This window comes from Nerophis lumbriciformis, linkage group LG01, assembly GCF_033978685.3.
Source record: "Nerophis lumbriciformis linkage group LG01, RoL_Nlum_v2.1, whole genome shotgun sequence".
Lineage (NCBI taxonomy): Eukaryota > Metazoa > Chordata > Actinopteri > Syngnathiformes > Syngnathidae > Nerophis > Nerophis lumbriciformis.
In genome coordinates, this window is record NC_084548.2 from 55,428,191 (window position 1) to 55,500,279 (window position 72,089).

Here is a 72,089-nt window from a genome sequence, read left to right on the forward strand (position 1 = left end):
AAACAACAAACATCAAAGAAAACAAAGGACATTAAAGACATTAAAAGAGCATAGCTGATGCAACCAGCCATTTCTACATACAGCTACATAAAACAAACCTAAAATAAATAAATAAATAAAAACAATTAAAAAAACATATACACTGTGATGGCATCTGCGGTGTTCCAGGCCATCGTCTGCTGGGGTGGGTGGAGCATGGCCAGAGACAGGAGCAGACCCAACAAAGTAACCAAGAGAGCCGACTCCACTCTCGGCCGCCCACTAACTCTCGGGCAGTTTTCAGTCTGCATGGATGAGCGAGGATACGTCTAAGGAGAAAGAGGTGTCCAATACCTGCTCATTCAGCCAAGACACTGTTCCACATCTCCTCCAGTTTCCCCAAACGCACTCTGGTGTGGCAGAGACCCAGCAGCTGGTCTCCATGCCCAAAAAGTTCCCGGGAGGCAGATCCAGAAGTCCCCAAATTAAGCACCGCAGAAGTCACAAAAGTGCCCACCCTTGTCACACAGTACCAGGGGTCCTGAACCAAAAGGCAAAAAAAAAAAAAACACATGAAAACATAAGTCCCATGACTCCCATAAGTCAGCTCCAAGGGCATTGTAGAGAATGTGACAGTTCTTACTGTCCCTCCAGGATTTCGCAGGCTTTTTTAAAATTGTGATTGTTAAAATAAAAAGCCTGAATTTGCGGCATCTTTTTTTTTTTTTTTTTGGAAAGATGCAACAAGTTTCAATGTTTTGAGGATTATTTTTTCAACAACATTGAATCAATTTGTGATTTTATGAATTTGCTGTCAGTATTTTAAGTACTATTTGTAACCACAAAAAAAAGCACAGGAATTCAACAAAATTTAAAAAAATAAATACTGTATGTTTTACTCGTTTTATACAACACAGTCTTAAAAGTAAATGCTAAATGGCAGAAAAAAGCACATAACTCATCCCTTTGTCATATTACTGTGCTGGTTAATTATAACTGATAAATGTAATAGTTAATTATAATTTTGAAAAGGAACACCTGTAAAGGTTTCTTTTTCGTCCGCTTTGTCGTACACAAATTTCAGATATTTTCCGTGTTTATTTTATGCTCGAAAAGTATTTGTCCATCTTCTAGTCGCAAATTCGTATTTTAATAAAACCAAGTTGAGAATGACTGAATTTTTTAATTAAAAAAAACATGCAAAGCTTCATACTTTATTCATAAAACAATTCCCACGCTATTATATCTATATTGCATACATGTACACATTGATCTTCGTTCATTTATTCATGGTGTTTAATGCTGGAGTGTAAGAGCATGGTTAGATTCCCGGAATAGAAGCAACATTTGCTGTAATTAAAAGCTTTATGAGCAAGATGACGTTTATCCTGTCACAGCTGTATACAACTCCCAAACATGCAAATGCCTGTGACAACAAACATTTCATTTCCCTCCTCTTTCATAGCATCAAACAATCAATTATAACAACCAATATTAAACACACCGGCATAAAACGATACTACCAAAGCCATCTTCTGGACCTACTCCATCAGTTAAGTGTAAACTTCTGCGATATAACTTGGCTTGTGTTTACTTTGGGAACAAAATATTTAATGTTTAATTGGGCTTATGTTTCATGTCAGTTCATTAGCATGCGGGAAACAGGATCCATGACCTTTACTAACCAGCCTCTTGAAAGCAATTGCATTGTTTTGCTTCACTTGTGGTCGGCTCTTGTGGCATTTAACCTAATATGATGTGCATCTGCGATGCACGTGCACTGCACAATATATCAAGATCCAAAACCAAAACTTATTTCAAATACATGTTTACAAGGAGTTATGATTTTAGTTTGCTGTGTCATACAAAACCATATGTTATTGTTATAATGATGATTTATTTCAAACATGCATACAGTTACGACATGGTGCATTACATATTTCCGGTTACTCATACATTTCCGAAAAGGAGTTGGAAGAAATAGAGCTTATTTGGTTTCACAGCAATTTCGAACACATTTTTGTTCACTTCATGTGCACAATCTGTAACACAAACATTCAAATGAATAAATAATTGTATGTGCATAATGACATCAATCGGATTACCTCATTGTATTGATAAGGTTTAAGGTGTTTTTCAGGATTATTGTTTCTTGTACTCTTTAAACACTTAGTTTGAACAGTTTGCTAAACTGGATTATATTAGAATAGAATAGAACACTTTATTATCAAAAACAATAGAGCATGACAAAAATACAGGTGGTTACTCTGTTAGGTGCAGTTGATATACAATTTAAACAATATACATTGTTGACGAGAATTGTTGTACATTCTTGGATAGCAGGTTATAGTTTGCTTTGTGCATACTTTTAGCTGTTTGCAAATTTGTCAAATTATTGAATTTCAATATTTTTGACTCAATAAATAAAGGTTGTGAGTCTTCTTTATATCCAACATGATCCAACATCTAACTGACCTTCTCTGTAACCCGGTTTGTGACATAAGCATACTTTTGTAGTTAGTTCCCTATATTTCTACACAATAACTCAGATATGGTAACTCTAGCGACAGTTGCGGGTCGTGCCTTTCCCACCTAGGCCTTCAGTGATGTTTGACTTCAATGATTACCTCTCAAAATATCATAATTTCTGTCACCACATGACCATTGCTAGAGAAATACTATACAGAAACACATGTACGCACTACTGTCATTGAAACACCTCAACAGTGTACAAAACATTTTTTTTTCTGGCGCATTTAAAAATCAATAAACCCGCATCTGTTATGTTTAGGAGGAGAGTGTAGACGGCACAGACCACAAGGGGGTGAAGTATAGCTCTATGATTTATTATATATCTACTTATATATATAAAATAACAAACAATAATTATTTATTAATAAACTCAAGAATGGACTATGGCAAAAATTCAAGAGTGTGTATGAGTGTGACTATGTGTAGGAATGAACTGCTAAGTGTTACCACAGTGTCGGGCTAGAGGCAAGTTCAAAAGGGGCAGGGCAGGCTCAAAGATCCGTAAGGAAAGCAGGAAGTCGGGGGCGATAACGTGGCGTAGGAGGTCCGTGTCCAAGCGGGAGGTCGAGATCCACGAGGCAGTCAGGAAAGCAGAAGGAACGCTGGGAAAAAGACGAGACGCACAGCTCGTCACGAGGAATGAAAGCAGACTGCTGGAAGGACGACAATGAAGATACGGGACTAATCAAACACGGAGAAGAATACATAGAGAGCAAAGAACAAGATTGCATAGAGCATGATGATCGCTTACGGTACTCCAATGGATGATTACGTTCCGACCCGGGATAGCAGGTTGTGCAGGCTTTTGAAGGCAGGACCTCTGATCAACTTCAGGTGTGCTGATTGCCGGTGATTGACTGCAGCTGCCGGCTGCAGCAGGACTGACACGCGCAGGTGCGCTCTTGGAGACGCAATCAGCAGAGCACACAGATGAGGGCCCATTCCAGCCCTGGCCGTGACAGCATCAGCAATTAAAACATATCTTATGTGGTACTGTCACAATTAAAATTGAAAAAAACATATTAAACGTAAAAAAACTAAGAAATTAAATATTTGAACTCACAATTTGTAGGACCTATTCGACATCATATATGCCAGTGGTACCGCTAGTAGTCGGCTGATTCGAGTGGAAATGGCGAGCATTTCCCCATTTCATTGCCGACATCGTCTCACAAGATGTAGTTTCTCTTTAAATATCCTTCTTCAAAATGGCCTTGCAAATATATATCTGCCACCTAATCAATGTTTTGTTTTCCTACTTTGTGGGTCAACACTTCCTGCTTCCTGCTAAATTGCAACTTGTGATTGGATACTCACTTTGGAATGACAAGTGAGTATCTAATCACAGTCTCGTAAACATCAGGCTACCTTGAGAGACTACTGTCAACAAGTTGTGATCTGATTGGCTATCGCAACTGTCTATCAACTCTATGTGTTCTCAAATTCATCCACTAACGGTCCCAGTGAGTTATCCAATCACAGGCCAGCTAGAAGGCCTTATTGACAACAACTCGTGATCTGATTGGCTATCGCAATTGTCTATCAGCTGTATGTGCCCAGTCACTTACAGTACATACATAGATGCCTGCTGTTTTTTATCTTTGGTATGAACATTATTATGTAAACTTCAAGTCATTGTTTTTTTGTTGTTGCTTATTTGGTATTACAAAATGTTATTATTGATCGTGTTGTACTGCATTGTAATCTTTTGTTTTGTGATTGTGTGATGTTTTTTGCCTGGACCCCAGGAAGAATAGTCTCCACTTGCGGTGTAGACTAATGGGGATCCTTAATAAACTAAACTAAACATTTAGCCTCTGTCTTAGGCCTTGTAATGTTGTCCCATTCACTGCAGGAGAGCTGTATTTGTTCTTTAAATGTCCAACAGTGTTGATTTATCCTTTCTATACTTTTTCTAAATTGAGTGTACATTGTTTGTGAACCTACACTGATGCACTTCTGCCTCTTTGAGGTGAAAAAACAAACAAATAAACAACTTATTACAGGATGGATTTTGAAAAATAGTTTGCTTTATGCATAATTTTCGCTGTTTGCAAATTTGCCAAATTGGTTACCGCCCGGGTGCACACCAGAGCACATTCATCAGCGCACCTCCAAGAGCGCGCCGGTGCGCATAACTCCGGCTGCAGCAAGCTGCTGCATTCAATCAATCATCAGCAGTCAACAAACCTGTCGGTGATGAGAGGATCTGCCTTCAGAAGCCAGTGCGAACCTACATCCTGTGCCAGAACGTAGCAACCTGTCATGTACAGTAAGCTGAACCTAGCAAGCTCTATGCACTCTTTCTCTCTCTCTGTGTTTCTTCCCCGTCGTGTTCATTTGTCTCATGTCCTCCTTGTCGCCTTCCAGCAGCACAACACAAAAACAAACAAATAAAAAACTAATTACAGGATGGATTTTGACAAATAGGTGATGAATATAATGGCAGAAATTTCTGGGGAGTTTTTATCCTGAATTCCATTTGCAAATGAAATGGTGATAGCGTACTGTGTGAGAGCACCGATGCTGCCAGCAGTCAGTTAGAAATATTACTGCTTGGCTGATAATGGCAAACCCAAAAGACGGCTTGAAACATACCAATATTGCAGAAAAAGGGCTTTGAAGAAATGTTGTACTTTGACAAAGTGCTTGTATATTACTTCCATCAAGCCAGTCATTTACTGGACCCTGCAATAGTGATCGGGGTGCTCATATCTGGAAGAGAAGAGGAGTCTCCTAAAAGAGAATACATGGGATGACATGATGAAACGGAAAGAAAGGGAGAGACCATGAGTGGAGCCCCATGGAGTGCATTGGAAAGGGCGGGAAATCTGGCAAAGGCACAGAGGCGAGGGCGATACTCTTTTTAAGCTGGGAGGCTGGAACGAGGAATAAAGGCGATTAGAGCGAGAGGCGGAAGAAAGAGAGTGGCGAGGAGGCGAAACAGCGAAAGAGAGCATGAAGAGTGCAGTTAGAGGGAGGTGGGGAAGATGGAGACCCCCAAAGGGAAGCACTCTTGTGTGAGTCATCTACCAGCTGCTGGATGTGGGCCATCTGAGCCACATATTTGGGAGGAGAGGATCAGAGAGAATCATGGATGACATCTTATTGGACCAAGTGAAGCTTGACACAAGAAATGACTGAGAGAATGCAGTGTTTGCACTCTCACATGAAAACCACCAGTACCCTATTTTCCGGGTGATAGAGTGCATCGATATTTAAGCCGCACCCACCAAATTTTTATATTTTCACGTATATTAGCTGCACCAGACCATAAAAGGCAGATATATACAGGTACAAACGAGTTTGTAAATGTTTATTTATATATCTTAATTGTTTCCAAACGGTGCCTGTCACGCGGCAGTAAAACGGCTGATCAAACAAAACAGAAGTTATCGTCATGACCCACGAGCTGCGGAAACGAGCTCTCCTATCAGCTTAAAAGACTCGTTTTGGTGAGTTTACAAAACTGAAACAATACAAACAGAATACCATTGTAAGTAAATAATACCAAGACAGATGACTCGGTGAAGCAGTTCAAGCTTATCACTGCTGGTCTACACCATACTGAAGCAGAATGAGTCTAACGCCAGCCAAGGACGTTAAAATAATAAAAAAAATAACAAACATGTATCCATGAAAATATGGAAACAATTCTGATGGTGTGTTTGAAACAACTGGAATTAAATACTTTAGAAGTCCACTCTCCAATGCTGTACAATATTATTTGATTTCATAAAATGGAATTGTTGAATTGTTTTTCATACATTATTTCATATTTAAAATGTAGTTTCCTTTTTAAAAATCTTGTTACTTGTTATCTTCCCCTCCGGCTGCGGAGAGACATCTTTCTGCCCGCGTGGGGTGTGGTCTCTTGCTGGCTTGGGAGCTGGCTGTCTTCTCCCATGCCTTGTCCTCTGCAGGGCACGTCTGTCTATGGCCTGCTGCAGGCCATGTTGGGCGGCACAGTGGGCCCAGCTCTTGCTGGCCAACCTGGCTGCGTGGGACCGGTGGTCCCTTCTTCCCTGGGCACCACACCTTCTGTTTTGGGTTGGGCTCCCTGGGTGGTTGGGGGCCGTACTTTGGCTCCTGCACACACTGGGAGACAAATATATTGTACATAAAAATTCACATGCATACTCACACGCACATACTTATTCATACATATATACACACTTACGTATATTCATACATTAATACATACATACGTGCACAAATTAATACTTACCCACATACTGTACATACGTAAGTACATACGCTCCCACATACATACACAAATACAGTACATACATACACACTCACGGTACATACATCAATACGCATATTCACTGTACAAACATACATACAGTATACATATACTGTACATACACAAGCACATATACTGTACATACATACAGTCATGCATATAATCACATTTCATCAAACATATATTAACGTTGTTCCCCTTGGGGAAACTGGGTAACACATGGCACACTGACGAAGCTTAACCTAGTGTTACTATAACAATCTACGAGGTTAACACAGTTCACTTCTCTTTCTTCCCCTCCATTTATCGGCTTTCTTTTGTAATTCAAGTTATCATTTCATATATGTATTGCTGCATTTGAAACAATGGTATTGTTGATCATAGAGGTAATTATTATTATTACTCATTATCTTTAGTGATATTTCTATTGGTCTTTGTATTGCTCCATTTGTAGTGCAATAATGTTCATTGTAATTTCTGTGTTATTAATATTTACTTCACTAACCGCTTCTTTGCTATAATTTTTAGTATCATTATTGTACATATTGTATTTGCTAATGCTGTTCTAATGTTGTTGTTGTCTCTCTGTCTTATCCCCTCTTGTCCCCGCAATTTTGCCCTCTATCTCTCTTTTTTTCTCTTTCTATCCCCTCCCGATCTGGTCCGGCTGTGCCACACAATAATATACATTCATTTAATAAAGTCAAATACAAATAAGGCAATAAGAGAAGTATCCCATACTCTTACACTCTTTTGTAAAGTAAATATGTACAGCAAATATGGGCATCTACATTAACAATATGATTTCCCTGAGTGGCTGGACAGGACAAAAAAAAAAAAAAGGAGGTGAGGGGGGTGCTGCAGCCTATCTCAGCTGCATTCGGGCGGTAGGCGGGGTACACCAGATAATATGTTTGCTAATAGGTGCCATTTTACGGTCCTTATACACAAATTGTAACAATACTCGAATGCTGAAGCACAGTACGTCTGACTACGGTAGCTGGAATGCTCCGACAGTCCATCAAGCGGTGCGGTTTCATAGCTTGCAGTCTACACGTATCTGTTATGTGTGACTGCCATCTACTGGTCACACTTATCATTACACCATGTACCAAATAAAATAGCTTCGAGGTCGGTAAGCACAACCAGAACTATTCCGTACATTGGGCGCACCGGGTTATAGGAAATACGGTGTGTGTGTGTATATATATATATATATAAATATATATATATATTGTGTAGTAATGAACACATTCATAACAATATACAATATTTACAATATTTACCGTATTTTGATCACTTTAAGCATTACCAGAACTTATTTCCTGTGCCCATTTATTTCATTGCTTACAGCAACACACTTCCTACTTCCGTCAACAAACGGGTGTGTGTGTTCTAATCGTGGCAGACTTTGTAATACAAGAAAAAGACGACTATTTTTGGACAAATGAGGATTTACAACCTTATCTTCTTTTAACCTGAATATAGGGATGATGACCTATTGGTTATAGAAGCTTAGCTAGCATGAAGAGTGAAAAGTTGTAGCAGACAGTGGCGAGAGAGTCAGGATGGACATGCGTCGGCGGTGTAAATATTGGAGTGCTTCTGCTGCACTGAGTGGCACACGATGTTATTATCGATGGAAAGGCTTCTTGCATTTGGAAAGGAGGACACTGCTCAAAAAAACTGCATAACAATAAAATAATAACTTTTTGCACTAACAAACCCTGCAGTGGTAAAAACTTATTTCCACCAGAGATCCACATTAACGCAAGGCCACTACCCCAGCATCTGGCCACCGCGCAACAGCGCTACATGCCCCACAAAGACACCACAACAGACCGTGACATGGGAAGCGTGAGAACGAGACCCAGCAGAAGACAGGCGAACCCCAGACACACAGTACGGGCATGGCAGCCGGGCACACAGACCCTTATGTGTCATGCAGGCCCTGAGGGTAACAAAATTCTCAAAAATGAAATAAAAGAAAAAACAATGAAGACGACACATAACTACGGATTAACCGTGGATTATTATCAGAGAGGTGGAGCAGGTTGTTTTACAGTCAGTGATCAAGTCAATGTCAGTGCAACGATGAATGAGCAGACGCTCACTGGTGTGCTTGCTGGCAAATCCATCCATCCATCCATCCATTTTCTACCGCTTATTCCCTTTGGGGTCGCGGGGGGCGCTGCAGCCTATCTCAGCTACAATCGGGCGGAAGGCGGGGTACACCCTGGACAAGTCGCCACCTCATCGCAGGGTGCTTGCTGGCAAATATCACTCCAAAATAAACCCTTACGGTACTTTTAGATTAAACTTTTGCCAGGTTTTGAGCAAACAAAGGATGTGCATTCATGTAAAACCTTTAAAACAATTTTCCCCTGTGACATTCTGGCATTTGTGTAAAAATATTAAGTCTTTTTAACAGTTGTTTAAAATTATGCAAGCAAGCAATTTACCTTGAAAATATGCAATTATTCAAAATTCAAGTTTAATTAGTCTAATTAAAAATCAATTGCTTGACAGCGCTAATGTATAATATGCTATTCCATTGATTTATCTTTATTGACAAATTCATTATTTTACTATTTTATAACATTGCTATTGGAAAAACATACCAAACAGTCAATCAAACTAGTAGCTTACGTAACTGGTTGGATCATTACATATTTTGTTCTTAAGAACGTTTTACTACCTGTTACTTTAAAATTTCCCCCTCCTCCTTTGCTTCTTGTTACGCTGCCACCCCAGCCCCGGGTTCCTGCACCTGATCCACAATATTTATCCTCTCAGAAGACACATTCATGAACACGTCTTCTCCCTCACACTTCCACACATACAGTCAGTTACAGCCAAAATAGCTGAGCACCGTGAGGCGAAAGATAACAGCTTGTGCAGGAGTGTGACAAAGCTCGACTTCACTGTTCCAAGGTCCCTGAGACAGTCTCGAAAAGGCTCGGATGGAAAAAAAAAGGTTGCAGAAACGAGTGGTTTTCTTAATGTCAGTGCCAAAAGACAAGACCTGTGCTAGTGAGCCCTGAGCTGGTGCTCATCTCCCACACAGCTCTGTCACCATTGAAGAGTCACTATTGTTGCATGCTAAATTGGAATTAAAACGAGTAATACATTTTCTTTAAGCTCTGAGTTAAAAGTCAAATCTGTCACACTGCTTTCTAAAAAAAATAAAATAAAAAATCCCTTTTTTCTTTAAGTTGAGCTGTCACTTTAGGCTGACTCTCAGCCTCTCACCACTGCATTGAAGGGGGATGAGAACTATCATTACCTAACAATCCATTTAGCTCTAAAAGCTCAAAACCCAAAGAGATTGATCGATGAATCACTTCTCGACTCTATGTGTGTGTGCTGTCCTTGGTGCTGAATACTCATTCAAAAGTATTGCGGTACTTTGGTTTTCATACACCCCGTTTTTAGTTTGAATTAGTTTAGTTTACATCAAAACACGTTTTGGTTTTAGTACGGTGAAACATTTATTTGTGAATCAGAATATTTTGGCAATCAAGACACACCTGTCCCGAGTTGCCAATCAGGCTGCTACGTATGCCCCGTTCCTCCAGACAGGGCTGGATCATGATTGTTAGTTGCTACTCCGTGCACTTTCTAGCTGCACAAGTACTCCGGACCAGGCTGGATCATTTTTACATTGTAGTTCCATGCTGCTTAGTTTTCCCTATGCTTCTTGCATGTGCACTATTTTTGTCTTGTCAATAAATACATGTGTACCTGCACTTCGCCTGTCGTTTCTGCATCCTGGGGCCCAGACCAACAACACCCGCGCCAAAACGTGATATTGTAGCATACAGTAATAGTCCAAATTAAAGTCAACGAGAGCCTTACAGTCCGTGTTTTCAGGTTGTTAAAGAAGACACCACACTGCTCTGTGAGTGTAGGCAAAAAACCTGGGGTAATATTGGGCTTGGCGGCTGACCACAGTCGTTTTGTAAAGACCAAAACTGTCTTGCCCATGTGTTCTTAAATACAACAATGTAGTAGTATAGTACTCTATTGAAAGGTAAAACACTACTGAATTCTATAAAGATAAAAGTGATGATAAATGAAGAATAGGAGAGTAGCTGTCATTTACAAAATGTGGGGAAAAAAGTACATCTTTAACCCTAATGATAGTTTACACCAGGGGTCACCAAACTTTTTGACTCGGGGGGCCGCATTGGGTTAAAAGAATTTGGCCGGGGGCCGGGCTGTATATATATTCTGAGCGTGGTGATGTCACATTATCGATAGGGAAAATACATTTTCAGACAATATGATTTGCCTGAGCGGCTAGGAGAAACCGAGAGTAACAAGCGGTAGAAAATGGATTAGAAAAGACAGATTTAAAAAAATAATTAAAAAAGTAAAAATAATAATAATAATTTAACTTGGGACTTCCCGCGGGCTGTAGTTTGGGGACCACTGGTTTACACAAACAACATAACTAATACAGAGACAAATGACAACACAGACACAGACTGTTATTACACACACATCTAAACACAGACACACAAGTTAGAAACAACTAATAAAAATAATTGTATGGATATATCATCACGGGAATGATGGGCAGTCAAACTGGCATTTTAGTCACAGTGTTTGACCGTACAATAACCGTGACACCATACAAAAACAAACTTTTGGCAAACAATCTTGTCGTAAGTGTGGCATACAAAAATCAAGATACCAACAAATACTAAAATGAGAACTGAGTTTATTTGGTCATCCGTACTATCCAGGCCGCTATACTTTCCACAGCTAGATGAAAGACTAGAAATAGTCTCTATTAAAAGGGTTAATATTTTTTAAAGAACATATTATTGGATTTAGATTGTTTCTCATTGGGAATTTTTTTTTGGCCTTGATTTCCGTTTCCAACCCACACTATTTAAAGATGAATAATATTAAAACAATGGGGTAGCTATACCACTGTACTGTGATCCCAAGCAGACAAGTTGGTTAAAACTGTAAAAGTTCACATTTTGAAGCAATTAAAACTAAAAGCAGCAGATTAGAAATTTCACATTGAAGCTTGCAATCACTCAGTTAGAAATACAACCAAAACAATAGAATCTGTTGGAAATAAACTCTCCCCCTCTTTTTTAATCTATTTTGAATTAACATGCAGTTTAGCAACAACAACATGCTTTGTGGTTGTTTTTCAGGGAGCATGTAGACTTTCTGTTCTGAACCTTCATTTCCAAACACAGCACACGACCTTCATTTTAAGGTATCTGCTTTTGTGCATGTCGAGTGCTGCAATGAAAAACGAGTGTAATATTTTATGATCGTATTTTCCACAGCACATGCTGCTCAGGGTCACACAGAGTCTTTACTATCATATTTACTACAATGGGAAAAGGAGGAGAGGGAATTGCATTGTTGTCCTGAAGTATTCCTGTTCAGCAGTCAGCATGCTTTACTTAACACATTTGTGTACAATTTATGTGTCTAACTTAATCTCCTAACTCACACATATAACTAAGCCCAGTGGAATGCAGAAAATGGACACTAAAGTGGTTGTAATAGCTTAGAAAAGGCTGCCACCCTCAGACTGAATGGCCTCAGTGCAATAGGATCTATCTATATATCTATATATATTAGGGCTGTGAATCTTTGGGTGTCCCACGATTCGATTCAATATCGATTCTTGGGGTCACGATTCGAAATCTTTTTTTTTTTCAATTCAGCACGATTCTCCATTCAAAAACTATTTTTTCCCGATTCAAAACGATTCTCTATTCATTCAATACATAGGATTTCAGCAGGATCTACCCCAGTCTGCTGACATGCAAGCAGAGTAGTAGATTTTTGTAAAAAGCTTTTATAATTGTAAAGGACAATGTTTTATCAACTGATTGCAATACTATAAATGTGTTTTAACTATTAAATGAACCAAAAATATGACTTATTTTATCTTTGTGAAAATATTGGACACAGTGTTGTCAAGCTTATGAGATGCGATGCAAGTGTAAGCCACTGTGACACTATTGTTCTTTTTTTTTAAATGTCTAATGATAATGTCAATAAAGGGTTTTTAATCACTGCTATGTTGAAATTGTAACTAATATTGATACTGTTGTTGACAATATTCATTTTTGTTTCACTACTTTTGGTTTGTTCTGTGTCGTGTTTGTGTCTCCTCTCAATTGCTCTGTTTATTGCAGTTCTGAGTGTTGCTGGGTCGGGTTTGGTTTTGGAATAGGATTGCATTGTAATGGTATTGCTGTGTATTGTTTTATTGAATTGATTTATTAAAAATAAAAAATAAAACATTTTTAAATAAAAAAATAAAAAATAAAAAAATCGTTTTTAAAAAAATGAGAATCGGCTCTGAATCGCACAACGTGAGAATCGTGATTCGAATTCGAATCGAATTTTTCCCACACCCCTAATATATATATATATAACAAAATAAACAAATAAAGAGTACAAAGAAAATTCATACAACAATATCAGTAAACATTGCATGGTATACATTTTTAAAATTGGATTTCTATTTCCATACAACAATGCTACTTTGATTATAAATCAGTTTTTCAAGTCATAATAGTCATTTTATTTCAGACCCAAGGGGATCCATATCCCCAACACAACGATAACACACAAATAAAATAAATGCAAGCAAAAATAAAATAAATAACTTGTATACAAAAATATATATAATAAAAAAACACTCCACAATATTCAATGTCCAGTACTTAATAGGTACATTTAATAGTATTTTGACACACAATAACTAAACGTGTTCTGTACAATGTTTATGTGAAAAGTAATGTGAATTGGGGAGGCAAATAACACAAAATCAAAATCATCAGCAATCATTTGCAATCTGGGAAGGTCTCCATAAATGAACCGTTTGCAGTCGTACTCACAAAACGAGTTAAGAATGCAACTTTGGAGCAAAAATCCAATACTTATTGACCAATGTTTCTTAACGAGGGCCTTAACCAGGATTTAACAAATATCATGTCAAAAAATGGTGGTCCAAGAGGAGCTATGAAAGACTGAAATCATGGGTATACCAGCACCATATAAATATTACCTTGAGCAACACAATGACCAATCCACTTTAAAATAATTTTTTAAACATGATTAAAACATATCTAAAACCTTTAACTCCAACATGGATTTTAACTATTGACCTTCTACTTCATGGTTCATGTCCTAATAACGCGCCACGAGGGCTATCAGACGTTTTACATCAATTTCATTCAGATGAAATCAGTATTGTTATGTCAGTATAATTTAATGTTGTTGTGTGTGAATGTGAGTGTGAATGTTGTCTGTCGATCTGTGTTGGCCCTGCGATGAGGTGGCAACTTGTCCAGGGTGTACCCCGCCTTCCGCCCGATTGTAGCTGAGATAGGCTCCAGTGCCCCCCGCGACCCTGAAGGTAATAAGCGGTAGAAAATGGATGGATGGATGTTGAAAGCACATTTTGGATCGATGATTTTTAAAAGTAAAACTGGACTTCGTCTGGAGTTGTAGCGGGTTCAGCTCTGCATGACCAAAGATCGTACATTGAGAGGATGATCTGCCACATTGTGATGTTCAGTGCACACGATGACCCACACAACTATATTTGCAGTCAGCCATATCATTTTCTTGTCACCATGGTTCGCCCGCGTACTATCATGAAAACCCAAGCGCATCAAGATGTAGCATCCTCCATATGTATAATCTGTCTGTGTAAAGTTTGAAAGCAATCAGATGAAATATCTAGAAGGAATTAGTTATACCTGGAAATAGAGAAAATCTGTAGGAAATTACCTTTTTTGAATGTTTTAAGGTTACAAATGTCGATAAAAGATGTAGAGCTGCATGCTAACTGAATTAGTCACGCGACTTATATTCATATATGGCGGTATGATGCTAAATTCCTCACCAGTAGTGCGGGTTGTATGGTAAAAACAGCTGTTTGGCCCATTTTCGCTTTGGCCATTGGAGGCAAAATGTCTTAAAACCTTAAATTGGAAGTCTTAGAAAATGTGGAATTAAAAAAATTGTAAGCCATGATCTTCAACATTATAAGAAATAAAGGCATGATATATCTCAGTGAGTTAATAAATTAGTTTCACATTTAAAGTTGATTTGCTGACATTAATGGACTTTTACACAATCTTCTATTATTTTTTTAGTTTGACGGTGAAGATCTGATTGGAGGAAATCATGCAGCTTTTCTCTGACTACAATTGAACATTGACCTACCTAAAAAATGTGTGTCTTCTGTGGCAAATGGGTGCAAACTTCTGATCGCAAACTTAGTCGTTGCTTGGTGACATGCGTCTAGCGGCAGACGTGAACTGGAGCCAGTACTACCCGCCCTGGAGTCAGCAAAAATCTGTCTTTTAAAATGCCCATCTAAATTAGAAGGCATTCATTTAAATTTCACAAATAATAGTGTCGACATTATATGCTGTGTTAGTATCTGTTGTGTTTACGCCAGGTGACTGCTGCTGGGATGAGATCGGACCGGTTCAGAAAAGCGACATTCACTTATGGTTAATTAATTTTGTGTGTTTAAATGTTTTAGCATATTGCTCGTATGTCCTCCTCTAGATGAAATAGTAGCCTTGCAATGTTTACAAGTAGCGCTGTTGCAATATTTTCTTGTAAAAAGTCATTGGAGTGTTTCTTGCAATGACACCATTCCCGCTCGCTGGAATCATTAAAATAATTGCTTTGAAAACATTTCAAGCGATTCCAAGGAATTGATACACTGTAAAACGGTTCTGAACAAGAACCGGTTTTCGATTCCTATCCCTAATTACAGGCGCCGAAGAGAAAGGCTACATATACTGAGATTTGTTTATAGGTGCACATGTTTAGAAAAACTCAAGGAAAACAAAGAAAAGGCTTTTTAAGGAAGTTAAATATGTGGACATCAGGTCATTTAGGCAGAGATGTAAGCGTATCTTGCTTGTGTACGAGACAAACAGCAGACACCTGCACATCACTCTTCTTCAGGAGGCAGCATACCTTTAAGTCGTCTTCTGTGAAAACAAGTTCATTCAAAATCTTGTTTTCAAGCTGTTCTGTATACGTCTCTTTTAAGGAACTTAATGAAGTGCAGGATTGGCTATCAACACTTGAGTGGAACAAAGATTCACTGTTGTTGTCTTGTGTCAAGTGTTTGGAGTGCTGCAGGGCAGCTTGTCCTTCACACTCACTCATGCTATCATCATCTGACCTTGGTGTGCTGTTACCAACATGTGGATATTCAACAGGCTGACTGTAATTACCATTTGACGATGTCTCATCAATGGGCTTTATTGTGCTCCAGAGTGGCCGTAAGCATGCATTGGTGTTCCTCACGATCACCGCAGGTGCAAAGTTGCTCTGACTGAGTTGACTGAGCGTTATCGAGTGTGCCAACAACATTTCCTCTGGGATGGTCTGTACAATGTTGATGCTCCACGGGTCGACAGGTTCACGTCGGTTTCTATAAGCGGTGAGTTTTTTGTTTGAATCACCAGGGATATAGTCACAATGTTTTTCAACACTCTCTAAGTCCATCTCCTCCTCTTCCTCAGAGGAAGAATCTTGATCCAGACACCCCGCTTTCGAGCCCGACTTGGCTAAACTTACAGGAGATTCAAACACTACTCCTTTTGGGGCAAGCGGTCGGACATGTTGGTGACGACAGTTTGAAGATGCTGATGATTTCATTTTGTTATCAGGCAGCCTCCCCATGTATTGTCGTACTGACTCAGGCACCAATATCTCATGCCTTTTGCCAGGGAGTAAGGCAGAGAGGCTTCCTGGAATGCCATTTCCTATAATAGGCACAAGAGACAAAGGTTTGAGTCCGGAGACAAAGTCTATCAGCTCTTGATGAGATGAGTGATCGGAGTAGGGCACCACATGGACTTTGGGATGAAAGGAGACCAGGGGCCTGCTGGTGGGATAGATAGCCAGGGTGGGCTCTTCCTTGTTCCACTGGCACAAGGCAGAAAAGGAAATCTCTCTCTGCTCCACGACTCGGATACGTCCAGCACCCGGGTCAGTGGTGAAAACGTCAGGCAGTTCGAGCAATGTGAGGGTCTTCATCCTCTCATAGCTAACCTCAATCCAAGTTTGAAATTCCATGGCCAAATCCACTAGCAGGGACTCTTTGCCCAGCGCATATAGGCCTGCAGAAATCAACAAAGTAGTTTAATTCTAGAGTTCAATGTACAGATATATAAATAGTACCAAGTAGTGAAGGGTTGAACTAGACCAGGGGTCTGTAACCTTTTTGGCTGAGAGCCATGAAAGCCAAATATTTTAAAAATGTATTTCTGTGAGAGCCATATAATATTTTTTAACACTGAATACTACTAAATTCATGCATTTGTAACTAAGACCAACATTTTAGACTATAATAAGTCTCTTATTCTTTTTAATTACATTGTTATTCTGAAGCTAACCAATAATAAATAAAATACTTCTTACCGTTAATGCAACTTCTTGAACAGGTGTGGTAGAAAACGGATGGATGGATTAAAATACATGAAAATGTTTTATATTTTGAACTTTATTTTTAACACTGTGATTACCAGCGGAATTATTCAATACTTATCGTGTTAAGCAATGTCAGCTAAGATTTATCTGAGAGCCAGATGCAGTCATCAAGAGAGTCACATCTGGCTCGAGAGCCATAGGTTCCCTACCCCTGAACTAGACTATATAGTTTTTCCTAAATTCCATATCTCCATCTAACAAGGCATTTTAGCTCATTCTAGTAATGTAATACAATATTAATGTACCGTTTAATGCATCACAGTATCTTCATTTGGGAGTAAGCCATTGGTTGTGTGGTTGCACATGCATTTAAAGTGTGGTGTTTCCATTTACAAAAACTTTGGACGAGACCTGGCCACATTGAAGGAGCTCGACGTAAACTGGAAATAGAAAAAAAAAAAAAAGTAAACAAAGTTACCTAAGACTACATTATGGTCAGGGTGGCTGCGGATGATCTCCTTAATTTGCTGAGTGGCTTGCTTTCTCGTGGGGATCATGCGATTGGGGTCACAGTTGGTGTTGTCCAAGTACAGAACATTGATTGTGGCGCTTGTAATAAGGCAAAGATCACGCAGCATTGATGGGGAATACCTGAAGTCACCTAAAATTGTTGTAGTTAACAAAACACCAAGTCAGTACAGCACTAGCATATTTTTGATCTCACATGTAGGCCTGGGCCGATCAGTCAATAAATCTATTAATCGATAGATGGAAATTAACTCGACAACAATAAATTAACCATGTCCGTATGGGTTTGTTTTCTTTACCTGTTTGGGCTTACCCCTCAGTACCTGAGCACTTTTATTCAATAGTATGAGTACATGACTGCAATGAACCCTCTTGTTAGCTGTTCACAATCTTTATCTTGGTGGGCAGAGACGAGACTGAAAGCTCGCTCGCTCACTCGCTCACTCTCACACTCTCACACACACAGGATGCAAGGACAAAACGTGGCTACTCACTAGTGAGAAGCATCGCAAAGTAACAGAAACTAAGAAGGAAAAAAGATGATTGCAAAGCCAAATGTTTCTGTATGGGAATATTTTGGCTTTAAACGGAAATAAGAAACATGAGCCCATCAACACAGACGAATGAGCCAGTTTGCAAATTTGTTGGAAAGTGATGGCGACAAAAAAACGACAACAAAACAAACCACTTGACCGCTTTTCTAAATGGGAAAAAATCTGCACTTCAAGATGTACAATGTTTATTGAAGTGTAATTTTTACTGACAGAGATTGAGTGTCCATTTTATTTTTACGCTTCTTTACTTATTTAGTATAACTAATGTTATTCACCTTCCAATTAATGGTAAAAAATACTAATGAGAAATAAAAGTTGATTGCAATTGAAATGGCTAGTTGCATTACTAGTATTACCGGTACATATTATTGAATTGTCTATTATTAGGTATTATTACTATATTACTAGTAATAGTCAATGATTCGTCTCTAATGCTGACATAATATCGTTTATCGACAATTATTTGTGGGACAATATATAGTCCAGCAAAAATGTGTTATCAGCCCAGGCCTAAGTTGTGTAAGATAACTATTATGTGTGTGTATACACTAACCAGTGTACAGTATAGAACCGAAGTAACCCTCAAAGAGGAACATGACAGCCCCTGGACAGTGGTTGGCATCAATTAGAGTAACTGTCATCTTCTCTTTGCCAACGTCATCCAGAGACAGAAGGTAGGAGTCATCCAGTTCTAGTGGGTGGATCCACTGCTCCTTCACCTGCAAAGAAAAAAAAAATAGTTAGGAAAATCAAATATTATAAATCAAGTGTGATGATTCAGAATTCTCTTTGAATTCCATTTTCTTTATATGGATATGAAAGTAAAAGTCAATCTCAGCCGCAGAAAAACATTAATTCATTTATTTTCTACTGAGGAGATCGACCTATTATTGGCTGGGCTAATTATCGGTGGCGATATTTGGCATTTTGACGTCTATTGGTATCGGCCTGTTTTTATCGGTATCAGTATTTAATCGTATTTTTTTCAACTACAACAGAACTACATTAGCAGATACAATATATACACTGTACACATATAATCAGTATTTAGTATTTGTTAACTCTTCCGGGCTACATTACACCCCCCCCCCTCCGTGCATCGGTTGAGGTGGGCGGGGTTTGGTGCTAGCGGAGGTGTATAATGTAGCCCGGAAGAGTTAGTGATGCATGGGATTCTGGTATTTGTTCTGTTGTGTTTATGTTGTGTTACAGTGCGGATGTTCTCCCGAAATGTGTTTGTCATTCTTGTTTGGTGTGGATTTACAGTGTGGCGCATATTAGTAAGAGTGTTAAAGTTGTTTATATAACAACCCTCAGTGTAACCTGTATGGCTGTTGACCAAGTATGCCTTGCAGTCTCTTACGTGTTTAAGCAGAGGCCGCACGCAGATAGCATGGTGTAAAAGCAGACGCGACGACATGTTGTAGAGGACGTTAAAGGCAGTGCCATCACGGCACGCCCTCAATATTGTAGTCCGGGTGAAAATCGGAGAATGTTTGCCCCGGGAGATTTCCGAAAGAGGCACTAAAATCCGGAAACCTCCTGGAAAAATCGGTGGGGGATCAGCAAGTATGCAGTTGAGTCGCATCAGAGTGATCAAAGAGCCGCGGGTTGCCGACCCCTGTCCTAGGTACTTGAACTCCTCCACTTGGGGCAGGGTCTCCTCCCCAACCCGGAGATGGCACTCCACCCTTTTCTTGTCGGGTTATATTCTCAGCCACTTATTTTTCAGGTAAGAGGCATAATTTATGTTTTAGAATAAACTTTACAGGAAGGCACACCCAGACGTGATCACCAATACTCTGTTTACTCAGGTCCCGAAATATAAATTGAGTATTGTTGGCGCTCTCTGAAAGGTTATTTATCTGATTTTATGGGCGGTATAGTGGAGCTCTCATTGGCTGCGCTGTAATCAGACTTGTATTTACATTTATTTAATAAGAATGTGTTAAAAAAAAAAAATCCATCTGTCGTCATGTCTTTCATAAAGCTTGTGAACAATAGGCAAAATAAAATAAAAAAGTGCAGTTCCCCTTTAACACATTCAGGGGGTTCAAGTGTAGCCTATTTATGTAATGAAAGAATCTTCCAGAAGATGCTTGTATGATGTATTTGATTCCATTCACATATATTATATTGTTCATTGGCATTAGGGCTTGGCGATATATCGATATACGCGATATATCGCGGGTTTGTCTCTGTGCGATATAGAAAATGACTATATCGTGATATCGAGTATACGTTCTCACACAGTTGCTTTTAGCTGCGGACATTACACTACAGGCTTTACTCACTCTGTCTTGTCTGTCCTTCTCACAGACAGCAAGCGCACCTTCTTACATACGTCACATACTGTCACGTCATACGTCACATACGTATACGTCCTCCCTGAGCAGAGAGGTAGCAGCATGGCTGACATTAGCTGTGATGCTAGCGGAGCGGTGCGAGCGCTAATACAAGAGAAAGAAGGTGCGAATCTGGTAACAAATGAAGGAATAATTAATTCCTAAGAAAAACAGCAGGGGGTCCATCGTCTGGCGGTGGTTTGGCTTCAAGTGGGAATATGTCGAACAGACAACCGGAATTTGTCAAGTGTGGGGCAAAAGCGTTGCTATAGAAAGTAGCATTACTGCTGTAACAAACAGTTCAGGGTGTCCCAAGTTACCGGAGTGTGATAGGTAAGGAGGAGGAGTTTTGTCCCTCCAGAGTTGCCGTAGGGCTGTGACGTAGGGTGTGTGTGGTTGTGGAAGGAGGTGTGTGATGTTGACATTAAAGAAGCGGTGGCTACCGAACCTGCTCTAATGTCTCCTGTTTATTATTTTATTAGATAAGTACACTGTATAGGCCGGGGGTCGGCAACCCGCGGCTCTTGAGCCGCATGCGGCTCTTTAGCGCCGCCCTAGTGGCTCTCTGGAGCTTTTTGAAAAATGTATGAAAAATAGAAAAAGATGAGGGGAAAAAAATATATTTTTTGTGTTAATATGGTTTCTGTAGGACAAACGTGACACAAATCTCCCTAATTGTTATAAAGCACACTGTTTATATTAAACATGCTTCACTGATTCGAGTATTTGGCGAGCGCCGTTTTGTCCTACTAATTTTGGCGGTCCTTGAACTCACCGAAGTTTGTTTACATATATAAGTTTCTCCGACTTTCTAGGACGTCTTTTATGCCACTTCTTTTTCTGTCTCATTTTGTCCACCAACCTTTTAATGTTGTGCGTGAATGCACAAAGGTGAGTTTTGTTTATGTTATTGACTTGTGTGGAGTGCTAATCAGACTGCATGACTGCCAGCTAATCGATGCTAACATGCTATTTAGGCTAGCTATATGTACATATTGCATCATTATGCCTCATTTGTAGCTAAATTTGAGGTCATTTAGTTTCCTTTAAGTCCTCTTAATTCAATGTATATCTCATGACACACTATCTGTATGTAATATGGCTTTTAATTTTTTGAGGCTCAGACAGATTTTTTTTTTTGTATTTTCGGTCCAATGTGGCTCTTTCAACATTTTGGGTTGCCGACCCCTGGTATAGGCGAATCCAGGACACTCGGCCACACTGCTAACATGTAGCATCATTTGAAAAGTCACCCGCTAGACAATGAAGAGGGCTTACTCCGCACGTCAATATCTCCGTTTGGTGCCACACGTGCACACCATCAAAATGCCGAGGCAAACATTTCCAGATCAACACCGTATGAAAAAAATAGTAATTTTTTTAGTTGTGAATTCCTTCTCTGCATGAAAGTTTAAAAGTAGCATATATTAATGCAGTATGAAGAACAATGTTTTAATGTAGACACATAGAATCATCATACTGCTGTGAATATATGCATCAAGTGTTCATTCAAGGCTAGGGCAAAATATCGAGATATATATCGTGTATCGCGATATGGCCTTAAAATATCGCGATATTAAAAAAAGGCCGTATCGCCCAGCCCTAATTGGCATATGTTCTCCATCACAAATGCAGTAAAGGCGCACTCACCCCCAGTTTAACTCTGAGCAGAGAGGCAGTGACAGGTGAGCAGTAGATGGGTCGGTCTGCCCAAGTGGACGTGAGGCCCACCGTGTGGTCGCTGTGCATATGAGACAGGAAGAAGAGTCGCGTCCCTGGACACTTGCGAACTTTCCAGAAGTCAACAGCCAGCGGCGTGTTTGGGATGATCTTGCCATTAGACATCGTCTCAGTCGTCCCGGGATGTTACACAGCCAGCAACGTAGCAGGTCGACCATTCCATTTACTCATTGAATGTTATCAACATCTTATATTATTAATGCGTCTTACAATATGATATTAGCTTTTAAGTATGCATATTTGTATTTAAATACAGAAAGGTCGCTTAGTGACTGCGTTAGCCAGGTTTGACTAAACAAAGCAAGCTGTGTTGAACTCGTTTGAGTTAGACTTGCCTGGCTACGTCCATTATGTTGCTGCATTACGGACCCATCTTTTCGCTTCTTGAAAACGTTCTACTGAGCTCTCAAACATGTTTACTTATCACAGTCCAATGTGAGACTGCAGTCTCTGTCCCCCGCCATTTATATTTTTAATTTCGTCCCGACGCCCATTTCCGCATCTGCTTCTTCCTCGTTGCCAAACGTTGTGGTGTCCTATAGTACCTGGTGCGACACTGCCTCTTAGAGTTCACTCTTGTCATCGCATACTTTTTTCCTTAGTGTGACTATTATCAATTTGTCATTCTATGCAACCAAACAAAAAAGTATTTGCAACTAAGAATAAACGATTTTCAACCAAAAATAATAATTATTGATAATTTTTATGATAAGTTTATTTCTATTTATTTGTTTTTGCTTATAATTTCCTGCATCTACAGGCCTTGAATTTTAACTTGTTAAAGTCAAGGCAAGTCTTGCCTTAAGCAGGGCTCATGGTTATTGTGACCAAATTTATCACGGTTATTATACCTGGGGATAGGTTGATTGGCAAAACTAAAATTGGTCCTAGTGTGTGAATGTGAGTGTGAATGTTTTCTGTATATCTGTGTTGGCCCAGTGATGAGGTGGCGACTTGTCCAGGGTGTACCCCGCCTTCCGCCCGAATGCAGCTGAGATAGGCTCCAGCACCCCCTGCCACCCCAAAAGGGACAAGCGGTAGAAAACGGATGGATTATTATTGCGGTCATTTTAAATGTGCTCCAAATTTTCAAAAACTACTTATACTGAAATCCTTTGACCAAATTGTTTATTTTATTTTTAAAACACACCCATTCAAAATGCATATATGTACCTCAAATAGTAAGCTGATTGTGCATATGAACGCAATATAAGCATTATAAACAAAGTAATATGGTAGAAACAAAATAATACTATAAATAAATTAAAATAAATGTGAAAAATTCCCAAGATGACATATTATGGATGTAAGACATAACTGCACTTTTTGTCCATATAGATAAAAATAGTGTTAATATATGAGGTCAAGTCTTTCACATAGGACTTTGTGGAATGAAACAAGAAACAAGTAATGTAAAAAAGAACATGGTGTTAACTTTTTGATATCAATAAAAAACACAAAGCAGTTTGGCTCCAGGCAACTTCAACCCTAAACTAACACCCTCCCTTCCTCATCATACCTCTTCGGATTGTAAACAATCAAATGTAGTCACTTTTTCTTATAATTTCTGATCTCTCTCTCTGTGTGTCCAATACTTGCTGAACATATGTACCAAGTCAGTCCAACACTGTTCCAATGTCAATTTCTCTGATGATGCAATTGTTGATGACTGAAGTGTTGATACCAACCAAACTTAACCCCCCTACCACCTCCCCCCTCCATATCCCACACCCCGGATTGTAAATAATGTAAATATTTCAATTTATATACTGTGATGATTAACTTGTGTGATGACTGTACTATGATGATAGTATATATCTGTATCATGAATCAATTTAAGTGGACCCCGACTTAAACAAGTTGAAAAACTTATTCGGGTGTTACCATTTAGTGGTCAATTGTACGGAATATGTACTTCACTGTGCAATCTACTAATAAAAGTTTCAATCAATCAATCAATCAAAAGGCTAATGAAGATAAAGTCAAATAAACAAGCTTTGTTCTTCAACAACAACCATGTACTTTGGTGCAACAGTTTGGCCAACACAAATAAAGAGGAGTGACACCTCACATCTAACACACAATCTTTGTGCCTCCCGGACAACTCAGCCAGCGTTCAATTCGATGAGACGACAAAACATTTTAGCTAGAAGGCTATTAGTGTGTGAATGTGAGTGTGAATGTTGTCTGTCTATCTGTGTTGGCCTTGTGATGAGGTGGCGACTTGTCCAGGGTGTACGCCGCCTTCCGCCCAAATGCAGCTGAGATAGGCCCTAGCACCCCCCGCGACCCCGAACGGGACAAGCGGTAGAAAATGGATGGATGGATGAATGATGTTATTGGAACACTAACAAAGTTAGCATTTAACTAAAGGACGAGTGAACATCCTAGTAAACAAACTACAAACTTTATAAACAAGTTGTGGCTACGTTCCCAACACATCGCCTTATGAATGGTAACTCTCAGTCCCAGCAGCTGCACGTTCAAAATGAAACTGCAACATCAAATATTGTTCTCCTCCTTGCGCTCTTAATCACACACCGAGACTTCATAGAAGTAGAAGCAATTGAAATGACTAGCTCGGAGGGAACATTTTCAAAACAAAGTCCATGGAGTCGCTGCCATGTTTCCCCGAGCCGAACGGCTCAAGTGCGCATGCGCATACTCTGCGGCGTTTCAGTATTCAGGAAGTAAGTAGTTGCCCAAAATGCATTACTAAATGACGGCTTTTCAGTAAATACAAATTTAAATGGTGTTACTACATACTTGCCAACCCTCCCTGATTTTCCGGGAGACTCCCGAAATTCAGCGCCTCTCCCGAAAACCTCCCGGGACAAATATTCTCCCGAAAATCTCCCGATTTTCAGCCGGGGCTGGAGGCCACGCCCCCTCCAGCTCCATGCACCTGAGTGAGGACAGCCTTTTTTCACAACAGGAGGACAACAGGGTGACAAGAAATAAATCATCCAGACGAGAGATACATTCTATTATATTATTATGTTTATCTTACCTAAAAATAAATATATTTATTAATTAAAAAAAAAAAAAATTAAATACATTTTTACTATATTTTGCTAAAAACATCAAATTTAATTGTATTTTTATTTGTATTTTTTCTGACTCCTTATTACATCCAGACGTTAGAATTATACATTAAAATAAACATATTTCAAATAATCAATTTTAAATTATCATAATAATTCATTTAAAATGACCATATTTAATTATTAAAATAATTGCTTGTTTATCAACAACTTTAGCATTTTACTCATTACATTTTGAAGCTCTCAGAAGCCAAGTTATGTTATATTCCTTAAGATTTATTTATGCAAGTTTGAAGTATCAATTATCTAAACACAGTTTTGTTTGCGGGGCAGCACGGTGGTAGAGGGGTTAGTGCATCTGCCTCACAATACGAAGGTCCTGAGTAGTCTTGGGTTCAATCCCGGGCTCGGGATCTTTCTGTGTGGAGTTTGCATGTTCCCCCCGTGACTGCGTGGGTTCCCTCCGGGTACTCCGGCTTCCTCCCACCTCCAAAGACATGCACCTGGGGATAGTTTTGATTGGCAACACTAAATTGGCCCTAGTGTGTGAATGTGAGTGTGAATGTTGTCTGTCTATCTGTGTTGGCCCTGCGATGAGGTGGCGACTTGTCCAGGGTGTACACCGCCTTCTGCCCGATTGTAGCTGAGATAGGCTCCAGCGCCCCCCGCAACCCTGAAGGGAATAAGCGGTAGAAATGGATGGATGGATGGACAGTTTTGTTTGCATATTTTCAGGATGTAGATATATATATATATATATATATATATATATATATATATATATATATATATATATATATATATATATATGAAATACTTGACTTGGTGAATTCTAGCTGTCAATATACTCCTCCCCTCTTAACCACGCCCTGCCTCTCCCCCGACCACGCCCCTACCCCCCACCTCCCGAAATCGGAGGTATCCAGGTTGGCAAGTATGTGTTACTAACCGTCTGGAATTTTACCGCTGTCTATCATTGTACAGTTTATCGTTACTTCCCTACTCCATTAACAAGTAAAAAGTCAAGGGCGGTCACGGCATGTTGTTGCCGGAAATGTTGGTCAATTTTTATGACATTACAGCAAATGACAAGGGCGGTCACAGCAAATGCCGCAGTTGCTGTGGTTAAATTCCACCCCTGATCTATAAAGCACTTTAAATTGCCTTGTGTATGACTTGTGCTCTATACAGGGGCGCCGAAAGGGGGGGGGGTCAAGGAGACGGATTCTAGGGACCCATGATGGAGGGGGGCCCAGAGAGGCCCCTAATGATGATGAAATTATAATACAGAAAAAATAATGACACTGTGTTGGGGGCCCTGTAAAGATTCTTTTCATGGGGCCCAAAATCCCTAGCGGCGCCCCTGGCTCTATAAATAAATGTACCTTTCCTTGCCTTGCCATTTCCACAAAGCTGAGAAATATGAGTAACCGTATTTACTTTTATATTGTATATTGGCATATAAAGCAAGAACATATGTCAAGTGTGTCTGCTCCTACTGCTGCTGTTTGTGATGATGATGATGGTGAAAGGTAAGATTATTAAAATGTCAATTCATTGTGTGTCTATATTTGTTGTGGGCACTAGGTGACAATTACCTTGGGAATTAAAGTGGGTGGGTATTGTAAGGGGTGGGGTTTATTATGTTACATATTGTAAAATGTACAGATACCTCAACTTGCTGTTGCCATGATCCATCATACTGTACTGTCTGCAAAATTCAATAAAAATATTTGGAAAAAAAAAAAAAAAAGTCAATTCATGACTTTATGATGGGTGAATGTGGAAATAGTCTCAAAGCGCCTTGAGTACCTTAAAGGTAGAAAAGCGCTATACAAGTATAATCCATTCACCATTCACCATCCATGTTTCCTATAAAATGTGAAATGTGTCGTTGTGTCCAGAAGATGGCGGTAAGTGTTAAGCAAAAAGATGCAGGCCAGCTGATTTTTATTTAATTTAAAATTTCCTGTTACAATAGAATTATAAAAAGTATTCTGGAGTGAAATGGTCCCACCAATGTGTGATTATATTATAAAATGCTTGAATTTGAATCAATATGCCACACGATGTGTTTAAAAACAAGCCATAAATGTTCTGTACACTTAATGTATTTTCACAATTGTGTTGAAAACTGCCGTGGAATTCTGGATGATAAATATTGTTTTCAGCAAAATACCACCTTTCTGCAGCCATTCAACCCAAATGTATCTTTGTGATTTATAGTTTTTGTCAGAGGGCTTACTACAGTACTAAATAGGGGCGTTACCATGGTGACAGCAACCCCAGTAGACCCCCCATCCTCCCATCAGGTTTATTTCCACATCACTCACTCTTCAGTATTATACCTGCAAATTCCTCTGCTATCACAGCACGTGTCCTCTGCTCGTGCCCTGAAGCCCGTACATAATAGTCGGCGTTACAGTTAATTAGCATCCGACTTCCAACCTAGCACATGCACACACGGAAAGAATGACCTGGCGATTACTAAACAGGAGTTCACTGCACAAGAAGGACAAGTGAAGCTCGTTACTACTCACATCTTATACTTAGTGATAGGGTATCCAGCCGGGTGACCTTTAGATTAGTGCTCTGCATGTGAGGTGGGCTTTTTCCACAGTCAAGTCGTTGGCAAAGAAACGGTGACAATTTATCTTCCAGTGTACAGGGTTGTTTTCAGAATAATGAGGCATGGCTGGGCTGTTTTTTTTTTAATTGGTTATGCTTCATTTTCCGCCATTCGGGTCATAATACTACCAGCATATGATGTTACACAGACAAAATGACAGCGCTGCAACTTGTAGCTGGAGTGATCGATTAAATAATTGGCACTGCTTGTTCCAGTTTCAGTTTAATTTGAACATGCATACAATGTAATGCATCACACAATTCCAGTGGGTTCATTACAGCATGTCCGAAAAGGAGTAGGAAGAAGCAGACCTCATTCAATCTTACCCCTTTTCATACCATAGCGATTTTATCCAATGTCTTTGTTCTCTGTAACAGAAGAGTGAACAAATTAAATAATAATTAAATAATATACCATAGTAAGCAAACAAATATTAAATACATAAATAATCTTTGTCTAAAGAAAACAAAAGGAAAAAAAAGGTTCAAGATGTTCATCATAATTCTTGTTCTGTGTACTTTGTGAACACTTGTAGTTTGAACAGTCTCTTAAACTGAATCATATTGGTGCTTTGTTTGATTTCTTTGGTTAATCCATTCCATAATTTAATTCCACATACAGATATGCTAAAGGTTTTAAGTGTTGTACGAGCATACAAATGTTTTACATTTGATTTTCCTCTAAGGTTATATTTCTCCTCTTTTGTTGAGAAGAATTGTTGTACATTCTTGGGTAGCAGGTTACAGCTTGCTTTGTACACAATATTTTAAATGCACCAAATCATTGAATTTCAATAATTGTGATTTAATATATAAAGGGTTTGTATGTTCTCTATATCCAACATTATGTATTATTCAAAATTATATTTTTTGTAACACAGTCAGTGCATGAAGCGCACATTTGTAGTTGTTTCAACATATTTCTACACAATAACTCAGATATGGTAACACTAGCAAGCAGTAAAGAATATGAAGTGATTTTTGGTCTAGAACATGTTTTGCTTTATTCATTACTGACTTGTTTCTTACTACTTTATGTTGTATATTTTTTACATGAGATTTCCAATTCATTTGATATTTTATTATTATACCCAAAAATGTGTTTTCTTTTACCCTTTCAAAATGTACTCTGTCTATCTGTATTTGTGTTTGACTTTCTCTTCTACTGTTACCAAATAGCATTATTTTAGTCTTACTGATTTGTAGGATGTTGTTTAAACAGCGAGTTGGCTCTGTACTAAGTGGAAACATTCTGTGAACCATAATTTATTATCATTTTCAAATTTAAAAAAAATCCTGAGGAAATACTACAAATTCAATGTATCTGTTACAGGCTCAAATTGTTGCCATCATGAAGCATTTATTTTCTTATTTATTAGGGCAGTCAAAATAACGAGTTAACTGTGAAGTGAAGTATGTTTATATAGTGCTTTTCTCTACTGACTCAAGCGCTTTGCATAATGAGACCCATTATTTATATTTTTAAGTTACATTTAAACCAGTGTGGGTGGCAATGGAAGAAGGTGGGTAAAGTACCTTGTCCAAGGACCCAACACCTGTGACTCGGATGGCAGAAACGAAAATCGAACCTGGAACCCTTAACACGGCCGCTCTACCAACCGAGCCACGCGCCCAACAATCTCATGTGATTAATCACACAAACATATTCTAACAACAAAATTGCATGTTTCTAAATATTGGGGTCAAGCGTGTAATAACCTGTGATTAGATTCAAAAGTGTGATTAATCAGATTTTTCTTAAAATCATTTCGCACTAATAACATCCTAACTGCCATACAAAAACAAAGTGGAGTTAGCCATTGTAAATAAAACTAAATGAATGGTCTTCAGAATGGTTAGTGCTCGTGCCTCATGACAAGGTCCTAGCCTGGGTTCGATTCTTAGGCTCGGGGTCTTTCCGTGGTGAGTTTACATGATTTCTTCTGCGTGGGTTCTCTCCGGGTGCGCCGGCTTCCTCCCATCTTCAAAGACATGCACCTGGGGATAGGTTGATTGGCAACATTAAATTGGCCCTATATATGAATGTGAGTGTGAATAGTTATGTCTGTCTCTGTTGGCCCTGCAATGAGATGGTGACATGTCCAAGGTGAAACCTGCCTTCCTCCTGAGTGCAGCTGTGATAGGCTCCAGCCCCGCCTCGACTTTGAAAGGCACATGCAGTAGAAATGGGTGGAATAGTTCCTAAAGATCCGACTCCCTTCGAAGAGCTATACATTCCATCTCAAACATTTTCTACGGCTTAGCCTGTTCAGGGTTGCACAGAGCTGGAGCCTATCCCAGTTGACTTTGGGCAGAACACACCATGGTGACCTGGTTGCCAGTCTATCAAACAACCATACACACTCACATTTACACTGTCACTGAGTGGTAACTGAGCCCTGTTTCAGCTCCTGCGTCCTGCCCAGGGATTGAACTTGCTGAATGAGAGTGCGAGAGCGCTATAGGCAGGGCCGCCCGTCCCTATACCCAGATCACGCACTGTGCGTAGGACTCAACCTTTTTTTGATTGATTGATTGAAACTTTTATTAGTAGATTGCACAGTGAAGTACATATTCCGTACAATTGACCACTGAATGGTAACACCCGAATAAGTTTTTCAACTTGTTTAAGTCCATCTGTTGGGGACCCCGTTTTGGGTGAAGAAGCGCATGTAAAATGTCAATTAATGAATGACAGGGCGCTTCATGTGAAATGTAACCGCAAACATATTTCTAGCTCCTTCCTGCTCTGTCATTTATAGGATTATAATGGCAAATTCCCCTGGGGGCCTCAGAATAACATTCTGCTTAGGGCCCCAATTTAGCTAGTAGTGGCCCTGCGTTAGGCATCATGCTAAAAGCCCTAGCTGCCGAATCCATGTCCAGCACAAATTTTTAAGACGTCAGGGAGTAAGGTCTACCAACATACACTTGCACAGCCGAACTGGTTGACTTACGTTACACCTGCACAAAGGCCAGGTGAGCCTGCCACTGGACCATCACAGACTAAACTCAACATTGTTTGTAAATGAATGTTTAATTTACCACCATCTATATCTTTTATCATCAACAAGTTAATCCATAGCGACAATAATTAGTGGTAAACACAGTACATAAGAAAAAAAGTACTGTTGAGGTCAGCCTCGTCTCCTTGGTGGTATTTGTATGCAGAGCACAGCAAATCTGTTGTCAGACAGCAGCACTGAAGCCACCAAAGCAGATGGTTGTTTTCACTGGTGCACATCGTCTTATACAGATATCGTCTCTGTTAACTTTTCGGTTCGACAGTTTGACCTTTGTCAACATCCCTCTTTGCTGTCAAAGAGATCTTTATAGCTAACAAGCACATAAGACCTCAAAAGTGGCGCTAATGGGACGTTCCTATCCGCCTGAAAATATCTCATTGTAGTGTTTTTTCTGAAATATCTTCATCTTCCGCGCCGGTTGGATCGATCTCAGATGAATAATGAGTCGCACACATTGGCTCCATTCATCCGAATCAACAATTTTGTACAATCTGAGGTTGAAGCAGCTTTATTTCTTTTGTCCTCTCCCTCAGGGACAATGCAGTGGTGCTGTACACACACACACTCCTGCAGAGATATTTATGGGTTTGTGTGAGGAGCCAAAGATGTCCCTCAGGGACTAAAAAGCTACTTGCCAGATACAACAAGCTGGTGAGAACATATATTTCATTGTGTCTCACTCCTTACTGTCAATCATTCTCTACCTCTTTTTACTTTTTGTCATTTCCATTAGGATTGTCAGGACACCTATAGTATTTGTGGTTTGTCACACACAGTGATGGGCAAGCTACTTGGAAAATGTGGTAAGCTAGGCTACAAGTTACTCTCGATTAAATGCCGCTAAGTTACAGGTGAAGATATCCCCAGAGAATTGTAGCAAGCTACATGGCAAAAGTAGCTTACAACATTGAAGCTACATTTAACAGTATGTATATCTATGGGCCCACATGTATAATATCAATGTTAATGTAACTGAGAGTGTACAAATGGAACCAATAAGGGTCCATTACTATTAAAGGCCTACTGAAACCCACTACTACCGACCACGCAGTCTGATAGTTTATATATCAATGATGAAATCTTAACATTGCAACACATGCCAATACAGCCGGGTTGGTTTACTAAAGTGCAATTTTAAATTTTGCGCGAAATATCCTGCTGAAAACGTCTCGGTATGATGACATCAGCGCGTGACGTCGCGGATTGTAGAGGACATTTTGGGACAGCATGGTGGCCAGCTATTAAGTCGTCTGTTTTCATCGCAAAATTCCACAGTATTCTGGACATCTGTGTTGGTGAATCTTTTGCAATTTGTTCAATGAACAATGGAGACAGCAAAGAAGAAAGCTGTAGGTGGGAAGCGGTGTATTGCGGCCGACTTCAGCAACACAAACACGGCCGGTGTTTCATTGTTTACATTCCCGGAAGATGACAGTCAAGCTTTACCATTGGCCTGTGGAGAACTGGGACAACAGAGACTCTTACCAGGAGGACTTTGAGTTGGATACGCAGACACGATGCCGTAAGTACGCATGCAGCTGCGGCTTCCAAACATATGATCGCTTGCCCGTACGTGCGTGCCGCTATGTGCATGTCACATACGTAACTTTGGGGACTTTGGGGAAATATATGTGCTGTATGAACTTTGGGGAGGTGAACGGTACTTTGGGCTGTGGGATTGAGTGTGTTGTGCAGGTGTTTGAGTTGTATTGGCGGGTTATATGGACGGGAGGGGGGAGATGTTTGTTATGCGGGATTAATTTGTGGCATATTAAATATAAGCCTGGTTGTGTTGTGGCTAATAGAGTATATATGTCTTGTGTTTATTTACTGTTTTAGTCATTCCCAGCTGAATATCAGGTCCCACCCGCCTCTCACAGCATCTTCCCTATCTGAATCGCTCCCACTGCCCTCTAGTCCTTCACTCTCACTTTCCTCATCCACGAATCTTTCATCTTCGCTCAAATTAATGGGGAAATCGTCGCTTTCTCGGTCCGAATCGCTCTCGCTGCTGGTGGCCATGATTGTAAACAATGTGCAGATGTGAGGAGCTCCACAACCTGTGACGTCACGCTACTCGTCTGCTATTTCCGGTAGAGGCAAGGCTTTTTTATCAGCGACCAATAGTTGCGAACTTTATCGTTGATGTTCTCTACTAAATCCTTTCAGCAAAAATATGGCAATATTGCGAAATGATCAAGTATGACACATAGAACTGCTATCCCCGTTTAGAAAAGAAAATCACATTTCAGTAGGCCTTTAAATATATGTCATTTAGCGGGGGACAACCTATAACTACTTCTATAGATCCCCACTGTATGTATTTATTTTAGTTTGCCTTTTCTTTGGCCCACCCCTATAATCTTATCCATTTTCTATACCTATAGAAAACATCTATCTACATCTTGACAAAAAAAACAACGACTTGTGTGTTGTTTGGGAACAGTTGGTAATGGTTATGCGCAGTAAAAATGTTTATAAACTCAACTCACTTTAATGTGTGTTCCTAAATTTGTGTTCCACATCTTCGATGAAAAGAGCAGTTATGATTTTGGTCTACAGAATATAACCAAAAAATAAAGTTTTGGGTATTGTTTTCTCTAAACGCAAATATTTGTCTTAATATGGCTAAGGCTAAGGGCAGGCATTATTGTGGGTTTCTTGCACGTCATCTTCATTACTAAAGGAAATATCTAATCTACGGAAGAGAATCCCTCTGCCATTTTCAAATGTGTTTTGTTTTGAGTCGCAGCTTGAAGCGTCCCTCTGTCTCTGACTCCCTCGTCGTCATGTGACACGAGTGTGTGACTGTTATGATTTTACTTACTAGTTTTGATGACCCGCCGAATCCTGTCTCCGATTGGCCAGTTCATAATGTGGATGTTCTCATTTATCCAGGTCATTGTATTTTCTCCATATTTTTTTTTGGCCTGGATTCGCAGCCCATTTTCTCTCTTTGTAGCTTGTAGCTTTGATGTAAGCTACATAGTTACATGGGTCTACAAGTAGCTAAGCTACAGGAAAAGCTACTCGTTAAAAAAGCAGCTGAGCTACCAGCAAGCTACTGTAAAATGTAATCACCGTATATTCCGGACCATATGGCGCACTGCCGATGAATGGTCTATTTGTGATATTTTTTCATATATTAGGCGCACCAAATTATAGGACGCATTTAAGAAGTCATATTATTATTATTTTTTTTCTAAACTGAAAACACTTCCTTGTGGTCTATATAACATGTAATGGTGGTTCTTTGTTCAAAATGTTGCATTGATTATGTTTTACAGATCATCTTCAAGTTGCTTTCTGACAGTCACTTCCGGATGCGCCATTTTGTGGGCAGTCTTATTTACGTGGCTCACCTTTGGCAGCGTCTTCTCCCCGCCATCTTTGTTGTACCGGTGTAGCGTGCAAAGATGGGAGTGGAAGAAGTTTTCAAAAGATGGAGCTATTTTTTTTAATGACATTCAGACTTTACTTAAATCAATAACAGAGCAGCATCTCCTCATCCGGAAACAACAACACCGGAAATGTATGTTGTCGAAAAACTGTCCGACCGGAACTCTAATAACTAGAGTTCCTTGGGTGATAATGTATACTCACTACACCGGTATGTTTCAGCGCTTTCATGGCGAGTTTACTGACAGATATAAGTAAGAACTTTACACTACTTTATATTAGAAATGGCAGCAGCAGAGGATGAATGTCCCATAACAAGAAGATAGAGAAAAATAAGAGGCAATATTTTAGGATTTATGCAGATCCCAAATACAGATCTGAAGGTAAGAAAAGTTTATTTTGCATAATTTTTCAAAACAAAACGCCAGATAATATGTCTTACCTTATACACAGACACCATAATAATACTTGTATGTTTAATGCGCCGACAATCCTTCAAGCGGTGCGGCTTCATAGCTTACCAAAGTCGTACTAGAACATTGTGATGGATTTTTGAGCGCCATGTGTAATGTTCTATATTTTCAATGGAACATTTAAAATGTTGATGTTGTTTACTTGAGACATATTGCCATCTTAGTGCAGCCTACACTTATCTCTTATGTTTGACTGCCATCTACTGGTCACACTTATCATTGAGATGATGTTTTCATTCATTGTTTTTGCCTTTCCCTTGGTTCTAACTGAATATGTTATTGTTCTGTATCCATACAGGTATTGCATTATGATAATGTATGTATTGTTATTGTATTATGATTGTATCTTGAGTATGTTATTGTAACTTATATTTTAATGAGGACCCCAGGAAGACTAGCCTGCCGCTGATGCGTCAGCTAATGGGGATCCTAAATAAACAATTAAATTAAACAATTACACCATGTGCCAAATAAAATAACTTTGAGGTGGGTAAGCTCAACCAAACTTATTTCTTACACATAAGGCACACTGTCGAGTTTTGAGAAGAAAAAAAAAGGATTTTAAGTGCGCCTTATAGTCCGGAAAAATACGGTAAACTATGTAGCATAGCTACATGTAGCTTGTCAATGCCCATCACTGGCCACACACCATGAAATACGATATTTGTAGTGCCGGTTGATTGTCTTGCTTATATTTGATTAGTTCAGTTCATTTGCAGTGAGGAGCGAGTGTGGCACACTGGCAGCCTGCCAATAGATCCTCTGTGCATGTACTGTACCAGTGATGGGTCGGCCCTCTTTTAAGTGGTTACATTATGCATAACAGTGCGCTCATAGCTTGCTGTCACGGAAGGGCTACACACAGAGAGAAGGATCACTCTAATTGACTTCCTGGAGAGTACCAAGCTATTTTAGATTCCACTTGGGATGACAGTCTTGAAGAAAATCATGGAAGAAAGATGACAAATATCAAAATCTGCACACAGCTAGCAAGGATCATAAAATATTAATAAAGTTCGTTTACAGACATTAATTCTTCATATAATCTGGAATTTAGCTGTGTAGGTGCCCTCTTGACCTGAGTAAGAATAGGAGAATTAACATATTGTTGCGTGTCATTCCATGAGTTGAATTAATAAAAAATGTCACTCTTTTTTATTAATTCAACTCATGGAATGACAAGATTCTGTAATGACGTGGTCGCATCGTGATGCGGGTGTGGTTCTCCCAGGGATGCAGACGGCTTTGGACACAGCTTGCAGGTAGGAATTTGATTTATTTAAAATATAAATCATATGATGAATAAACAAAAGACATGCACGTAGCACAAAAGGCAAAACAAAAGGACTAGCGTGGGAGCTAGCAGGCAAAAATAGCATGGCATGAAATCTAAGTAGTCGTTATCAGTTGTATGGGAACAAACTAGGAAGCCAGACCGAGTGAGGCCAGGGCAAAGACTAAATAGCCCTCTGATTAGTGCCCGGGCAACAGGTGCGCGTCCCGAACACTAACCAGAGGCAGGTGAATGTAATCGGTTGACATGGCAACTGAAAACAAACAAAATCAAAGTGCTGAAAACACGTGACTCAAACATAAACAAACTATGATCCGGGCAGCGGATCGTAACAGTACCCCCCCCTTAAAGGACAGATTCCAGATGTCCCTTGACACAAAATAAAACTAGAACCCAAAAAACAAGAAACAGTTCAAGAGACAAGGGAGGGCGGAGGGAGGATTTGGTGGTGGGTCGCCAGGCCACGTGTCCCCGAATCCACCGGGGAAGAGTCAGGTGGCGGCGGCGAGTGGAACGCCGCTGCCGCAGGCGAGGCGGGCAACCACGGAAAGGCCACATTCATGGCTGCCGAGAAGGTGGGCGTGAGTGGCGCCAGAAGTTCAGCAGCCGGAGAGTTCTAAGTCTATGTCTCAGGTGTCGCTGCTGTTTGCGCCACTGGCGTCCATACACAAACCTCAGAGAGCGTCGCTTGCGCAGCCAGACCACTCGAGGTCGCTGAGACGACGATGAGGGCGAGGAAGGTGGCGGCGTCCTGGAAAAGCCCACCGGAGACGAGGAGAGAGCAGTCGTCGCCGTGGAGGCAGGAGGAGTCGTCGTCGCCGTGGAGGCAGGAGGAGTCGTCGTCGCCGTGGAGGCAGGAGGAGTCGTCGTCGTTGCGGCAGCTGGTGCAGGTTCTGGTGCAAGTCTTGGAGCCGCGACTCGTGCTAGCCTCGGAGCAGGGACAGGGGTTGGTCTTGGAGCCGACGCTGGTGTGGGAACCAGCCTTGGAGGCGGCGCTGGTGTGGGAACCAGCCTTGGAGGCGGCGCTGGTGTGGGAACCAGCCTTGGAGGCGGCGCTGGTGTGGGAACCAGCCTTGGAGGCGGTGCTCCGGCGCTGGTGTGGGAACCAGCCTTGGAGCCGGCGCTGGTGTGGGAACCAGCCTTGGAGCCGGCACTGGTGTGGGAACCAGCCTTGGAGCCGGCGCTGGTGTGGGAACAAGCCGAAGAACTTGGCATGGTGGAGCTTGGCGTGGTGGAGGTACAGGAGACGAAGCTTGGTGTGTCAGCCGAGGTGCAGGAACAGGTGCTAGCCGAGGTGCAGCTGGAGGTGGCCTAGCTGGCGGTTGTGGCTTAGCAGGCCGAAGGACTGGTGGCGGTGGCCGTGCAGGAGGTTGCGGTTTAGCACGCCGAAAGACTGGTGGCGGTGGCCGTGCAGGAGGTTGCGGTTTAGCACGCCGAAAAACTGGTGGCGGTGGCCGTGCAGGGGGTTGCGGCTTAGCACGCCGAAAAACTGGTGGCGGTGGCCGTGCAGGAGGTTGCGGCTTAGCACGCCGAAAAACTGGTGGCGGTGGCCGTGCAGGAGGTTGCGGCTTAGCTGAGCGCAGTTGTGCCACCCCACTAGCACAGTTCCCAGTACTAGCCCCCCCCCTCAAGACGCGGATACCAGACGCGCTCTTTGCGGTTTGGAACCGTCTTCAAAGGTGGGTGAGGGGAGGTAAGGAGGGGGGTATACTCCTCCTTTTTAAATTGTCCTAATTGTCTATTCTCACCCCCCACTTGAAATTGGGTGGGAGAACAGGGGAAAAAATCATGTGCAGTGGGCGGAGCAATAGTCACTGGGGGTGGGGCCAAAGTATTTGGGGGCGGAGCTTGAAAATCAGAATGTGACTGACTAGACTTGAGCTTAACAAAAATGTCCTGATAATGTTTTATCTTAGAATAAAAGTTATTTGGAATCGGCTGACAGAAAGAAGCAGATGATGGGAAAAAAATTCTTGATCAATGACGTCATCAGAAGTGGGCGGAGTTACCTCTTCGGGGGGGCGCCAATGAAATGACGTCATTGTTGCAACTGTCCATGTGACTGACAGCCCAATCGGAAAACTGTTTGGCGAAATGGTCGATTGGGTTGCCAAACATCTGAGGAGGGGAAGTTTGGGCTGCATGTAGCTTGCTGTGTACCAGTGGAGGAGTCTGAGGGAGTGGCGCGTCTTGGCAGCAAAGTGAAGACCTCTTGGGCGGCTTCCGTCTTCGCTGACGCGTTCGGTACTGCGGGGGTGTGGGGATGTCCTCGGGCCAAACGGAGTGGATTGGGACCAGCTTTCCGTTGGGACCCCATATCAGGTCCTGGCGCTCCGAGGGGGAATAGCGAAGAGTTTCCGCCTCCATTGCTCGCAACACCTCCCACGTACCTTAGTCAAACTCCTCGATGGCCGCCGCGGGAGAATTGTCATTTGCTGGCTTCCTACTGTAATGACGTGGTCGCATCGTTATGCGGGTGTGGTTCTCCCAGGGATGCAGACGGCTTCGGACACAGCTTGCAGGAAGGAATTTGATTTATTTAAAATATAAATCATATGATGAATAAACAAAAGACATGCACGTAGCACAAAAGGCAAAACAAAAGGACTAGCGTGGGAGCTAGCAGGCAAAAATAGCATAGCATGAAATCTAAGTAGTCGTTATCAGTTGTATGGGAACAAACTAGGAAGCCAGACCGAGTGAGGCCAGGGCAAAGACTAAATAGCCCTCTGATTAGTGCCCGGGCAACAGGTGCGCGTCCCGAACACTAACCAGAGGCAGGTGAATGTAATCGGTTGACATGGCAACTGAAAACAAACAAAATCAAGGTGCTGAAAACACGTGACTCAAACATAAACAAACTATGATCCGGGCAGCGGATCGTAACAGATTCATGGAATTATTGTACCAGTAAGTGCTCCGAAAATGTATAAAGGTATACATCTCCCAAGGCTTAAAGGACCCATTGCATCTAGATGACCAACATTTCACTAAAACATTATCTGTATGTATTTTTTGCTCCTGAAAAGGAATCTGGAAGTCATTTCCCATAAAATGACTTAGTTTTTGAGTAATTGGTAAATAACTAACTATACTTGGATCGCCAGACTCAAAATGCCGCCCCCTCTTGGTGTGACGTCATCAACAGAATTGAAACCCAGCTGCATATATGTTTAAGGCATTCAAAACTATTATTTTGATCACTTAATTGCATGTTTTTATCCATGATTACTTCAAAACTGATATGGTTAACATAATGGGCAAACAATACGTAAAATAATCGCCATTTTCCGACGTCCGTGCTTTTTCGTCTCCTCTTCCATTGCACCGGAGCCTGTGTTTCCTCATGCTCTGTCAGCATTTCCTCAAACATCGTAAAGAAAACATCAGTAGAAGAGAACGCAAAATGCAACACTATTGACTTACCTTTTTTTTTCTCTCTTGTTGAAGCCCAGGTCTGCACTTCTTTCTCTGCTGATCCACAGGTTCTGACTCAGTCTTTTGGACAGGTCACAGCGATCAAATGTAAGCTCCCTCTAAGAATCCATCTAACTGTGACATACAGCAGCTTTAATAGCTGCAGCTTGTAACCCCATTTTCAATCTCGACTGAACAACTCAGACCCACTGCTTTTATCTTCTCCACTTGTATTTTTCTGTTTACATATTTTCAGTGAACAGCAAATTTAATGATGGAAAATTGTCTCTGGTTTCTCTTTGGCTCCATTGGTTGCCCTGACTCCCGCTAAGCAACGGTTGTTTTCTTCTGCCTTGATCTCAGCGTCCACACTGATTGCCTCGCCTTTTTGTTCGCTTTTAGGTACACTACATGAGCTGGCACAGGTGCATTGTATCACCAAATGTACACCTCCTGTCCCTCACTTTTAATGTGTACCATGTGGAATCAGGCTGCAGGCTCCTTGCCGAAAAATCTGAATACAAGACACTGTTTGATACAGCTTAGTCCTTAAAAATATTAGTATTTACAATGATTTAGGATAGCTAGATTAGGATGCACTTTATTTTCCCCACAATTGGGAAATTATGTGGTTGCACTGCATATACAAAAAGTCCACAAAAAATAAGGTAAAAGCACATGAAAACAAGAGGGAAAAATCAAGATCACAAAAGGAGGACAAATAAGAGCACAGAGCTCCTGCAGCCAGCAGCCGCTACAGCAGAGCCATCTTGAAAAAAAAACATAGGATTAAAACACATAGGTAGATACACATTTATATACAAACCCCGTTTCCATATGAGTTGGGAAATTGTGTTAGATGTAAATATAAACGGAATACAATGCTTTGCAAATCATTTTCAACCCATATTCAGTTGAATATGCTACAAAGACAACATATTTGATGTTCAAACTGATAAACATTTTTTTTTTTGGAAATAATCATTAACTTTAGAATTTGATGCCAGCAACACGCGACAAAGAAGTTGGGAAAGGTGGCAATAAATACCGATAAAGTTGAGGAATGCTCATCAAACACTTATTTGGAACATCCCACAGGTGAACAGGCAAATTGGGAACAGGTGGGTGCCATGATTGGGTATAAAAGTAGATTCCATGAAATGCTCAGTCATTCACAAACAAGGATGGGGCGAGGGTCACCACTTTGTCAACAAATACGTGAGTAAATTGTTGAACAGTTTAAGAAAAACCTTTCTCAACCAGCTATTGCAAGGAATTTAGGGATTTCACCATCTACGGTCCATAATATCATCAAAGGGTTCAGAGAATCTGGAGAAATCACTGCATGTAAGCAGCTAAGCCTGTGACCTTCCATCCCTCAGGCTGTACTGCATCAACAAGCGACATCAGTGTGTAAAGGATATCACCACATGGGCTCAGGAACACTTCAGAAACCCACTGTCAGCAACTACAGTTGGTCGCTACATCTGTAAGTGCAAGTTAAAACTCTCTTACGCAAGGCGAAAACCGTTTATCAACAACACCCAGAAACGCAGTCGGCTTCGCTTGGCCTGAGCTCATCTAAGATGGACTGATACAAAGTGGAAAAGTGTTCTGTGGTCTGACGACTCCACATTTCAAATTGTTTTTGGAAACTGTGGACGTCGTGTCCTCTGGACCAAAAAGGAAAAGAACCATCCGGATTGTTATAGGCGCAAAGTTGAAAAGCCAGCATCTGTGATGGTATGGGGGTGTATTAGTGCCCAAGACATGGGTAACTTACACATCTGTGAAGGTGCCATTAATGCTGAAAGGTACATACAGGTTTTGGAGCAACATATGCTGCCATCCAAGCAACGTTACCATGGACGCCCCTGCTTATTTCAGCAAGACAATGCCAAGCCACGTGTTACATCAACGTGGCTTCATAGTAAAAAAGTGCGGGTACTAGACTGGCCTGCCTGTAGTCCAGACCTGTCTCCCATTGAAAATGTGTGGCGCATTAAGAAGCTTAAAATACCACAACGGAGACCCCCGGACTGTTGAACAACTTAAGCTGTACTTCAAGCAAGAATGGGAAATAAAAAATGTGTCTCCTCAGTTTCCAAACGTTTACTGAGTGTTGTTAAAAGGAAAGGCCATGTAACACAGTGGTGAACTTGCACTTTCCCAACTACTTTGGCACGTGTTGCAGCCATGAAATTCTAAGTTAATTATTATTTGCAAAAAAAAAAAAAAGTTTATGAGTTTGAACATCAAATATCTTGTCTTTGTAGTGCATTCAATTGAATATGGGTTGAAAGGGATTTGCAAATCATTGTATTCCGTTTATATTTACATCTAACACAATTTCCCAACTCATATGGAAACGGGGTTTGTATGTACACAGTCTTTTAATAGTCTTTAATAAACACATCATTTTGGACTATGAAAAGAAGCTGGAGTACAGGGAGAACTTGCAAACTTCCCTCAGGAAATATTACGGTACACATAGTATGTTTTATTTCCAAGCCACAGTGGTAAATGCAAATATTGACAGAAGTGAATGCACAGTTGTTTTGGGAAAGAAAATCAAGCCAAAATAAGGCTAAAAATATTTTCCCAGTATTATAGCGTTCATTTCATTCATTTAACTTTTATCATCATTTTAATTATTTGCTATTTTAGTATACATCAGATTTGATGCAAGACCTGTGCATGATTCTAAGAATTGAGATTATGACCTAAAAATGCCATGATTGCACAAACAATTACAGTCAGCCAATATTGTTTACAGTCAAAACCGGTGATAGTTGGGACAATTGTCATGAATTGCAAGTAAGTGTGCCACCAACAGTGGCATCATCAGGCCTTTTTTAGGGGAGCTGAAACCCCCCTAAAATATTTATCGAAGCCCCTACAAAGAACTTTTTTTATTTTTTTTGCCAACAAATTCAATATGAAGTTGCCGGAATATAAGTTTAAATAAATAATCATTTAACTATTATTCACATAAACACTTGGTTTTTTTTCTACTGTATAAAAAAAAGAACAACCAATAATACATTTTTATTCAGTTGTTTGTAAAATGCTTCTTTGCTACGTTTGCTCACATTCTGTGTATCTCCTGAGAGCTAAGCCTCCCTTGTCTTTAAAACCTAGTGACACCTCTGGCCATCAACATTATGATGTTTTATTAACGACATACTTAATAGTTATACTTGAACAACTTCAATAAATACTTATGTGTTGTTGTTGATGGATGCATGCCATTGCATGTTTATTTCTTGTGTAATATTGACTTTGTTCAATGCGGTGTGAAATCGTTTCCTTCGGCAAAGCTAATATTAATGTCCTGACAAATCACAAAAATATTCAGAACTAGACTAGCTAAAGTCTAACATTATCTACAGTACATTATTGCAAACCCTGAAATAGATTTGTTTGTGTCATCGCCTGCACAGAGAGCTCTTCGTGTCCTCGCTCACATGACTAATGAGGACAACTTTGATCAAATTTGCATACTCTGCCTTTGTGCATGTATCTTGTTTACACAACATATTTGCTGCTGTTGTTGATTTTGTATTTACTAATGTTTACTCTGTTATTAGTCTGATTTAGATCAGCACATGATTGGACAGAACAGGCGATTTGGGGTTATGTATAAATAAACTATTACTTACAGAAGAGTCATTTTAAGAGGTAAGACTAGCTGAAATGGCCCACAGTTGATATTTCCATCGGTACAGTGGAAAATAATGGTTTCAATATATCCTGAGCATTCACTATAATGTTGCATTCATATTTTACTGATTCCACAGACAGGAGTGTGTGATTGTGTCAGTGGTGCCCCATTCACACTTATTGGTAATAAAATACATTGTGCATTATTGATCATAAAGGCCCAAAAGAACATGCTCCACAGGTCAATAACGCCCTTCAGTGTTTCCACATGCATTTTGTGCATAATGCATGTTTGCGGCGTGAGAAAAAAAAAAAGCTGAGATATTACATCTTAGGTCCTTTCCCTATGTTGCTCACTTGAGGCTGCAACAAAAACAACACTGGTCTCCCTTTCCTGTTTCACACATCTCCTGAAATATTGCCCAGCTGGGATCGTTCCGGGTTAATGTTGTGGTGTGCAGGTGGGTGGATTAATTTGCCATCGGCATCAACCTCCATGTGGGTTCGCTTCGGGCAGCTGGAGAAAAAAAATGGCCAATCCCAGTTTACCATCAGTGCTAAATTTGACCCCCGCTGCTAATGAGGCACACATATGTACTCACACAGTGCAGTCCACTCGAGGGTCAATTAATTTCATGGAGGCATCCACTGTGATCTCAGTACACGGTTTATTAACAACAAGGTGTGTCACATTCATCTAAGAGTTGTCAGCATTAGATGACTTAATGAAGACCTACTGAAATGCGATTTTCTTATTCAAACGGGGATAGCAGGTCCATTCTATGTGTCATACTTGATCATTTTGCGATATTGCCATATTTTTGCTGAAAGGATTTAGTAGAGAACATCGACGATAAAGTTTGCAACTTTTGGTCGCTGATAAAAAAGCCTTGCCTGTACCGGAAGTAGCAGACGAGTAGCGTGACATCACAGGTTGTGGAGCTCCTCACATCTGCACATTGTTTATAATCATGGCCACCAGCAGCGAGAGCGATTCGGACCGAGAAAGCGACAATTTCCCCATTAATTTGAGCGAGAATGAAAGATTAGTGGAAGATGAGGAAAGTGAGAGTGAAGGACTAGAGGGCAGTGGGAGCGATTCAGATAGGGAGGATGCTGTGAGAGGCGGGTGGGACCTGATATTCAGCTGGGAATGACTAAGACAGTAAATAAACACAATACATATATATACTCTATTAGCCACAACACAACCAGGCTTATATTTAATATGCCACAAATTAATCCCGCATAACAAACACCTCCCCTCTCCCGTCCATATAACCCGCCAATACAACTCAAACACCTGCACAACACACTCAATCCTACAGCCCAAAGTACCGTTCACCTCCCTAAAGTTCATACAGCACATATATTTCCCCAAAGTTACGTACGTGACATGCACATAGCGGCACGCACATACGGGCAAGCGATTAAATGTTTGGAAGCCGCAGCTGCGTACTCACGGTACCGCGTCTGCGTATCCAACTCAAAGTCCTCCTGGTAAGAGTCTCTGTTGTCCCAGTTCTCCACAGGCCAATGGTAAAGCTTGACTGTCATCTTTCGGGAATGTAAACAATGAAACACCGGCTGTGTTTGTGTTGCTGCTGCCGGCCGCAATACACCGCTTCCCACCTACAGCTTTCTTCTTTGCTGTCTCCATTGTTCATTGAACAAATTGCAAAAGATTCACCAACACAGATGTCCAGAATACCGTGGAATTTTGCGATGAAAACAGACGACTTAATAGCTGGCCACCATGCTGTCCCAAAATGTCCTCTACAATTCGTGACGTCACGCGCAGGCGTCATCATACCGAAACGTTTTCAGCAGGATATTTCGGCGCAAAATTTAAAATTGCACTTTAGTAAGCTAACCTGGCCGTATTGGCATGTGTTGCAATGTTAAGATTTCATCATTGATATATAAACTATCAGACTGCATGGTCGGTAGTAGTGGGTTTCGGTAAGCCTTTAAGTGTGATGAAGTTCTCATTCTATTCCAGACGTTTTTACCCAAACATCGATTTGTAGTAAATGTAACAGCAAATTCATTCCTGACAATCGATACGCTCTCTATAGTATTCATTACACTTTAAAAGTTACTCTACAACAAGATTACCTGATCTCATGACATCTAGCCAATGAAGAGTATATGTCAATGCCACACACAGCCTCGATAGTTCATTGGTTAGTCCACCTTAAGCTGTGAGATATTTGATCCTGACTCTCCGATTTATTGTAGCGTGACCTTTGTCTTGCGGGCTTTTCAATCTCTTAAAAGCAAGCTAAGGTCAGAAAATATGAAGGGTGTGCCACTCAGTTATATAGCAGATGAAATGAGTTAGCTCTCATCTGAGTAAAGCCTTTATAGAGTATATTTGCAAGTAAAAGCAGAAGAGAAGGAGTGATTGAGTGTTTAATACTGGAACAATGAATTGAGTGTTGACTGTTGTTGTAGCTCATTTGGCTCTTAGCTCACATGTTGGTTGTTTGTTTTGAGCTAGGAGTTTAAATAGGTCATGGCCCAAATCAAACAAGAAAACTCTTATTTGGCTTTTTTGAGTAACCAATTTTGTATTCTGTATGTTATTAACACAAATTTGGATTCCCACCTTGCAACTGAAAGCAATCAATGCTCAGAGTAGTTTTTCATGCAGCTCCATTTGGGCTGACATAAAAGACACTTCTGTTTTTTTTCTTAAGGGGGATTCTTTTTTTTCTACCCAGACTTTCTTCTGTTGTCGTTTCCAACCTTTTTTCATGCGCCTTTGTGGTTTTGTTGGCAGTGAAAACCACAAGGTACTGAAGTCTGCAGGGTTTTGTTTGATGAAAAATAAATAGTCATCACGCATAATATTCTGGGAAGTTTCTAGGATATTGCTTTTTGTGTTTTTAAGTATGCCTTAACATAACACACATATTTTGCATAATGTGTTTAGCATACCTATAGTTTTATTTCGAAGCAGGTAGCTTTTTTTCTCCAAACTATTGTCACCAAGGTGTGAGAGGATCTTTTGGCCCCTGTTCAATGTAATGTGTCAGATGTGTCTACACTGTTGAACATTGATGATTTACAGATGATAATTCTATTTAATTGCTTTTAGTAAATTACATTTAATAAGTGTAACCCTGAAGAGTATCAGCAGTAGCGTTGTCACGATACCAGAATTGCAGAAGTCGATGACGATACCTATGCATTTGTACGATTCTCGATGCTTATTCAAAAAACAAAAAAATAAATGAAACAATGTACTTTTAAATGCACTACTTTGTTAAAAACTGTTTCGAAGTGTCAAGTATTTACGATCACTGTGATTCAACATCTTGTTAGCACATAATTTAAATCGCAGTATCAGCTGCCAAGAGGTAACTATACATTCAAAAAAGAACAGCAATGGCATATAGCCCCCCAGTATATCGAAGCAAACATTACTGTGCTTATATACATATATAAACTATTTTACATTCTAAATAGAACAGCAATGGTGTGGAGCCTTCAAGTATATAAAACAAACAATATTGTTCTTAATGTTCTTTCAGTACGATGGTATGGAGACGTGATCATGTGATTTATAATGAAATTGGCTAATAAAAAGGCTAAAACATACTGTATATTTAAAGACATCCATCCATCCATTTTCTACCGCTTATTCCCTTTGGGGTTGCGGGGGGCGCTGGAGCCTATCTCAGCTACAATCGGGCGGAAGGCGGTGTACACCCTGGACAAGTCGCCACCTTATCGCAGGGCCAACACAGATAGACAGACAACATTCACACTCACATTCACACACTAGGACCAATTCAGTGTTGCCAATCAACCTATTTTAAGACATATATTTGTGTTTTTGTTTCATTATTAGTATCAACATTTTAGCCTTTTTCTAATTTTGGTATGCCTTTTTGCTAATTTTTTTAAATTTTTGTTGTTATTGTGGGTAATTTTAATTCTACTATGTACAACAGGCCAATAAAAAAGAACTCTGTTAACAGAGTAAATGGCCCCGAGGCCACACTTTGCCAACCTGGTGAAATAAGTAATGCATTGAAGTTCAAAGTGTTACCAAACAACAGAAGAGTGTCGCTGACCTATGTTTTTTTTGGCACTTAAGGAAATGAACATTTTAGGTTGCACACTTCTGGGGTGTTTTATGCATGCTTTGGTATAATGCACACTCCCTGTGCTTGTGGTGGCAGATCTCCGCTCTCACTTGCATGGCGAATACTTAACTTTTGTGACCAAATAAAAGCATGTTTTAAAATGTTTTCATATCTGTGGCAAACCAAGCACGCATGAGGTGTGTTGTGAAGTGGCGTTACGCCACACCTACAGCTACACTACACTGCCACACTTCCGTTAAAAATAGTTTATGAGCAAGGGTTAACCAGCAGTGCCATATCCACATTTGTGACATGTTTCCACGAATAAGGTCATTTATAAAAAACACTGTCTCATTTTTTTTAAGATAACATTCTTCTTTGGCGTGGACTCAGTGCTCACACCAGCCCGCCAGGACAAAGTGATATCCAGTATTCGGTATTTGCAATACTAAAAAAGCAGGTTTTTAATGTCTTTTTTTGCATGTTGCAATCGACCCGGTATCTAAACATCGATACTTTTGACAACCTTAGTCAGCAGTATAGCAACTAAATGGATGGATGTGGAGTCCTCTCCATGCACTGTTCCTCTGCTAAGCCTCATTCACCCTTGTTTATTTTCATCATTGAGATTGGCATGAATGAAAAATGTTTTTCTCTCTCATCTCCTGCCTACTTCCTGTTCTGCAGCCACATGCAAGTATTATATACTAATGGATGTCCTGCTCAAGATCAATTTATGTCTGTATCTGAGGAGAAACTACTGCACATGTCGAGTCTCTACAGAAGAGTGACTGAGACAGCTGATTCAGCACTTTTAAAGGTCGCATGCAACCATGGTGCAGGGAGAGGTAATGGGAATGAACGTACAGCATAACGTACATTACTGCAGGGCAATGACTTACAGTATGTGATTAAATGCTTGATTAGGTCAGGGCGTCGTTATCTGTTTCTTAAAGCAGTGGAATACAATAATGCTTTGCGTGATGCTCATAGCCGTCACTGGAGAACACCATGTAAGGTGTTTTCACTAAACATCCAGCTTTGGCTATTTCACAGTGCATAAAGCATATAATGCTTTAATTCACTTAAAGGGGAAAATTATCACAATTTCAGAATGGTTAAAACCATTAAAAATCAGTTTCCAGTGGCTTATTATATTTTTCGAAGTTTTTTTCAAAATTTTACCCATCACGCAATATACCTAAAAAAAGCTTCAAAGTCCCTGATTTTAACCACCCGTCCATTTTCCTGTGACGTCACATAGTGAAGCCAACACAAACAAACATGGCGGAAAGAACAGCAAGCTATAGCGACATTAGCTCGGATTCAGACTCAGATTTCAGCGGCTTAAGCGATTCAACAGATTACGAATGTATTGAAACGGATGGTTGTAGTGTGGAGGCAGGTAGCGAAAATGAAATTGAAGAAGAAACTGAAGCTATTGAGCCATATCGGTTTGAACCGTATGCAAGCGAAACCGACGAAAACGACACGACAGCCAGCGACACGGGAGAAAGCGAGGACGAATTCGGCGATCGCCTTCTAACCAACGATTGGTATGTGTTTGTTTGGCATTAAAGGAAACTAACAACTATGATCTAGGTTTACAGTATATGAAATACATTTGGCAACAACATGCACTTTGAGAGTGCAGACAGCCCAATTTTCATCAATTAATATATTCTGTAGACATACCCTCATGTCAGCAGGCCAGGGAAGCTAGGGTCGATATTCTTCTCTTGATCAGCTTCGGGACGGTGTGAGCCAAGACATCCAGGGGGTTTAGCTCGCTCGTCTGCGGGAACAAACTGCCGCCATTGCTTGCCGTGCTACCGAGGTCCTTTGTCCCTGAATTGCTCACACACTCCGGCAGATTCAATGGGGGTCTGGCGGCAGATTTCTTTGACTTTATCGTTGGAAATGCATCTGCTTTGAGTGTCGCAGGATAGCCACACATTCTTGCCATCTCTGTCGTAGCATAGCTTTTGTCGGTAAAGTGTGCGGAACAAACGTCCAATTTCTTGCCACTTTCGCATCTTTGGGCCACTGGTGCAACTTGAATCCGTCCCTGTTCGTGTTGTTACACCCTCCGACAACACACCGACGAGGCATGATGTCTCCAAGGTACGGAAAACAGTCGAAAAAACGGAAAATAACAGAGCTGATTTGACTCGGTGTTTGAGAAAATGGCGGATTGCCTCCTGATGTGACGTCCCACTGTGACGTCATCGCTCCGAGAGCGAATATTAGAAAGGCGTTTCATTCGCCAAAATTCACCCATTTAGAGTTCGGAAATCGGTTAAAAAAATATATGGTCTTTTTTCTGCAACATCAAGGTATATATTGACGCTTACATAGGTCTGGTGATAATGTTCCCCTTTAAGTATTTATCCAAAATGACTCTTGCCCGCACAACCACCAGCATTATTTGTGTGTCGCAACAAATCACAAAATAAACACTTTTTACATTTTTGTACAAAGTCATTTCATTCGATTGCAATAAATGACATGTTGTGTGATTCAGTTAAGGCTTAAACCATCAAATAAACTGCTGCTCCCTTGCTTATTAATGCAATTGCTGCTCCCTCTATGCACCAGAGCAGGGGTCTCAAAATCCATTTATTCGGGGGCCGCTAGAGGCAGAGTCTGAGTGAGGCTGGGCTGCATCAAGATTCTACAAGAAAAGCTTTGTTAAAAAAATTCCCAGCTTCTCAATTGTCTTTATTTTTGTTTTTTAAACATAAAATAAGATGAGCAATAAATAACAAATTAATCAAATAAGTAAGTAAGTACATTTTATTTATAAAACGTTTTTTACAGATAAAATCACAAAGCACTGTACACATAGGTAAAGTAAAACAACAATTCAATTTAAAACAACAGGGCCAACAACATAAAAAGGCTACAAAGTGGATTACAAATAATAGTTAAAAGGTACATTAACTAAAAGCTTTACTAAAAAGACAAGTTTTCAAATGTTTCTTAAAAGTTTCAACACAGTCAAGATCACAGAGGGACTGGTACAAATTGTTCTGGAGTCTGGGAGCTATAGCCTGGAATGCCAGGTCTCCACGAGTTTTCGGGATCTTTAGAAGACCCTGGCCTGAAGACCGGAGGCTGCGCCCTGAAGAGTAGGGGCATAACAAGTCAGTGATGTACTTAGGGGCCCCACCATGCAACGCACGGAATGTCAGGACTAAAATTTCAATTTAAATTAAGAATGAACAAGAAAGAAAGTAAATAAACGTTTGGGACAGTGGAATATTTTTTTTTATTTCACTTGGTGTCATAATCTTGTTAAGCCAGTGCACACAGAACGACGTTCCTGCGATGTGCGTCATTTTCGCTTTTTCCTGTTCAGCAGCGCGGCGGTCGGCTGATAATAGCCCGTTTGCAGTCTCCTTTGTTTTTGCGCTGAATGTTCATGTCCTTAATGATGAAATTAACACCATGGCAATTTGAGATGGTAGAAAGTACAATCTGCTCCAGGAGTGTTTGTTTATCCGCCGTGCTGTTGTTGTTTTAAACGTAGTCATAGAAACAAAAGAACAAATGACATGAAATATCAATCAAAGTATATGTAGTGTTCATCGTGTGAGGCAATGCAAATAAAAATTAAAGCTGCAAGCAGCGTTGGACGGGACCGACTTTTGCTGGTGTTTCCTGCCTTTACCCATTCAACATATCTTTACCTGCACATTACCTACCTTCCCTGCATCCTGGGGACACACTGGTGCTTCTTTCTTTCACCCATACAACATATCTATGTAATCATGTAATGTAACCTTCTCTGCATAAAAAGGTCATGCTCGTATTTCCTGCCTGTACCCATTCAACCTATTTTCATCTGCACATTACCTAGTAGCTTACCACCACCAGGTGTGAATGAATGATGGGTTCTACATGTAAAGCGACTTTGGGTACTTAGAAAAGCGCTATATAAATTCCAGTTATTATTATTATTATTATTACCTACCTTCTCTGCATATTGGGGTCACACTTGTGCTTTCTGCCTTTACCCAGTTAACATATCTTTACCCGCACTGTACCTACCTCCTCTGAATTGTGTTGTCACGCTGGTGCTTCCTGCTTTTAAGCGGCCATCTTGAGACGGCAGCAGCGCAGCAGCATCAGCGCAGCAGCATCAGCGCAGCGGTTCTTTGAAGGCTTGTAAAATCAAAACTGGAGCAGTAGTTAAAACTCTTTCGTCAACTTTTAATCAGGAGGGTTCAATCTCTCTCCTGTGCTAGTTTTAAGCCGACACGACAAACATGCTCAGAGGAGATAATGTTTAAAAAAAAAAGGTGACTGTTTTGACCCCACTTTTGTTTTGAAGGGGGAATTGCAAACTTCCTGTTGATTTTTGCTGGGGGTTGTCAATATATGAAATGTAGGTCTAAGTGAGACCTACATAGAGGTTTTTGTACCGGAAGTTACAAGCAATTTTGTCTGTTTTCTTCCTAGGAGCAGTTTTGTCTGTGTTTTCTTCCTAGGGGGCGCTGAAGCGCAATTTTGAGTTTTGGGGTTAGGTTTTTTTACTAGATCGCAATTTTCGCCAGTCCTGATGTGTGTGTCCAGTTTGGTGAGTTTTGAAGCATGTTAAGGGGGTCAAATTACAGCTCAAAGAGGCAAAAGTGACTGTTTTTACAAAAATTTTGTTTAGAAGGGGGAATTGCCAACTTCCTATTGATTTTGCTGAATGATGTCACTGTATGAAATCTAGGTCTAAGTCAGACCACCTACATAGGGGTTTTTGTTTCATGTCTCTACGACATTCCTACAGGAAGTTACAAGCAGTTGTGTCTGTGTTTTTTCCTAGGGGGCGCTAGAGCGCAATTTTGAGTTTTGGGGTTTAGTTTTTTCATTAGATGGCAATTTTCGCCAGTCCTGATGTGTGTGTCAAATATGGTGAGTTTTGAAGCATGTTAAAAGGGTCAAATTACAGCTCAAAGAGGCGGCGGTATAATAAAGAATAATAATAAAGAATAATAAAACCTTACAAATTCAATAGGGTCCTCTGTCCCAAAGGGACATTGCAGTCTCTAATTAATGACCCACAAATAACCGTGTGTACTATCGGGGACTATTATTGTCGATGAACAGATGTTCTAATACGTGACTGCAGAGTACTTTAGGCTACATTGAGTTTCTTACTTTCCTTGTATCCCGCCGCACACACATCACTTTGATGTATTTTGTCAGAGAGAGACATACAGTATAGGCAGTATGTATTATGTATTGCTTTTGAACTGGGACCAATGCCCGCCTGTGCCCAATAGAAACGAGGCAACCAGCTAGAAACTCTCCATGCTAACGCTGCTGTAACTTTGACTCATTGAGAAATGTTTCTCTACTTGACTTGCGTCAAGCCCGGTCCATGTCCCACCCCCGAGAGCCATATACCTCACCGTCATTGGTAGGTTTGTTCAGCTCCACACACACTGTAAAGTGCCATTTATTTAAAACTTGCGGGCCGCGCTAACATTAGACTTTAGGCCTCAAAACATCGTCTTGTGGGCCGCAATTGGCCCGCGAGTTTGAGACCCCTGCACTAGAGGATCAGGGCATCACATTTAGTAACGGTTATTATCATTCATTATACACATCACATTAATTAAATGATATTTGTAATTATTTGTTTTCGTTCGTCCACGCTTAGTTGGGATTCAGTGCGCTCACAACAACCAAATGTTCTGTGCTTTAGGTCTTCGTGGCACACTTCCTTGCACTTGCACACGTGCAACGTAGCTGAGTCACAGGATGGCTGTATATGGGACTGTAAATATTCCACAAAGTTGGAGAAATTGCAGTAATACAGCACCTTAGAATTGTTGACACAAGCAAATGAGCCGTGGCTTGAATGCTCAATATGAGCACAGGTCAGTGAGGTCCTAGAGAGGGAGGTGGAATTGTGACCGGGGCCGGCATGGCACGGCATACTTTGGCTTCTTTCGGTTTCTTTGTTTGACTGTGGCCGGTTTTCCTCTTTTTGGTAATTCTCCTTGTGTACTCCTTGCAGTAAAGCAGCTGTTGTGTGTGTGCGACACTGCAGCTCAAGTAACCAAATAAAGAAGGCACATTGCACACTAAAAATCTGACAATTTGAGTACGTAAAAAACATTCAAAAAGCCAGGATGAAAAAAGGACAAAACATAGACCATGTTTAGTGTTTTAATCATCAAGTAACGTTTTAAGCACTGGATTTTTTCTGCAATTTACACAAGTGATACTCAATTCCTTCCACATCCCTCGGGTGAGAAGGAAATGATCTGTGTTTACTCTTATCCATCCTTCATCTGTTGCTTCTGTTGACTACTTAGACATTTATCTTTGCGACTAATGTGCATCTCATACAAGACTGAGTAATACAGTACACTGTATGTTGTAACGGAGGTTGGGTTTGTGTGTTATTCATAAATATGCATGTAGAGAGAATATGAAATAATATTACATTATGACCTTGGATGATATTTGTCATGCAGTTTAGTCATGTTTGTATTTTCCTGTGTTTGGTGTTTTAGTTTTTGTCCAGCGCTCTTATTTCTAGTTTCTACTTTGTTTTGTGTATTGTCATTGCAGTGACTTTAGTCTTGTCTCTGAGGGCTTTTTCCCCTCACCTGCTCTTGATTGGAAATCAGTGGACACACCTGTCCCTGTTTGCTAATCAAGGGGGATTATAGTCCAGTGTCACCTGCCTCTTGAGGCTGGATCATTGTTCTTGTTAGTCTGCTTCCTGTGCACTTTTACTTGCACACCGTCTGCTATCTTTGTATCCTTAGGGTCACATTGCAAACAACACTCGCCAAACTTTGACAATATTAGGGTAATGTGTTATGGATTGATGACTCAAAGTTGGAATTTCTTATCCGTAAGGCGCAGAAAGTTGAAGAATGCAGCACACAGTGAAGCATGGCGGTGGCAGCATTATGCTCTGGTGTCGTTTTTCTGCAACTGGGAATTCAGTCAAAGTGGAGAGACTGAAGAACAGTTTCAAAATCCAAAGCAGTCAATTTTAAGAAACGTTTGCCAGAAAAACTGAAGCTGAAGAGCAATTAGACCTTTTGGCATGACAATGATCTCAAGCATATGTTTAGATCAACACAATAATACCTTCACTGGGGTAATGGCCACATTCTAATCTAGAACAACATCTGGGGGGTGAGCTGAATGACTGTTTGCTTTTTTTAAAATATATACATACGTACCTTTTTATTAAAAAAAAAAAAGCAAAAGGCCTGACCTGAATATAGGACAGACCCTCTTTTTTAAGACCTGTGTTCAGAAAAATATATTTTTTTTTTTGACAAAAACATTTGTTTCAAATATTTTGTCTGCTGGTTGTTTGTAATTAACTGTAAAATCCCAGCTCTGCAATTACAGGAAATTTCTGCAAATATATTGCACAGTGAATTAATTCCAATGGTAAAATGAAAGTAATACAAATATTATCCAGTAATTTACTGTTAATTTACATAGAAAATGATTACAGTGCACTTTTGCAAAAGTGCACTGTAATCCACTGTCACTGTGCTAAAACTAGATTTAAAGGGGAACATTATCACAATTTCAGAAGGGTTAAAACCATTAAAAATTAGTTCCCAGTGGCTTATTTTATTTTTCAAAGTTTTTTTCAAAATTTTACCCATCACGCAATATCCCTAAAAAAAGCTTCAAAGTGCCTGATTTTAACCATCGTTATATACACCCGTCCATTTTCCTGTGACGTCACATAGTGATGCCAATACAAACAAACATGGCGGATAGAACAGCAAGGTATAGCGACATTAGCTCGGATTCAAACTCAGATTTCAGCGGTTTAAGCGATTCAACAGATTATGCATGTATTGAAACGGATGGTTGTAGTGTGGAGGCAGGTAGCGAAAACGAAATTGAAGAAGAAACTGAAGCTATTGAGCCATATCGGTTTGAACCGTATGCAAGCGAAACCGAAGAAAACGACACGACAGCCAGCGACACGGGAGAAAGCGAGGACAAATTCGGCGATCGCCTTCTAACCAACGATTGGTATGTGTTTGTTTGGCATCAAAGGAAACTAACAACTATGAACTAGGTTTACAGCATATGAAATACATTTGGCAACAACATGCACTTTGAGAGTGCAGACAGCCCAGTTTTCGTCAATTAATATATTCTGTAGACATACCCTCATCCGCTCTCTTTTCCTGAAAGCTGATCTGTCCAGTTTTGAAGTTGATGTCAGCAGGCCAGGGAAGCTAGGATCGATATTCTTCTATGCCATCTCTGTCGTAGCATAGCTTTCGTCAGTAAAGTGTGCGGAACAAACGTCCAATTTCTTGCCACTTTCGCATCTTTGGGCCACTGGTGCAACTTGAATCCGTCCCTGTTTGTGTTGTTACACCCTCCGACAACACACCGACGAGGCATGATGTCTCCAAGGTACGGAAAACAGTCGAAAAAACGGAAAATAACAGAGCTGATTTGACTCGGTGTTTGTAATGTGTTTGAGAAAATGGCGGATTGCTTCCCGATGTGACGTCAGGTTGTGACGTCATCGCTCCGAGAGCGAATAATAGAAAGGCGTTTAATTCGCCAAAATTCACCCATTTAGAGTTCGGAAATCGGTTAAAAAAATATATGGTCTTTTTTCTGCAACATCAAGGTATATATTGACGCTTACATAGGTCTGGTGATAATGTTCCCCTTTAAAAAAATAATCTCAGTTCCTTTAAAGTGATATTTACTTTCTCCTTTCAATATATGTTTTGAATGTTTTTGAGTATAATGTCCTTTATACATACAGTACAGGCCAAAAGTTGGGACACACCTTCACATTGATTGTGTTTTCTTTATTTTCATGACTATTTACATTGTAGATTGTCACAAAACAGCTATTGCTAGTTGTTTGATTACTCTGCTTCATTGATGACAAATATTTTAAATAGCCAAATGGGCAAATCACATTGTTGATTTAGATCAATATTCCCCAAACTACAGGCCAGCATCCACAACCTGGTCCACGGGATGTCCCAAATTCCTTTTTCTTCATATTTTTATTTTTAATCTGTCCTGTCCAGCCGCTGAGGCAAATAATTTTGTTGATGTAGATGCCCACATCTGCTGCAGCCTACAGATTTACTTTACAAAAGAGAAGTGTGGGTACTTATCTTCTTGCCTTATTTGTATTTGATTTCAATAAATGTTTGGATACAACTTGTCCAGAGTGTATCCCACCTTCCGGCCGAGTGCAGCTGAGATAGGCTCCAGCACCCCATGTGACCCCGAGAGGGACAAGCGGTAGAAATTGGATGGAAATGTGTGGATATAGTTAGTGTTTGGTGCATCCAGATCGATACAGGAGGGGATAGAAAGAAGAAATTCCTTTAACCCAATGTGGCGCCAGAGTCAAAAAATTTGGGGACCCCTAATCTAGATGCTAATATCTGATGTACAGATTGAGTTTACAAAGGAGAGGTATGGGATACTTCTGCTGTTTAAAGTTAAACACATTAGTATATTTCAATATTTGCAGCAGATCCCTAAAAACACTGGAGCGCTGTCATACAGAGCTTCTCCACTAGATGGTTTAAGAAGGACTACCTTGGTCTGTGGTGGGCCTAGCGCACACTTGACTCAATTGTACATACCTTTGATGTTTCCTGTCTCATCTCAACTCTGAGCTGCTTCTAGAATGAATTGGCACACTTTCTAGCTGTCTTTTGGACTTTGCTCCTGGATGCTCTGAGCGCTAGGAGGGATTTCTGACATGGTGAGCGCTTGTATTTAATAAGGACAGCACACTTTGCGCCAATAACAGGATTAATCTAACGAGACATGGCTTCAAACCAGTCACAGTTTTTAGAGATCTTCCTGCCAAAGGTAGAAAAGGGGATTTTCTATACATTGTCCCAGAGGTGTGGGCAGCACGGTGGAAGAGGGGTTAGTGCATCTGCCTCACAATACAAAGGTCCTGAGTAGTTTTGGGTTCAATCCAGGGCTCGGGATCTTTCTGTGTGGAGTTTGCATGTCCTCCTCGTGACTGCGTGGGTTCCCTCCGGGTACTCCGGCTTCCTCCCACCTCCAAAGACATGTACCTGGGGATAAGTTGATTGGCAACACTAAATTGGCCCTAGTGTGTGAATGTGAGTGTGAATGTTGTCTGTCTATCTGTGTTGGCCCTGCGATGAGGTGGCGACTTGTCCAGGGTGTACCCCGCCTTCCGCCCGATTGTAGCTGAGATAGGCTCCAGCACCCCCCGCGACCCCGAAAGGAATAAGCGGTAGGAAATGGATGGATGGATGGATGTCCCAGAGGTGGTCCCGTTATCCAGAAGCAGATTTGAGTGGTTGGTCTTCAGAGAAAACAGCCTCAAAAGACTTGGCAAACTCCTCAACTTTACCAGGATCCCACATGTTTATGGTTTTGATACGTAGCATTCTTCCTTTCTTTTTCAAATTAAACTTCTTCAGGTACTGCATACTAACTGATTGTAACTTATGACCTCCATTTTAAAAGGTTGTTTTTGTTCAAATCTCCTGCTACCGTAGTGGTCTATTGTGCTCTCTATTCCCTGCAGTTGGGCGTGCTGCGTGTGACAGGACAACTGTGCAAAACTGTCCCTAATCAGCACATATGCTACTTTGGCTGAGTGGTGGTAGCTGGGAGACTCCAGATCATTCCTATTGGTTAACTCCCATCCTGGCAGTTGCACTGACTGCAACCTATTTAACTGCTCGCCTTCCACAATGCATATATATATATATATATATATATATATATATATATATATATATATATATATATATATATATATATATATATTTATATTTATAAAAATAAAAATGCATATGTCAATGTAAAAAGACGTATGGGTAAAACTGTGTATATTTTGGTCTGCATGCTCGTTCTTAGCTCTTAAGTTGGTCATTGGTACTAAGGATGTACAATACAATCCTTTTGACCATCAGTTACCTTAATTTCAACTGAGCTGCCATAATAGTTGCAGTTTTAAGATAGGAAATTAAGAAAAAAATAAGCAGCCAGTGCAGTTCTGCTGCACCAGTCTGTTAGCCACAATTATTTCATTGTCAACAGACGGCTGCCTTCTAATTACCATGATAGGTGGCCCAGTTGGCAGAGGTGGAGATTTGGCACTCTGATGGAGGGAATGAAGACGGATTTCAAGATTTGTCCTAGATCTTTTCAGTACTTTTTCACAGTCTGGGGATTGGATAGCCAGAATTTAGAGAGAAATATCCTTGCAAGGGCACTTTCTGCAGCTGTAGCATTTCATACTTTATCACTGCTCAGGTGCATCCATTTCAGGGGAGCCAATTCAACCACGCAATATCTCGTCATTTTACTTGCAGAGTCTTGCCACAGCTACAGAATTGACTCGAACACACATATTAATTGTAGTTGAAAGAGATACATTTTTATGTGAGACAGGAGTCAGGTTTAAAATACAGCAGCACTCTGTTGTTGAAACGGTTACAAAATGTAATTTTTTTCAATAACTGAGATAATTTCCTGGCTGCAGTTTATCATCCTTACTTTGTTCAGCAATCCTCTTAATGTGAAATTGGAGAAATTGTTAACACATTCCAGTCAACTCATGCTAAATGGCGAACTGCACTTTTGTTTTTAAATTTTGCCTATCATTCACAATCCTTATGTAGGACAAGAACACATATGTTTTTCTTTTTCAAGGTATTCGAACTTGCAAATAAACGTAAATTAAAGTCAGCCAACAAAGAAGTCAAGGGTAGTCGCTCTCTTCTGCCTATAAAGCGCTCTAAAAAACATCTAAACACCTCCATTAAGGTTTTATATATATGCTATAAGCATGTACGTAATGTAATAATAGACACATACGTAATAACATGTAATATTTTCACAGACACATCACAACCTTCACTTTTTCCTTCATCAACAACACTACTAATCATGGCAGACTTCATGAGAGACAACAAACATAATAAAATAATCACTTACTGTTCAATGTCTGCTATAACTGGGATGCCGACTGCGAGAATGTTCATATAATCCCGTTTTGGTGAATAATTCATCATTGTCCATACAAGGGTTTTAAAAAAAGCCAGTGCTGCAAACGAGTGTCTATTTGTGTATATCCCTGGGTCTAAGTTGAATATCACAGATGACCAACTTCTCTGTTTTTGGCCACTTACTTCTACTATACAAGTGAGAGGAATTACTTTTAATCTAGAATTAACATTCATCAGTTCAGAGGCAATCATTATGCAGCAGCTCAGTATGTCAACACTGCAGCTGCACAAGCTAGCTCTCTGTGATCACGGCACGGCTAAAAAGTTGCCTTTGCGTCCAGGCCCAATCACATGATATCTACGTTTTTTCACACACACAAGTTAATGCAATGCATACTTGGTCAACAGCCATACAGGTCACACTGAGGGTGTGAGAATTTTTAGTGGTTTTTTTGGACGTTTTTTTATTTGGTCTTATAGGCGGAACAGAATATCTCCCATTGGCTCTGCTGTAAGCTGACTTTTATTTACATTCATTTATGAGTTAGGATGCATTAAAGCAATACATCCGTTGTCATGTCTTTCATAATGACTGTGAACAAATAGGCAACATTCCAAAAAAGTGTGTTCCCCTTTTAAATGCTTAGCATATCTTTAAAAAAAGGAAACGCCTGTCTAATAAAAAGTGACAGTTTTCAAAATGGCCCTTGCTTTATTTAACTTTTCTATTTGTTGACCTTGGTGGGGAAATATTGGACAGTGGGGTTGTGCATCCTTCCAAAATGAGATTTAAAAATGATACATTTTAAAATGTAATGATTTGATGCGGTAAGATTTCATCCGGTCAGTTCATTTCAATGCAATATGATGGGACATTTCCTTGTTGAAATAGACTTTTGTTTTGCATTATAAATGATCCAAGGTCAATTCTATAAATGTAGCACTGTCTATTGTCAAACAAAAACTTAAGTATTTGTGTTGTGTTTATTACTTATTTATTACTATGAGATTGTGTTTATTACTCTAGTACATTACACTTAATGGACTTTCGGGAGCCCTGCTAAGAATGAAAATAGACTTTAATATTAACTTTTAACTAGTCGCGGAAATTTACTTCATCGTTTACTTTATTATACACTTAATTATGTCCATTTCAGGTCCCTCATTCTCCACACTGTACAGTCTTACATCTACTGTGTAACAATGAAACGGGCTATTGAAGACGATATCACCTTGTCTCGAGCTGAGTTATGGCCAAGTTTTGCTTGAAAGAAGCCTGAAATATCTGTGCCTTTGTCCTGTCGGGTCTTTAGAGCTAGCTGTTCTCGCCTTCTCATCGGGTGGTTTCTCCATGTTTTCTCACCATTAACATTACTACCAAAAACTGCCGTAATGTGGCCTGGCCTGTAAGGATCAAAAAGTTGAAAAGTAAAAATTGGACTTATAAGTCAGGGAGTGTTTTAATTGCCACAATAACGTGTTCAGCAGATTCAGTAGTAAGTATTGATATGTAATGTTGACGACAACGTGTGTTTGCCTCTTTTTAAATAACTAAAACAGGTGTTGTGATGAAGTACTGGTATACATACTTACCAACCCTCCCGAATTTTCCGGGAGACTCCCAAATTTCAGTGCCTCTCCCGAAAATCTCCCGGGACAACCATTCTCCCGAATTTCTCCCGATTTCCAGCCGGACAACAAGGTGCGCCCCCTCCAGGTCCATGCGGACCTGAGTGAGGACAGCCTTTCGTCACGTCCGCTTTTTCTCTATATTAAAACAGCGTGCCGGCCCAGTCACGTTAAACATCTACGGCTTATGGAGAGTGCACAACTGCACACACAACAAGAAGGAGACAAAGCAGAAGAACGAAGAAGAGACAGTCATGACGACGACGAGTAAGAAGAAGAAGTACGCTTGCAAGTCATCAGAGAGGGTGTTGAGCATGGTTAGAAAGATAGTGACAGAGAATAGAACGAGGATGGACAATTCAACCCTAAACTCACTTCTTTCCTGCAAATTATATTTCACAGATGCTGCCCATACCTATGCTCCTTCAAAGGCTGTGCTACTGGCTGCAAAGCATTGCACTTTCAAATACAACAATGAGTACAGGAGTGTTATGTGTGTGTATATGTGTAAATAAATAAACACTGAAATTCAAGTGTTTATGTTATATATATATAAAGTATATATATATGAAAGCGGATACAACTTCACCCTCACCTATGAACCCACGCCAGGAAACCAACCAAAAAAGAGCAGAAAACGAAACAACATTATCTGGTACAACCCCCCATACAGCAAAAACGTCTCAACTAATATTGGCCACAAATTCCTCACTTTGATCGACAAACACTTCCCCAAAGGCAACACCCTAAGAAAAGTATTCAACAAGAACAGCATTAAATTGAGCTCCAGCTGTATGAACAATATACGACAAATTATTTCAAATCACAACAAAGCAATTGCAAAGAAGCCGTCTGCCCCCAGACAGAGCGACTCCAAAACCAACAAAGGCAGCAACTGCCGCAAGAAACCTGATTGCCCTCTCAGCGGGGGGTGCTTACAAACATCAGTCGTTTACCAATCAAAAGTAACACGCAAGGACATTAACACATCCGACACATATGTAGGATTAACCGAGGGAGAGTTCAAAGCCAGATGGAACAATCACAAGGCTTCTTTCAGGAACCAAAGCCTACGGAATACTACAGAACTCAGCAAACACATTTGGGACCTCAAAGACAATATTGTTGAATATTCAATAACATGGCAAATTCATCCAGCACACCTTACAACAGTGGTAATAAAAGATGCAACCTATGCTTAAAAGAGAAACTGTTTATTATAAACCGCCCAGACCTGTCATCCCTCAACAAGCGCAGCGGAATTGTATCAGCATGCCGTCACAGACGGAAACACCTCCTAGGTAACACATGAGCCAATCACCACGTCCCTACGCCAGCCTGTACCTACCCGCTCTGTGCCCTATATAAACCATGGTATGCGAATACTTCTATTAAAATCTCCTGATGATTGAGGGAACCCCTCATGAAACAGGCCTGTAGAGATGAAGTAGTCTTGTGATTTTTTTCCCCACACATACATATATTGCGCTCTACCACGGTATCGAGCACTATCTTTTGGATAATCTAATTAAGACATATATATATATAATTCACTGCAAGTCAAGTATTTATTTTATATATATGAAATACTTGAATTTCAGTGAATTCTAGCTATACATATACTCCTCCCCCTTAACCACAAACCATGTAACTGGCGGTAGGCAGCCAGTGGCACAAAAAGTACCACAGTAGAAATAAAGAAACACCTAATGGTGGCCCCAATGGAAGACTTAACAAAAATTTTAAAAATGACAACAGGCTGTGCAGCAAAAAACACCACGCTAATAGGTAGACAAGGAGCATGGAACACAGTTGGCGTAGAAACATGATGGAAAGATCCCGTGCCACCAGCTGCGTCTGATCAGGGAAAGGGTCAATGCATAAAGCTGTGCTCAGTCACTCCCGCCTTCCCTCAGTAACAATGACAACAAGAAAACAGAAAATAACAGGGGAGGGAGTTTGACAGCAGGGGGCAGAAAAAGCAGACACATAACATTATATTGCGCACTATCGATTGCATTGTTGATTGTATGTAATGTGATTGGTTTTTTTCACACTCCATAATAGATTGTCTGACTTATTTGAAGACATTTCAAAGTGACATTATAACCTACTAAATAAATACTTCTTATTTTGTGTTTTACAATCAAAAATATGAATCATTATTCATGTTTGTTTTATTAATAGCAAGTTAGTGCAAGTGTGTACACCTTAAAAGTTGACCTCCTAGACTTGACCGTGTAGTGGCCATTGATATCCTACAGTTGGCATGTCTGATTCCTGGACGAAAGGATGTTGGATGTCAAGTATTGATTTAAGGAATGTGAGATGAAATCCAATACCAGTTATCAAGGCCGCCATGTCGACGGTAGACTATTTTGAGAGCAGCGTGAGTGAGTGTGTTAATTATTCATGCGATCAAGTTTATTCACCATAATTATTTATTTTGTATTGAATGTGCTTGACTTTAATGTACGGTCCCAGAAAAAAATACTTATTATACCATGATAAACAGAACTCTTATTGTAGCATGGTTTTGTTGTGCTCACACACACACACACACACACACACACACACACACACACACACACACACACACACACACACACACACACACACACACACACACACACACACACACACACACACACACACACATACTCTTCTTGTATTTGTTACCTTCTTGGGACCTCTGAAAAATGCCACCCTTTCAAGATATATAAAGACATGTTTTTACAACATTAATGATATACACATACTATACAAATATTAAAACGCTTGTTGTGAAAAATTTGTTGGAATTTCACAAGAAAAAGGTCACAATTTCACAAGAAAAACTTAGAATTTTGGGAGTATTATAATAAGTTGTAATTTTACTCAACGTAAGTCAAAATTATTACAAGAAAAACTGAACATTTGTGCAATATTATGATAAAGGTTGGAATTTTACTCAATAACATTCACAATTTTACAAGAAAAGCTTAAAATGTTGGCAATTTTATGAAAAGAGTCGTAATTTTACTTGACAAAAGTCACAATTTTATAAGAAAACTTTAAAATTTTGGCAATACTATAATAAGAATCGGAATTTTTACTTGGCAAAATTATGACAAAAGTCATAATTTTACTGTAGAAGCCAACTGTTAATGGCCACTATAGTCGTAGCACCGCAGTGTATTTGTTCATCCTATGGTCACATATGGGACGCGGGTTGTCTTACGTCAGCACCGGAAGTCATAAAATCAGCTGTTCACCTGGCAGTTTTTTTCGGGGATGAATAGGGAAGTCCTTCTTCTTGTTTTATCATATATTGCTGCCTTTGCACCTGTCAGTGTTTACTTTTGTATGCACATTAAATCAACCAAAAATCCTGACTTTGGAGCAATGTTCACGGACTCTAGTATTTGGCTCTCACATGGAAGGTACTTTTCCTTGTTTGATGTCTCAAGAAGGGTAAAAATACAAGAACACACACACACACACACACACACACACACACACACACACACACACACACACACACACACACACACACACACACACACACACACACACACACACGTCTTATTGGCCACAGACTAGGTTTAGACTAGGGGAAAAGAGATGGAGATGGTATGTAATTATCCCTGATATACTGGACCCTACAGGCCAGTCAGCCAGGTGTCTGTCATTGCTGCTAGAGATGGAGCTGAGACATTTCTACTCTCTGAGGAGTGCGGCTGCTTGTTAAACCTGCCATTGGAGCTTATAAGCAAGTGATGAGATGTGGAAAAGCAGGAAGGAAAGATACCACTTTATAACAGAAATATAAATGCACTGACTATACATTTTTGGAAACGTGATTGTTATTTCTGTCCAGTGCAAAAGGGCAACGGCAGCAGGCCTGCTTTGAATGTCAATTGATGTTTTGATAGCAGTATTAAGCAAAAATGTAATTGCTGTATATTCTGTACTGCAGTGATGGGCTTACTTGCCAACCTTGAGACCTTCAAATTTGGGAGGTGTTGAGGTGTGGGGCGCGGGGTTTGGTGGTAGCGGGGGTGTATATTGTAGCCCGGAAGAGTTAGGGATGCAAGGGATTCTGGGTATTTGTTCTGTTGTGTTCATGTTGTGTTACGGTGCGGCTGTTCTTCCGAAATGTTTGTCAATCTTGTTTGGTGTGGGTTCACAGTGCGGTGCATATTTGTAACAGTGTTAAAGTTGTTTATACGGCCACCCTCAGTGTGACCTGTATGGCTGTTGATCAAGTATGTCTTGCAGTCATTTCCATGTTTATGCAGAAGCTGCATACATATGACTGGGCCGGCACGCTGTTTGTACGGTGATAAAGCGGACGCTAAAGGCAGAGTCATCACGGCACGCCCTTAATATTGTTGACCGGGTGAAAATTGGGAGAAATTCGGGAGGATGGTTGCCCCGGGAGATTTTCAGGAGGGGCTCTGAAAGTTAAAGTTAAGTTAATGTACCAATGATTGCCACACACACACTAGGTGTGGTGAAATGTGTCCTTTGCATTTGACCCATCCCCTTGTTCACCCCCTGGGAGGTGAGGGGAGCAGTGGGCAGCAGCGGTGGCCGCGCCGGGAATCATTTTTGGTGATTTAACCCCCAATTCCAACCCTTGATGCTGAGTGCCAAGCAGGGAGGTAATGGGTCCCATTTTTTTTTATAGTCTTTGGTATGACTCGGCCGGGGTTTGAACTCACAACCTACCGATCTCAGGGCGGACATTCGGGAAATTCGAGAGTCTCCCGGAAAAATCGGGAGGGTTGGCAAGTATGGTGATGGGCAAGCTAGTTGGAAAAATGTAGTAAGCTAAGTCACAAGTTACCCTCGATTAAATGTTGCTAAGCTACAGGGGAAGCTATCCCCGGAGAATTGTAGCAGGCTACGCGTCAAGCTACACGACAAAAGTAGATTGTTACATCAAAGCTACATTTAACGGCATTTATATCTATGTATAACATGTATAATATCAATGTTAATGTAACTGAGATTGTACTAGTTGACCCAATAAGGGTCCAATACTATTAACTATCTGTCATTTTGCTGGGGACACTACCTCTCGGGGTCCCCACACAACACTCTATGTATTTATTTGAGTTTGCCTTGTTTTATTTTTACTTAATTTAAGTTGTCTTTTTGCCATTTGAGGCCCAATGGAACCGTTGCCCCCACATTCATCCATCCATTTCCTACCGCTTGTCCTTTTCGGGGTCGCGGGGGGTGCTGGAGCCTATCTCGGCTGCATTCGGGCTTGACAAAATAGTACGATTCCTTTGTTTTACAAAAACTTCTGTGGATCAGGAATCGGCCTCCTAAAATATCGACAAACATAAATACATTTTATCAATAGTTCAGTTTTACCTGACGTCTGTCAATGTTCTTTCTGTTTACCATATTAATACTTTGTACCAGTGGTTTTCAACATGTGGCATTGTGAGCCTCCTTTCAAAGGATACTATTTGGTTGTGGACCCCTACTACTCCATAAAAACTGAATTTCTGAAGCATATCTTGTCTTCTGCTCACCTCAGTCTCTGTTTGCAGTTTTGAAGTTTGGTTTCCACTATCAGCAGATAACTAACAGTTAGCATATCAGATTTTTAAAAATATTTTTCTTAATTTTTGTCCAGCTGCCACAAATCCCCTATAGTATTCTGGACCCCTCACTGATAACAATCATGAGTAGTACACAAAATGAACAGTTTACTTTCCTCTTTTTTTTTAAAATCTAGCACTGAATCCTATTTATAGAGCATTTCTTAGGCAGGAGAGAGACCCTGTTGATGTGTTACTACCATTTGCCTCTCCTTTTTTATTGCGTTTATTGCTGAATTGCACATGAGGTCACATCTGGTCTGAGTCACCTCAGACCCAAGCACTTGGGGTCAAACAAGCGTAGTCAATATGGTACTTAACCATGCACAAATAAGTCCAACAATGTTTTTCATGGTCTAAATGCCAAATTCGTAAACCCAACCAGATTTAAAGAAATAATGTGCCTCACTACTTTTGTATTTCTTGAATTCATTTAGAGTTTAGAAGAAAGTGTGGGCGATGCCCACTAAGGCTTTAAATCTTGTAAAAAGTCATTATTTTTTAGAGTGTATGGATCCACTCCATTACATTAAGTTACAGTATATTTTGATGATATCTAGCTTGCTTTTTTGGGTCTAAACCTTGCTTTGACAACCCTGCAGCTGGTCGTAAATGAACACGAGCTACACTATATTGCCAAAAGTATTTGGCCACCTGCCTTGACTCTCATATGAACTTGAAGTGCCATCCCTTTCCTAACCCATAGGGTTCAATATGCTGTCAATTCACCTTTTGCAACAATTACAGCTTCAACTCTTCTGGGAAGGCTGTCCACAAGGTTCCGGAGTGTGTTTATAGGAATTTTCCACCATTCTTCTAAAAGTGCATTGGTGAGGTCACACTTAGAAGGCCTGGCTCTCAGTCTCCGTTTAATTCATCCCAAAGGTGTTCTATCGGGTTCAGGTAAGGACTCTGTGCAGGCCAGTCAAGTTCATCCACACCAGACTCTGTCATCCATGTCTTTATGGACCTTGCTTTGTGCACTGGTGCACAGTCATGTTGGAAGAGGAAGGAACTGCTCCAAACTGTTCCCACTAGGTTGGGAGCATGGAATTGTCCAAAATGTTTTGGTATCCTGGAGCATTCCAAGTTCCTTTCACTGGAAGTAAAGGGCCAAGCCCAACTCGTGAAAAACAACCCCACACCATAATTCCTCCTCCACCAAATTTCACACTCGGCACAATGCAGTACAAAATGTACCGTTCTCCTGGCAACCTCCAAACCCAGACTCGTCCATCAGAAATTTCACGACTGGATTTGTTGCACAGGTGGCATCCTATGACAGTTACACGCTTGAAATCACTGAGCTCCTGAGAGCGGCCCATTCTTTCACAAATGTTTGTAGAAACAGTCTCCATGCCTAAGTGCTTGACTTTATACACTTGTGGCCGGGGCCAAGTGATTTATTTATTTATTTACATTTATTGATTAGGACACCTGATTCTGATACTTTTGGTAATATAGTGTATGTTGATTGTGTTTGCCCCCCCAAGTCAAAAGTGGGAGTGCCTCCTGGTCATGTGATTGCAACCCAGCAATTGAAATTTGGCAACTGAATATTGGCCCTTTTCTTACCATTGATCATGGGATGCTGCTGGACAGTGGCAGGAATAAGAACCAGATCTCAAGAGATGTCCCAATCCCGATCATTGGATCGGATCCGGGGCCAATGTTTGTCCATTTTAACCGGCTGGTAAACTCGCAGCGCCCAGCCGATCTTTACCACAGCTGTGTATCAGGGTTTACACGGCTAAAGGTTGTACTCACATGAAAAATTCCTTCAAAAGGGATGCACGCTCAGACAGACAAAATTAAATTTCCATATTCCATGTTACACCCGCACAGGAGTTGCATGAATTCCAGGAGGGTGCGTGTCTTGGCAGAACACCGGCTCGAATTTGAGCGCAAGCTGTAACACTTCTAAGATACGAATCCTCACCACCATAATGGAATATAAACCTAATTTCTTTCACTGGAGGGCTAAAGGAAAAGGAATGGGTAAGCATGCCACACACACTCACCGAGCAGGACGGCACAAAAGCGAACCACTGAAGCTTCATTCTAACGTAGGGGTGACCGATCCAAATGTCAATACTATTGATATCTCGTGTGGTACCAGTATATAAATGATACTAAAGTGATTGAATATATATATATTTTTTAACAATCTTATTATTACAAAATTATTTTTCCGGTTGTTTTTGTTGTTGTTTACAAACCCAGAGAGTAAGTATGTGGATGCAGAAAGGCTTTGAGGAAAAAACACAAATAATTGAAATGGAAGCCAATAGTAGTTTTTGCTTTTGTTTAGTTATCGTGCACAATCCACTTTAATTTGTTACATAAAGTGTATGTAGCATTCAATACCACACATTTCATACATCATCTGATTTACAACACTACTTGTGTCATGTCTGTGTGATCATGTTTTGTTTTAGTCATGTTCGGTTTTGTTTTTGGACTTCTTGTGCACTTTTGTTTGTTTTGTCACCATAGCAACCATTAGTTTCACCTGGTTCACATCCTCATGTCACGCAACTGTTTTCACATTTTGCGTCACGCACCTGCTGTCACTAATCATGTCACTATTATTTAAGCTCCCAGTTGCCAGGCTGTCTTCCTTGCGACATCACCCTCTACACAAACCTTGTTATTCATGCTTCATGCCATGCCACAGTAAGTGTTTATTAGTTTCACGTCCATAGTTTTGCCTTTGTCCTAGTTTTTGTTTCATTAGCCAAGTTTTTGTACTTCCGCCTTGTGCACGCTTTTTGTTTGTTCTTTTTGTTAGTGTAAAAATAAACATGTATGTACCTTCACGCCATGTCCAGTCCAGCTTTACTTGCATCTCGGGAAAACAACCACTCCAAAGTCCAAGTCTTGACAACTTGCAAACTCTAAATGTCTTAAAACAAGCTTCATAGGAGTGATTTATTGTGTTCACTTTGCTATAAAACATTTTCTAATGTATAATGTATTGTTAAAGTTTTGGATCAGTAATCGGACAAGAGGTAAAACATATTGACCTGGACATCCCAGGTCAATAACTGCTGTCAATCCAAACCCCAAATGAGGTTAATAGGTGACTTATCTCCTAAGCATGTGGGGAATCCATTGATCCATCCATCCATTTTCTGTATAACGTCTCCTGGTCAGAGTTGCTGGAGAGCTGAAACCTATTCTCGCTGAATTTGAAGGAATTGTAGACTATACACTGCACTGATGCATATCCAGTTTCACATCAATCGTGATATGGCATTGAGCAGGAATTTAGCCTGCAACAGCACCATCAAATTACAGTCACAGCAGAATTATTTTTAATCTTGTTGTGAAAGGGTTTTTACTCTATGCATTGTTGTGTGTGTGTGTGTGTGTGTGTGTTTTATTTTGCTGTCTGCATTGGGATTTAAACCCTCCAGTCCCAAGGTTAAATCCTCATAGAATGAGCAAATACTATCGCATTTTGAAAGATCAAAGCTTTTTTTCATACCTAATCTTACATTTTCACTTCCATTAATGTACAAAAAAAGTGCTGCATTTATGCTCTAACACAGGGGTGTTGAATTCATTTTTTATTTCGGGCGACATTGCAGTTATGGCTGCCCTCAGTGGACAGGGGGATTAAAAATGTATAATCATCTCATAATAATACGACACAATATCCAATGCCAGGGCGTCTCCAAACCTTTTGACCAAGGGCCACATACTGAGAAATAAAAGTATGCAGGTGGCCACTTTCATACATTTTGCACATTAAATTCAGTTCATCAGTGTATGCTAAACTATTTAAAAAGAAAACATTGCGAGTAAAGCTTTCGTGTTGTGGGTCAGAGGTTACCGTTACTGGTCCGTGACACGCATTTTCTACCAGGCCACTTAGAAATATTAAATACTCTACTATATATATATATATATATATATATATATATATATATATATATATATATATATATATATATATATATATATATATATATATATATATATATATATACATACATACATACATACATACATACATACATACATACATACATACATACATACATACATACATACATACATATATATATATATACATACATACATACATACATACATACATACATACATACATACATACATACATACATACATACATACATACATACATATATATATATGTCTTAATAAGGTTATCCAAAAAATAGTGCTCGATATCGTAGTAGAGCGCAATATATGTATGTGTGGGAAAAAATCACAAGACTATTTCATCTCTACAGGCCTGTTTCATGAGGGGGGTACCCTCAATCGTCTCCTGACGATTGAGGGTACCCCCATACATATATATATATATATATATATATATATATATATATATATATATATATATATATGTGTGTGTATATATATATATATATATATATATATATATATATATATATATATATATATATATATATATATATATACTGCTCAAAAAAATTAAAGGAACACTTTGCAAACACATCAGATTTCAATGGTGAAAAAAAAAAAAGTGGGATATCTATACTGATATGGACAGTTTAATGTCTCAGGAACAAAAGGATGCCACATCTTTTGATGGAAATAAAAGTTTTCAGCCTACAGAGGGCTCAGTATATAGACACCCCAAAAATCAAAGTGAAAAAATGATTTGGCAGGCTCGTCCATTTTGCCTAAATTCAATTTCTGCAACTCAAAATGATTTTCAATATCTTGTGTGACCCCCACGGGCTTGTTTGCATGCTTGACAACGTCGCGGCATGCTCCTAATGAGACGACAGATGGTGTCTTGTGGGATGTCCTCCCAGATCTGTCTAAGGGCATCAGTGAGCTCCTGTAAAGTCTGAGGAGCAACCTGGCGGCGTCTGATGGACAGAAACATTATGTCCCAGAAGTGTTCTATCGGGTTTAGATCAGGTGATCGGGAGGGCAATTCAATTGTGTCAATTCCTTCATCCTCCAGATACTGTTTGCATACTCTTGCCACATTGTCGTGGACCAGGAGGAACCCAGGACCTACTGCACCAGCGTAGGGTCTGACCATGGGTGCAAGGATTTCATCCCCATACCTAATGGCAGACATACACATATTTTGGGAAACAGAATTTTCCAAACTGATAAAAACATGTCGATTGTGAAGGACACTGTTTCAGAAAGTAAAATTTGAAAGACATTTAACTGAACATTATTCTTTTACACTGAATGTTTACATTGTCACTTTAGACACTCAACTGCAAATTATTTTTAACATTTGCTTGAGACAGTGGATGTCCCTGCAAACTTATTTGCACTTGAAAATGTGTGTTTCTAGTATAATTAAAACATTTTTAGGATTGTGTTTGTGTTCAATTACAGTAAGTGTGTTTATTGTAAGCAATCCTCACACCTTATAGTTTTTTTGTTTTTTTTTGGATATATACCACAATAATATCGTACCATGGCCTTAATAT

General features: G+C 40.2%; 1 protein-coding gene and 1 long non-coding RNA gene across 5 annotated transcripts; both read right to left on the reverse strand.

The window, feature by feature from the left end:
* Positions 1–5,845: 5,845 nt before the first annotated feature.
* On the reverse strand, positions 5,846–22,883 carry dclre1b (DNA cross-link repair 1B). 4 transcript variants are annotated; one of them, XM_061987389.1, is made up of 5 exons: positions 22,293–22,883; positions 18,851–19,016; positions 17,694–17,876; positions 16,015–16,905; positions 5,846–6,609 (listed from the first exon to the last, which is right to left on the reverse strand). In XM_061987389.1, exons 1-5 carry the CDS (start codon positions 22,485–22,487, stop codon positions 6,446–6,448), a joined length of 1,599 nt encoding a protein of 532 aa, XP_061843373.1. In that variant the 5' UTR covers positions 22,488–22,883; the 3' UTR covers positions 5,846–6,445. The 4 variants fall into 4 exon arrangements, with proteins under 4 accessions (XP_061843373.1, XP_061843356.2, XP_061843365.2 ...); XM_061987372.2 differs by lacking the exon at positions 5,846–6,609 and having other exon boundaries at positions 13,298–16,905; positions 18,878–19,016; XM_061987363.2 differs by lacking the exon at positions 5,846–6,609 and having other exon boundaries at positions 13,299–16,905.
* Positions 22,884–28,239: 5,356 nt separating this feature from the next.
* LOC140679137 (uncharacterized) lies at positions 28,240–39,878 on the reverse strand. The gene is made up of 3 exons (XR_012050704.1): positions 39,673–39,878; positions 29,924–30,052; positions 28,240–28,423 (listed from the first exon to the last, which is right to left on the reverse strand). It is a non-coding gene; the product is annotated as an uncharacterized lncRNA (long non-coding RNA).
* Positions 39,879–72,089: the final 32,211 nt, after the last annotated feature.

Bases quoted from the DNA above. Each gene is read 5' to 3' on its own strand.
- dclre1b (XM_061987363.2), bottom strand. From the start codon at position 22,487: ATGTCTAATGGCAAGATCATCCCAAACACGCCGCTGGCTGTTGACTTC. The intron at 19,017-22,292 runs GTGAGTGCGCCT...TTTTCTTTGCAG, and splicing joins TGCTCAGAGTTAAACTGGGG to GTGAAGGAGCAGTGGATCCA. The intron at 17,877-18,850 runs GTTAGTGTATAC...CAACAATTTTAG, and splicing joins CGGTTCTATACTGTACACTG to GTGACTTCAGGTATTCCCCA.